This window comes from Salmo salar, chromosome 15 (assembly GCF_965601325.2).
Source record: "Salmo salar chromosome 15, fSalSal1, whole genome shotgun sequence".
Taxonomy (NCBI): Eukaryota; Metazoa; Chordata; class Actinopteri; order Salmoniformes; family Salmonidae; genus Salmo; species Salmo salar.
Window position 1 is genome coordinate 33,738,808 of NC_138305.1, and position 72,089 is coordinate 33,810,896.

General features: G+C 41.6%; 2 protein-coding genes and 1 long non-coding RNA gene across 8 annotated transcripts; 2 read left to right on the forward strand and 1 right to left on the reverse strand.

The window, feature by feature from the left end:
• Positions 1 to 14,829: 14,829 nt before the first annotated feature.
• On the reverse strand, positions 14,830 to 22,484 carry LOC145860868 (uncharacterized). 2 transcript variants are annotated; one of them, XR_014380602.1, is made up of 4 exons: positions 22,357 to 22,484; positions 20,517 to 20,576; positions 19,956 to 20,098; positions 14,830 to 19,717 (listed from the first exon to the last, which is right to left on the reverse strand). It is a non-coding gene; the product is annotated as an uncharacterized LOC145860868 (long non-coding RNA). The 2 variants fall into 2 exon arrangements; XR_014380601.1 differs by lacking the exon at positions 22,357 to 22,484 and having other exon boundaries at positions 20,517 to 22,332.
• Positions 22,485 to 22,520: 36 nt separating this feature from the next.
• Positions 22,521 to 34,055, forward strand: LOC106571211 (solute carrier family 35 member F6). 3 transcript variants are annotated; one of them, XM_014143994.3, is made up of 6 exons: positions 22,521 to 22,721; positions 25,373 to 25,445; positions 25,643 to 25,814; positions 27,392 to 27,607; positions 32,722 to 32,832; positions 33,146 to 34,055. In XM_014143994.3, the coding sequence occupies exons 1-6, from the start codon at positions 22,645 to 22,647 to the stop codon at positions 33,622 to 33,624; spliced, it is 1,128 nt and encodes a 375-aa protein (XP_013999469.1). In that variant the 5' UTR covers positions 22,521 to 22,644; the 3' UTR covers positions 33,625 to 34,055. The 3 variants fall into 3 exon arrangements, with proteins under 3 accessions (XP_013999469.1, XP_013999470.1, XP_013999471.1); XM_014143995.3 differs by lacking the exon at positions 22,521 to 22,721 and adding an exon at positions 22,901 to 23,147; XM_014143996.3 differs by lacking the exon at positions 22,521 to 22,721 and adding an exon at positions 22,902 to 23,222.
• Positions 34,056 to 55,338: 21,283 nt separating this feature from the next.
• hlx (H2.0-like homeobox protein) lies at positions 55,339 to 58,460 on the forward strand. Of its 3 annotated transcripts, XM_014143904.3 has the most exons (4): positions 55,344 to 55,913; positions 56,436 to 56,597; positions 56,833 to 57,017; positions 57,757 to 58,460. In XM_014143904.3, exons 1-4 carry the CDS (start codon positions 55,478 to 55,480, stop codon positions 58,072 to 58,074), a joined length of 1,101 nt encoding a protein of 366 aa, XP_013999379.1. In that variant the 5' UTR covers positions 55,344 to 55,477; the 3' UTR covers positions 58,075 to 58,460.
• The last annotated feature ends 13,629 nt before the right edge of the window (positions 58,461 to 72,089 follow it).

Here is a 72,089-nt window from a genome sequence, read left to right on the forward strand (position 1 = left end):
TTAATGGCAAGCTAATTACAGAGAATAACTTATGGTTGTGAGTGTGACAAAATAAAAGATGGGCATTCTACTGGAGAATATTAGAACTTGGACACTGTCTCGTTGGCCTAATGTTATATTCTCATTTGACTTTGGTGCAGGTCATGCTGTTCTTCACATTACCGTCTCTGGTAAACACACACTATATCAAATAAAATCCAAGCACAAGATACAGAAGGTGTAAACGGTACAGTGAAATGGTTACTTGCATAGTGGAGTCTTTTGTTTAGACAGCTAGCTAGCTTCTTTGGGATAGGGGGCAGTATTTTCACGTCCGGATGAAAAGCGTGCCCAAAGTAAACTGCCTATTACTCAGGCCCAGAAGCTAGGATATGCATATAGATAGAAAACACTCTAAGGGTTCTAAAACTGTTAAAATTATGTCTGTGAGTATAACAGAACTGATATGGCAGGCGAAACCCCGAGGACAAACGATCCCCCCACCCTAAAAAAATCAGCTTACCACTATTTTCAATGGCTAGTACTATAATTATAAGACCAAGTCCTCCCAGATTGCAGTTCCTAGGGCTTCCACTAGAAGTCAACAGTCTTTAGAAAGAGTTTCAGGCCGTTTTTTGGAAAAATGACCCAGAAATTGTAGTTTTTCTAGGTGGCTCCCATTTTGGCTGTAGTGTTTCCAAACGCGTGGATGAAATCGCGTTCTTTCTTATTTATCTCCGCTAATGAACATACTATTATCAGTCTTAAATTGTATTGTTTATTTGCGTATTAGGATACCTAAGGTTTGATTATAAATGTTGTTTGGAAAAGTTTATTAGTAATGTTTGGGATTCATTTTGTATGCATTTTGATGGAGGGAAACTGGATGGATTATTGACTGAAGTGCGCCAGCTACACTGAGTTTTTATGGAAGGACATTATCAAACAAAATAACCATTTGTGATGTAACTGGGACCTTTTGGAGTGCCAACAGAAGAAGATCATCAAAGGTAAGGCATTTTTTCTATCGCTATTTCTGACTTTCATGTTGCACCTGCCTGGATAAAATATGTTTTTCATGTGTTTGTATGCGGGGAGCTGTCCTCAGATAATCGCAAGGTTTGCTTTTGCCGTAAAGCCTTTTTGAAATCTGACATGGCGGCTGGATTAACAACAAGTTAAGCTTTATTTTGACGTATTACACTTGTGATTTTATGAAAGTAAAATATTTATTGTAATTTTATTTGCATTTGGCGCTCTGCAATTTCACCGTATGTTGTCAAGGTGTCCCACTAGCGGCGCGCCTTTCCCAAACAGGCTAGCTAAACAATGAACCATAATCCCAACTCATAACGTTATTACCCTGCATGACTAGGTTCAATGTTAGTTAGCTAGCTAATATTAGGCTATAACTAGCAATGCAAATGGCTCTGAGACACTAATATAATTACTACATAGATCATACACGTAATGTTAGCTTGCAATCCAGCCAGCTAACGTTAGCTAGCTAACAGCACACTTTAACTTGCAATGAAAATGACTTTCTGACAAATTTAGAAATGTATAATGTATGAAATTGTAGCTAGCTAGATTCTCTTACCCATATACATGGATGAATGATTCTCCTTCTCTGTCACGGATGCCATGGTTAGTTTCAAGATGTAATCCAGAGACAGGTGTTTTATACAACAGCTTTCTGTGTGTTCTCTTTTTGATCGCTTTCGCATATTTGCAATCAAACACCAGAATTTTTTCCATCTCCTTAGCTATAATACTCTTCTTCCACCAGACATTCCACTGATTTTAAAACTCGATCCTCCAGACAGTGGAGAGCATTAGCAACAATTTTGCAGTTCTTCGTGTTATCTTTCAAAAGAGCTGCATTAGAAAGGATTAACTACACATTCTGAGCAGCTCATGTTATAGACAGAAGCAGCTACATGGCACACCATTCTGAACTCATCTCTCTGCATGTCCAGCCCATCCATTATCTCAGCCAATCATGGCTAGCGGGAAGGTTCCTGTCTTTTTCCATGGCTAAACCAACTGGGCTCATAATTTAACAATTGTATTCCTATTTACACTTTTGTTATTAAGGCACATTAAAGTTCACATGTTCCAGAAAGCATTTCTGCCAAAAACACATAATATTTAAGTTCAAATACCTCTCCTGTGAAGTAGATACGCATGACATATGCCTAGTTTCCTGAAACAAGTCACATACACTGGCTTTAGAAATGAGAACCCTAACCCATCGGACCACAGGATCTAATCGTTCCAGCAGAATCGTTGCCACTTTCCTCTGGGCCTACCTCCAGCAGCTCTGCTTCCCCTCCTTCCAACCCGAGCTCCCAAAGTTGGTAACGTTACCGCTAAGAACTTAGCTAAGTGAGTTTGTGGATAAACCAGTTAGATTGTACTTCATGTTATTGCTATTTTGACTATACCGGCACAATACACACACAGACACCAAGGTGTAGCCTAAAACGTTGTACTCTTGATTTCATAGGCGAGCAGCATAAGCCAGGACTCGGAGGACAAAATTATGGCCAGACATGCAGCTGCTTTCGTGTAGACAGCAAGAGAAATCCACCTCCTGTCACAGTTATGTTTCTGTGTAGATTCACAAAATGGATGGATGAAAGATTATTTTGAATGTTACAGGAGTACAGAAGTACAGGACAGTATTGGCCAAGAGCTGTGCCAAAATACAGCGCATCCAGAAAGTATTCAGACCCCTTGACATTTCACATTTTGTTACATTACAGCATTATTCTTAAATGTATTAAATTGTTTTTTTCCCCTCACCAATCTACACACAATATCCCATAATGACTAAGCAAAAACAGGGTTTAGAAATTTAGGCAAATTTATCAAAATAAAAAACCCGGAAATATCACATTTACGTAAGTATTTAGGCCCTTTACTAAGTACTTTGTTGAAGCACCTTTGGCAGCGATTAAAGCCTCAAGTCTTCTTGGGTATGACGCTACAAGCTTCGCACACCTGTATTTGGGGAGTTTCTCCCATTCATCTCTGTAGATCCTCTCAATATCTGTTAGGTTGGATGCGGAGCGTTGGTGCACAGGTATTTTCAGGTCTCTCCAGAGATGTTTGATCGGGTTTAAGTCCGGGCTCTGGCTAGGCCACTCAAGGACATTCAGAGATTGTTGCCAGAGCCACTCCTGCATTGTCTTGGCTGTGTGCTTAGGGTCTTTGTCCTGTTGGAAGGTGAACCTTCACCCCAGTCTGAGGTCCTGAGCACTCTGGAGCAGGTTTTCATCAAGGATCTCTCTGTACTTTGCTCCGTTCATCTTTCCCTTGATCCTGACTAGTCTCCCAGTCCCTGCCGCTGAAAAACAGCTGCACAGTATGATGCTGCCACCACAATGCTTCACTGTAGGGATGGTGCCAGGTTTCCTCCAGATGTGACGCTTGGTATTCAGGCCAAAGAGTTCAATCTTGGTTTCATCAGACCAGAGAATCTTGTTTCTCATGGTCTGAGAGTCCTTTAGGTGCCTTTTGGTAAACTTATGTGCCTTTTGCTGAGGAGTGGCTTCCGTCTGGCTACTCTACCATAAAGGCCTGATTGGTGTGCTGCAGAGATCGTTGTCCTTCTGGAAGGTTCTCCCATCTCCAAAGGGGAACTCTGCAGCACTTTCAGAGGGACAATCAGGTTCCCTGACCAAGGCTCTTCTCCCCTGATTGCCAGCTCTAGTGAGAGTGTTGGTGGTTCCAAACTTTAAGAATGATGGAGGCCACTGTGTTCTTGGGGACCTTCAATGCTGCAGAAATGTTTTGGTACCCTTCACCAGATCTGTGCCTCGACACAATCCTGATTCGGAGCTCTACGGACAATTCCTTCAACCTCATGGCTCGGTTTCTGCTCTGACATGCACTGTCAACTGTGGGATCTTATATAGACAGGTGTGTGCCTTTCTAAATCATGTCCAATCAATTGAATTTACAACACAGATGGACTCCAATCAAGTTGTAGAAACATCTCAAGGATGATCAATGAAACAGGATGCACTTGAGCTCAATTCCAAGTCTCATAGCAAAGGGTCTGAATACTTATGTAAATAAGGTATTTCTGTTTTTTATTTTTAATACATTTGCAAACATTTCCCAAAAACGGTTTTGTCATTAGGGGTTATTGTGTGCAGATTTATGAGAAAAAATGATACATTTTAGAATAAGGCTGCAATGAAAAAGTCAAAAGGTCTGAATACTTTCCGTATGCACCGTATATCATCATCACAAGTCATCCTCCCTTTAATGTTTTTGCATGATCTGCATGATCCAGCAGTGTCTGATTAATGTGAAATTCTCCCTATTTTGTTCTTATGTTTTTCAGAGAAGCATTAACAACATTGTGGCAGGGGTGCAGCAGTACCAGGGATTACTCAACAACAACCTGAGGGATCGGCTCAAAATGGTATTTCAGAATTCAGTCAACTGGAATAGGAAGCAATAGAGATATTTGATATGTTTGAAGATCCATTTGCCAGACTTTCAACAACACACATGCAGGACCATGCCATAAAATAACAGTTTAGCATGGTGGAATCAGAGATTGGGCAAAATGCATGTAGGCTGAAAGGTACAGTACAGCGGCCTTACCATCAAAGACATATTCTTTCATTACATACCTTCCTAGTGAAAAGTTTGGAGCAGTTGTCTCACCTGAAAATACTAGCCAGGATTGAAGATGGACCTCAGAAATGCACCTATGCATTCTTATATGAAATTGTAGATCGGTACCTTATAAGATCAGACCCGTTGTTTTCCGTGAAACCCACTACTTTACAGATCATTTTCTATACAGATAAAATGTAGTTGTGTAATGCTTTAGGCTCAGTGTGGGGTTGATGCAATATTCTAAAGAATTCATGAGGACTTGGTTCTATTGTACAATGGTGTACAAATTCAAACTGTCAATAAGGAGAGAGAGATATATGGTGCATTTGTTTCTCTCTGCAGAGACACTTTAGCTCAACATGAGCTGTGTGGATTTAAAGAGTGGGTGGGATTTGCATTCAGCGAATGTAGACATTGTGAATGTACTTTGACAATAAGCAGATGTAATATAATGAGGATTTTTTTATGGAAAGGACATTGGACAGACATATTCGACAATGCTGTGAAATTGAAAAGGCCAGCACTGACTTCTTAAGAAACAGACTTAACACAACATATGGTATAAACAGAAAGAGCAAGCTAGTTGAATTCCCTGTTTTTAAACTTATACAGCAAACACCACAGGATATAATCATTCTTGAAGGCATTGATCCATTAGAAATTAAGTGTGTGTTGAAACACCTAGTTCTTTCAGGACAATTGGACTTAGACACTTTAAATGCTGCTCTCCTTGATTTCCCCTACTCTCCCCTGGATGTAAGAGCTAAACCATGCCCTATAACCTGCAGGACATTGGCATCAAATTGTAATAAAATCAAGCAGTCCTCAGGGCAAATGCTTTTTCTCCTTTAAATATTGCAATTTTTATCAGACACTGTTGAAGGAAATTAATATATTAAAGTTATTTTGACATTGATAGAGATGGTTCAGATTATCTTTGTACCTGTTATTACTCTTCAAACTGTATCAAATTGGAAATGTATTATTGAGTAGCATTTGAAACATGTGAAAGAGCTTTTCCCTGAAAACAATATTATACCAAATCAACATTATATGATTCATGTTCCATCTCAGATTAAATTATTGGGATAAATTGGTCAGAGGTTTGAGTCCAAGCATTGTTTTTTTTTTTACCTTGGTCCTCAAACTTGACTTTCAGAAACGTCTATAAGTCTTTGATAAAACATAATCAAATGTTTGAATGTTGTCAGAATGCTAATGAGTTACACAACCCTATTTTTCCAATGAGCGGGAGTTGGGACCAGTGTCAGAAATGAAGAATATGCAATATCTGCAAGCAAAAGTGAGGGATTTCCTTGGTATAGAATGGAGTTGACCATGCAGTCAAATGGCTTATCGTAAATGTATGTCAGAATTCTGAGATTGTTACCAATGTAAAAGGTGGTGATATGCCTGAATTTGGACTTTTAAGATACATATTTGTCATAAACTTAACATTGTATTGCTTTGAGTTTCAGGCATATAATACTTTGATAGACATTGTATGTCTTATAAATTTGAGGTCCCTAATCTTGCTCAGGCCACCGAGCTGGAGAATGTGAAAAAGTTTGTTGATTTCACCCCGTACTACACCTTCTGTAACAGAAACGGCACATATGTTCCTATGAAGTACTACCTTGGTGATATGATTGGGCTACACAAAGCATCTAATGACTACAATGTACAGTACCAGTCAAAAGTTTGGACACACCTCTTCATTCAAGGGTTTTTCTTTATTTTTACTATTTTCTACATTGTAGAATAATAGTGAAGACATCAAAACTATGAAATAACACATATGGAATCATGTAGCAATCAAAAAGTGTTAAACAAATCAAAATATATTTTAGATTCTTCAAAGTATCCACCCTTTGCCTTGATGACAGCTTTGCACACTCTTGGCATTCTCTCAACCAGCTTCACCTGGAATGTTTTTCCAACAGTCTTGAAGGAGTTCCCACATATGCTGAGCACTTGTTGGCTGCTTTTCCTTCACTCTACGGTCCAACTCATCCCAAACCATCTGAATTGGGTTGAGGTCGGGTGATTGTGCAGGCCAGGTCATCTGATGCAGCACTCCATCACTCTCCTTCTTGGTCAAATAGCCCATACACAGCCTGGAGGTGTGTTGGGTCATTGTCCTGTTGAAAAAACAATGGTAATCCCATTAAGCGCAAACCAGATGGGATAGCGTATTGCTGCAGAATGCTGTGAAAGCCATGCTGGTTAAGTGTGCCTTGAATTCTAAATAAATCACAGACAGTGTCACTGGCAAAGCATCCCCACACCATCACACCTCCTCCTCCATGCATCTCGGTGGGAACCACACATGCAGAGATCAGCCGTCACCTACTCTGCGTCTCACAAAGACACAGCGGTTGGAACCAAAAATCTCAGACCTTAAGTAATGGTTTCTTTGCAGAAATTAGACCATGAAGGCCCGATTCACTTGAACTATATGAAGCATTCATTTGGGCTGCAATTTCTGAGGCTGCGAACTCTAATGAACTTGTCCTCTGCAGCAGAGGTAACTCTGGGTCTTCTTTTCCTGTGATGGTCCTCAAGAGAGCCAGTTAAATCATAGAGCTTGATGTTTTTTGTGACAGCACTTAAAAAAAACATTCAAAGATCTTGACATTTTCCGGATTGATGGACCTTCATGTCTTAAAGTAATGATGGACTGTCGTTTCTTTTTGCTTATTTCAGCTGTTCTTACCATAATATGAAATGGTATTTTACCAAATAGGGCTATCTTCTGTATACCACCTCTACCTAGTCACAATACAACTGATTGGCTCAAACTCATTAAGAAGGAAAGAAATTCCACAAATTAACTTTTAACAAGGCACACCTGTTAATTGAAATTCATTCCAGGTGACTACCTCATGAAGCTGGTTGAGAGAATGCCAAGAGTGTGCAAAGCTATCATCAATTTCAAAGGGTGGCTACTTTGAAGAATGTCAAATATTAAATATATTTTGATTTAAGCTTTTCTGAGTAACTGGGCCTGCCTTGAGTTGATGTGGCCACATTATTATAGGACGACTTGGGAGCAGTGGTGTAAAGTACTTAAGTAAAACTCCTTTCAAGTATTTTGGGGGGGGGTGTCTGTACTTTACTTAACTGTTTATATTTTTGACAACTTTTACATTTACTTCACTACATTCCTGAAGAAAATGATGTACTTTTTACTCCATACATTTTCCCTGACACCCAAATGTACTCATTACATTTTGAATGCTTAGCAGGACAGGAAAATGGTTCAACTCACGCAATAATCAAGAGATTATCCCTGTTCATCCCTACTGGTAATCATGCAGACTGACAAAACACAAATGCTTTGTTTGTAAATTATGTCTGAGTGTTGAAGTGTGCCCCTGGCTATCTGTAAAAAAAATACAAAAATTGTGCCGTCTGGTTAGCTTCAAAATAATATTACTCCCAAATCGGACTCAAACCTCTGTCCAGCAACTGTCAAGCCAACATCTTAACATTATACCAAGAGGTCTGCACCTCTTGAAAAGGTCGCTCAGTATTGTGTTAAGGTCTGTGCAATATTAAATACAGCTTTTTATTTTTACTGGCTCTTATGTAAGCCTTTCTAAAGACTTCCGAACTGGCAGCGGACATGCTCAAGCTTGAATTAACATAACTCGGTAAAAAAAAAAAAAAAAAACCCACCCCGTGCACTACACACAGCTGAATCAAATAATGAAAGCTTGATGATGAGTTGGTTATTTGAATCAGCTGTGCAGTGCTAGGGCAAAACCCCCAAAATACACCCAGTGGGGGCAGGACCAAGTTAGGGAAACTCTGGTTTAAACTATCAAGGCATTGTGGCTGGGGTTGAGCCATTTCAAGCGATAAACACATTGTATGTCTCTTCATGTGCGAAATGAGGCCTCTGGTTCTCAATGACCAAAGGAGGGGAAAATCAAACAAGTAAATAAAAGAAAGAGATGAAAGATCACAATTAGATTGATTAGGGAGTCTGGGAAAGACATCAAATTAGTCTGGAAAGATGTAGCTTAGCAACAGGCTTGATTAAGTTGAAGGCACTATTTCCTAAGTGCCTTGCTGCTTTTGATAGGCTTATAGGTGGCTGTGACCTGAGCCAATGTTATGTATCACTATTCATCAAAAGCACCCACTGTCAAATGAGCCTCGCAGTATCACACACACAAGACAGAGTGATTCCAACGTACATTACTTTTTGGGGGGGTATAGGGTTGTATTTTTTATTCACACTCAGTAGTAGGATGTACGATTAATTCATGATTTCATTGCAAACACTGTTACAACATCTACATACTTAAGCTCATCAACTCTGTGTTGTAAGAGCATAATATGATGAAGAGCTAAAATAACCTAGTTAATTTGACCAAATATAATATTACCCTCACAATACACAGACAGCACATAATCCACCCATACACTGAACTACAACATAGGAGCATCAGACGACCATAGGATCATGTGTGTACCTTAGGTTAATGTAAGGCAGGATTATGATGCCCAGGCTTGGTCGAGCCGTTAAAGCAGTGGCTTCCGGGAGATATCCTATTGTATTTCCCCCTGCCTGCATGGGATTGAATCCTGGCCCCACTGTCCTTTCTCCACACTGTATCTCCTGTCTATTTCTCCTTCATTTCATGCCTCTAGTCCAGGGATGGGCAACTGGCCCACTCTGATTGCATGTGTGGGTGTGGGTATGCAGACCTGCTTGCCACTGCGGCCCCTCATGATGAGTTCAGATTTTTTGTGGCCCGCACCCTCATCAAAGTTGCCCATCCCTGATCTAGTCTATATTCATAAAACATGGAAATAGACTACTTCTTCAAACTTCGGTTTAGATTATTTAGTAGACAGGTTGACAGAACAGGTTTGCCATTACGTCAAACTCCTTAACCGGCATCTACAGAGCTCCCCATTTGACCTTTCTGCCTTCTACTTGGTTCCACAACAGAACAGCCTGTACAGTTTTCCCCGACGTCCTCTTCTCCTGTTCTCCCTCAGGTCCCACCTGACAAAACTGGATGCAGCTGTCAATCAAGTGTTTCTTCGTGGTCAGACGGTATGAAATCGACATGCTTCTAGCTATTCATCTTTTTTTCATGTGTCTCCTTCACACAGATGTTACAGCACTTCAAGGGCACGTCTGTAGATGGGTAAAAATTTTTGCAGCATATGTTGCATAGGCATTTAGTTTTTTTGTGAGGTACACAGTACACAAATGTTTCGCTGCATGCTATGACTGATTGACATTGTCAACTTATTGATATTTAAGAACTATGGTTTAGTGAACAACTATGATCTACCTATGATTTTTTCCATCCCCCTTATTTTGTTGGCACTAAACCTTATTCGTGGTTTAGTGCCTTTAGAGTTTGAACGTTTGTTTGGAAGCTTCATGTTGTGTTTTTGCTTTTTTCCCCTTTCTCCATTACGTTATGATTATGAATACACTGTCTATTTTCCTGTCCTGCTCTGTTCGTAACCTCAAAATGCCCTTGCTGCATCAACCGTCTGTCAGTTCAACTGCTTTTGAAAATGTGTGAGCACTGAAAAATGTATGCCGCTCAGTAACACAATCTCATCAATGTGATCCAATGATGCACCTATAGTATCTTGTCTTACTGCTCGGTGTGATCTTTCATTTTTAATGTCATAATGCAATGTTGACTGCAAACACTATCCCAAAATGGTAAACAACCTGAGGACAATAGTCTGTTCCCGTTTGGGAGCCCTAGCTATGCAGTATTTACCATACCCATCTCCAGATGAGAGTGGAAGCCTGGGCAAACCTTGTACCATAAACACTTTGACAAGATACAGTACATAGGAATACCATTCTCTGTGGTTCGAGGCGAGAGCTGATTTGTTGTGTCACGTGGAGAGGCACTTGAACAGACCTTGTGGGGGTGAGAGATGAGAGGACTCCAGTCTGCAGTGACGAAAGACAAGTGGCTTCACAGAGAGTGCGAAGGGTTCCTAACTCGCTCAGTGGCTTGAGAAGTAGTCCCTGGCATTTGCCTGCCCTGAAACCATTCTCATCACAAGTGCTATTTCTGTGGAGAGTGCACAGACACGCAGGCAGGAGGGAATGCAACAGGCAGCCCATTTCAGTTCATTTAATAATCATCAGATGAGAGGGCCTGAGCCCTAGATATGAGGTCATTCTAAACCAATCTGAACTTAAAACCCTAGACTCTTATTTATCTTATCTTACTAACTTATATGTTATGCATTTCTTTCATGCCTCAATATTTTAAGGAATGAATATTAGTCGAGGCAGTGAACATCATGGGATTGAAATGATGCCTGAGGAAAAAGACTTGTGCTTATTCATGTCAATCAAGCCAGGTCGGTGTGTATTATGTGACGTCTGGGGGCCTTTCTTTAAGTATGATGGTTGTCCTTGACAAAACTGCTCTGCTCACTGACCTGCCTTGATTGACATCAACACTAGCCCTGAGCAACTCAGAGACAGAACAAGCCAGAGCCAGCCAAACAACTTTGGACTTGGCTGCCATCTGCTGTTCATATTTGAATCATTCAATGATTCCCAATGTATTTGAATACAGCAAGTAAGCTGGAGGTTGGAGCAAGTTATTCATGTGACCTCAATTAAGCCAAATCATGCGAGATTTACATGTCAATATTGATACTTTCCCACAGAAATGTAATTATCTGAGTTAGCCTATGTACTGGAATAATACTAAGGACAATTAAGCCATTGATTGTAATAACAGAAGAAACATTAACCCTTCATGTCATGAATGCATGTTAACATCAGCTATCTATGGATCAATTAATGTATGAATGTGTAGTGACCTTTGTGTCTGGATGTTAGCATGGATTAAAAATACTCTGTAGTTTCTATTCTCTGAGACAATGCACAGCCGGTGAATAACTGAATGCAAAGTTGAATTGTTATGGATTTAATTAAACCTTCATTTCAAAACAAATCAAATTGTACTTGTCACATGCGCCGAATTCAACAGGTGTAAACCTTACTGTGAAATGCTTACTTACAAGCACCTTAACCAACAATGCAGTTCAAGAAATAGAGTTAAGTAAATATTTACTAAATAAACTAAAGTAAAAAAAATTATAAAAAGGAACACAATAAAATGACATAACAATAACGGGGCTATATACAGGTGATACCAGTACAGAGTCAATGTGCGGGGGTACAGGTTAGTTGAGGTAATTTGTAGGGGGGGTGGGTGCATTTGATCAAATGGTAGCCTTTTGGAACTAGACTTGGCGCTCTGGTACCGCTTGCCGTGCAGAAGCAAAGAGAACAGTCTATGACTTGGGTGACTGGAGTCTTTGAACATTTTTTGGGCCTTCCTCTAACACCACCTAGTATATAGGGGCGGCAGGTAGCCTAGTGGTTAGAGCGTTGGACTTGCTCGAAAGGTCCCCGAGCTGACAAGGTAAAAATCTGGCATTCTGAACAAGGCCATTAACCCACTGTTCCTAGGCCGTCATTGAAAATAAGAATTTGTTCTTAACTGACTAAATAGGTCCTTGATGGCTGGAAGGTTGGCCCAAGTGATGTATTGGGCTGTATGCACTACCCACTGTAGTGCTTTATGCCATAATATAGTCCATGAATGATAACATTGAATACTTAATTGTTTATTTTAATTAAACCTGGGAGGGGGGGATCCCCACCGGATCCTTCATCTGCAGCCTTCGGCTTCATCTGACCCATTCTCATTCCCCTCCTGAATTCTTCTCACATCCATTCAATTGCCTTAATAAATATTCTAAACCCATTTCAATGTCTTGTCCTTAAACTTGTGAACATGACGTTAGCTCCATCATGAGCTGAACATTTAGGGTGCGTTCCTCTGCCCTAGGCATTGTTGACACATGCCAGATCTTACAAATGCCTGGATAGGTATTTTACATTTCAACTAATCACATATGTTATAGCAATCTGTCCGTAGGTGGCACAGTCGACGACGTGGCACGCCACCATAGGTTGATGCACGCAACGTTTGAGCAGGGGAACGTTTCTTTGGCAAATGACAGGAGTTGCAAGGAGTGGTATGTAATAGCTGAACAGAGACAGCAACCAGGCTAGGTTGAATGTGACCTTTTTCAAACAGTCCATTTATATTTTCCAACGGGGCTATACATTTGGGTGAGGATTTTTTTCTTGCCTGAGTAGCCTTGTTTCACTGCCAAAAATACAATTAAACCATCTAGTGTTCAGCAAAATAACAACACAATGTCAAATACAGGTATCCTAGTCAAATAATTAACATCCAATCACATTAACCGTTACTATCTCGCAGGAATTCTACTAACGGTCCGTATGTAGCCAAACGTAGCTGCTGTTCATGTTGGTATCTGTACTGATGGTGCAAAAGCCATGACAGGGAGACATAGTGGAGTGGTAACGCGCGTGCAAGCAGTTGCTCCCGACGCCACTTGGGTATACTGCAGCATCCACCGAGAGGCTCTTGCTGCTAAAGGAATGTCTGACAGCTTGAAAGACGTTTTGGACACTACAATGAAAATGGTTAACTTTGTTAAAGCAAGGCCCCTGAACTATCGTGTATTTTCTGCACTATACAATAATATGGGCAGCGACCATGTAACGCTTTTTTACAACATACAGAAGTGCGCTGCTTATCAGGACAAAGTATTGACACATTTTTTTAAAATTGAGAGACGAGCTTAAAGTTTTCTTTACTGACCATAATTTTCACTTGTCTGACCGCTTGCATGATGACGAGTTTCTCACATGACTGACCTATCTGGGTGATGTTTTTTTCTGCCTGAATGATCTGAATCTAGGATTACAGGAACTCTCTGCAACTATAAGGACAACACACAGGTCTTTCCATCAGTGTATGATTTTTTGCGTGCAAATTAACTCAAGCTTACGGACAATGTCAAATGTGATATAGCGAAGCACCTGAGTGAGTTGGGTGTGCAACTATGCAGGTACTTTCCCGAAACGGATGACACAAACAACTGGATTCGTGATCCCTTTCATGCCCTGCCTCCAGTCCACTTACCGATATCTGAACAAGAGAGCCTCATCGAAATTGCAACAAGCGGTTCTGTGAAAATTTTATTTAATCAGAATCTATTGCCAGATTTCTGGATTGGGCTGCGCTCAGAGTATCCTGTTTTGGCAAATTATGCTGTTAAGACACTGATGCCCTTTGCAACCACGTACCTATGTACCTACGTGAGAGTGGATTCTCAGTCCTCACTAGCATGAAAACTAAATACAGGCACAGACTGTGTGTGGAAAATGATTTAAGACTGAGACTCTCGCCAATATAACCCAACATTTCAGAGTTATGTGCATCCTTTCAAGCACACCCTTCCCATTAACCTGTGGTGAGTTAATCCCAATTTTCCATGAACAAATAAGGTTTTATATGTAATATGGTTAAATAAAGAGCAAAATTATTGTTTATTATTAAATTATTATTTGTGCCTTGGACCTATAAGAGCTCTTTGTCACTTCACACGAGCCGGGTTGTGACAAAAACTCACACTTATTCTTATGTTTAAAAAATGTGTCGTGTGTGGCAGGCTTACAATGATGACAAAAACAACATTTGAGAGTGCGCTGACCTTGGTGCTAGAGGGGGTACGCAGCTGGAGGTTGAATGTTTGAAGGGGTACGGGACTATAAAAAGTTTGGGAACCACTGTTTTACACTAATATATGCATTTGTTTATATACTTTTATTGCAATGTTTAATAAAATGTGAGCTTTTCAGGGACCAAAAAAATCACTAAGAGCCAGGGCCATCATCCAGCCCAAAAATCTGAGTGGGCACAATGTACATGAGGATGGCTGGGGGGTGGTCTGTAAATTGGAGAATTTAGCATTTTTCAAACACCTGAAACAGCCTTTTCCTGCTATCTAGAGCCATAATCATTATGCTTAAAGGGAAACTTCACCGCTAGACACTATTTTGGGTGTTTTTCGAGTCTCCCTACATAATTATGAGTGATGAGAGTGTTTCAGACATAATTATTCACTATAGTGAATGTCATACATTGCCACAGATGTTCCTGCATACTGCTGTGTCTCCAGAGCAAATGAACTGTCTTGAATAAAGGATGTCTATTTATTTGCTATATTGAGACTAATCTACTGTTTTATTGAAACATGTTAACTTGCCAACAAATTCAAGTTTAAATGATGCACCAACTCCCTGCATAATTAGTTTTAGCAGTAAGATTGAAGCTAGTTTATTCAAATACATTTCATGAATATCACAATGAATTGATCCAGAAGTTGAAGTCAACACTATTTGTTTCTGACGCAGCTGGAATCATTTAGTCACTTGTCAGTACACTTGTAAAAAATATTATATATATACATATATACATATATACATTATATACATATGTACAACTGCTAGCAATATCTAAACCACAATGCAGTTGTGAGCATACTTATCGCGACTCAGGATATGACCCAGATGCAGACACTGGATGCGGATAGTACAGTTTTCAGATGATTTATTAGAAACACAGGGCAGGCAAAGGGCAGGTCGAGGGCAGGCAGATGTTCGTGATCAGGTCAGAGTCAGGCAGGTACAGGATGGCAGGCAGGCTTGGGGACAATTTGCGGGACTCTACCCGGAGGGGCAGATTCCGATTAGACAGCCATACCCTCTGCCCGAGACGACAACGGGAAACTGGGGTCCGGTGGCAGTCCGAGGGTATGCTGACCTCTTCCTTTTGCTCCGGGAAGAGCAGGGGCTGATATCCTAGGGAGCACTAAAAAGGAGAGAGACCAGTGGCTGGGCAAGGGAGGGTGTTGCGGGCGTACCCACACGAGCTGCTGGCTCCAGGTGGTGGGATTGGCGGAGACCAGGCAGCGAAGAGTCGTCTCCAGGTCCTGATTGGCTCGCACCGACTGGCCATTCGACTAGGGGTGGAACCCGGAGGACAGGCTGGCTGACGATCCAATGAGCGTGCAGAACGCCTTCCAGAACTGGGACGAGAACTGAGGACCCTGATCGGAGATCATGTCCACCAGAAGTCCATGGATCCGGAAGACGTGCTGCACCATGAGCTCTGCCGTCTCCTTGGCTTTGGAAAACCGGTCCACCACAGTAAGGACAACCGTGTTGCCATCAGACAGGGAGACCAGTGACGAAGTCCAGGGATATATGTGACCAGGGACGGTGAGGGACGGGAAGTGGTTGAAGGAGGCCAGCCGGAGCTTGCAGAGGAGTCTTATTCTGGGCACACACGGTGCAGGCGGCGACAAACGCAGAGACGTCAGGAACCAATGTGGGCCACCAAAAACATTGTCGAACAATGGCCAGGGTCCAACGGGAGCCAGGTTGGCAGGCCAATTGAGGGGAATGAGCCCATTCCAGAACAAAGGAATGGTAGAGTCTGGGACAAACATCCGGTTAGTCAGACCCCTGGAAATGCTAGGCCTCACAGACCCGGTTCCCTATACGCCAGAAGAGTGCAGCCGCGAGACAAGAGGTAGGGAGGATGGTCTTGGGGTTCAATGGTCTAGCAATGGGGCAATAGAGGCTTGACAGCGCATCCGGCTTCACATTCTTGGATACCGGGCTGTAGCCTTCCCTGTAGCTCAGTTGGTAGAGCATGGTGTTTGCAACACCAGGGTTGTGGGTTCGATTCCCACGGGGGGCCAGCACAGAATTTTTTTTAATGAAATGTATGCATTCACTACTGTAAGTCGCTCTGGATAAGAGCGTCTGCTAAATGACTAAAATGTAAAATGTAGGAGATGGTGAAGTTAAATCGGGTGAATAGCAGGGCCCATCGAGCTTGCCTGGAGTTGAGGTGCTTGGCGGTGCGGAAATATTCCAAGTTCTTGTGATCTGTTCTTACTATGAATGGGTGTTCAGCCCCCTCTAGCCACCCCTCCTCCAACGCCATCTTCACCGCCAGAAGTTCCCAGTTACCCACGTCGTAATTCCTTTCCATGGGGTTGAGACGATGGGAGAGGAAAGCGCAAGGATGCAGGTCTTGGGCCAAATCCTGGGACAGGACAGCCCCCACTCCGACATCCGAGGTGTTGACCTCCACCACGAACTTCTGGGATGGATCTGGATGGATTATGATGGGGGTGGTTTGTGAATTAGTGTTTGTCCTAGAATGCCTGGTCTGCAGCTGGAGACCATGTAAATGCGACCTTGGGATAGGTGAGTGCTGACAGGGGGGAATCCTGGGTGCTGTAGCCCCGGATTAACCAGCGGTAGAAATTGGCGAACCGCAGGAAGCATTGCAGCTGTACTCTGGAGGTGGGTTGTGGCCAATCCACCACAACTCTCACCTTTTCAGGATCCATCTGGATGTTGCCTGCAGCTATGATGTACCACAGGAAGGAGATGGTGGGGCGATGGAATTCACATTTTTTCGCATTGATGTACAGCTTGTTATCCAGAAGACACTGGAGGACTTGTCTGACATGGAGGACATGTTCTTGAGCCGAGTGGGAAAACACAAGATGCCATCAAGGTAGACGAATACGAACCAGTTCAACATGTCCCAGAGAACATGTTTACCAGGGCCTGGAACACAGCAGGAACGTTGGTCAATCCGAACAGCATCACCAGGTATTCGTAGTGCCCGCTAGCCATGTTAAAGGCGGTCTTCCACTCATCCCCTTCCCGGATCCGTACGAGATGGTAGGCATTCCGGAGGTCCAACTTAGAGAAGATGGTAGCCCCCTGGAGAGGCTCGAAAGCCGAGGCAATGAGTGGAAGCGGGTAACAGTTTTTTAACCATGATGTCATTCAGGCCCCGGTAGTCAATACACAGCTGCAGGGTTTTGTCTTTCTTCTCCAAAAAGAAGAACCCTGCACCTGCGGGGAGGCAGAAGCACGGATACCCCACTGCAGCCAGGGAGTCCTCAATATACGTTTCCATCGCCTTGGTCTCCGGACCTGACAGGGAATAAAGCCGCCCCCGAGGCAGTGTAGTGCCCGGGAGAAGGTTGTGGCACAGTCATAGGGCCGATGCAGAGGAAGCGTGGTGGCACGGGTCTTGCTGAAAACCTCCCGGAGGTCCTGGTACTCCGCTGGAACGGCGGAGAGATCCAGGGCTTTTCCCAAGCCTGTAGGAAGACGTCCCAGGGCAGGCAGCGCCAACTTCAGACAATGCCAACTTCGGGCAATGCCCATGGCAAAACATACTCCAACCCAGGATAAAACCAGTAGCCCAGTCGATCAGGGGATTATGCCTCTGGGTGTATGAAGGGATTCGATGGGCAGGAACTGCATAAACTCACCGACACGCTCAGGTTAATGGGACGCGTGGTGTGGGTGACTCTGCCAATAGTGCCCAACCAACGCTCTGACGTCCATGGGAATGGAGAGGGGTTGTGTGGGGATTCCCAGCTCTGACACCAGGGTAGCGTCTATAAAGCTCTCGTCGGCCCCAGAGTCTATGAGCACCCGGAGAGATTTGGACTGGTCACCCCACAACAGGGTAGCATGGAGAGGGGTACGAGCAATGGAAGATGGGGAAACTCCCCGTACGGCTCACCAGCACACTCATACTAGTACCTCCTTGATGAGCCTGGTTCTTTAATGGACATGTAGATAAAAAAGTGGATGTTAAGTCTGCGTAAGCGCTCAGTAGGAGACAGTCTAGCCCTGCCCAGTTGCATGGGCTCCGGAAGAGACGACTCGACAACCCTTGGTGACCTCCGAGAGACTTCGGCTGACATCGGATCCACTCGGAAATGTGGGCTTCGGGGATTTCCGGGATTCCTCAGAGGCAAGTTGGAAATTGAGGACGAGCGTCGGCAACAGGGAACAGACTCCCTCTCCCTCCTACATTCCCATAGCCGCCCATCGGCTACGGGAATGGTGAAGGCATTGAGGGAGTCGACGTCCAGAGGCAGCTCCCGGGCTGCGAGCTCATCTTTAATCACCTCCGACAACCCGTGAAGGAACACGTCGAACAGTGCTTCCGGGTTACAGGCACTCTCAGCCGCCAAATCCAACGCGTAGTCTGGCACACTACGGGAATCCTGACATAGTTGGAGCAGCTTATGAGCCACCTCTCTCCTGGACAACGGAGAATCGAACACTTTCCGTACCTCCGCCACGAACTCCTCCAATCTGAGGCAAACGGTGGATTGTTGCTCCCACACCGCCGTAGCCCAAGCAAGAGCCCTCCCAGACTTCAGCGTTATCACATACGCTATCCTCGAGCAATCCGAGGGAAATTAAGAGGGCTGCAGCTCAAAGATGAGAGAACACTGGGAGAGAAACGCTGCTGGTAGCGGGATAATTCACAGTCTGGGGGGTTACTGTAGTGGTGGGCTGCCTCACAGTCAATCCACGGAATTGCTCCAGCAATGTGTTGAAGGCATGGTCTTAGCGTTCCGTCAAGATCTGGAATCCTCCATAAGACGTTGAAGTAACTACTTGTGTCTTCCAATGGTGGCTCCCTGGAAGGAGACAGCGTTGCAGAGCTGGTCCGAGTCTGCTGGGTCAGTCATGGCCAGTTCGTACTATCACGACTCAGGATATGACCCAGATGCAGACACGGGAGGAGAATAGTACAGTTTTCAGATGATTTAGTAGAAACACGGGGCAGGCAAAGGGCAGGTCGAGGGCAGGCAGAGGTTCGTGATCAGGTCAGAGTCAGGCAGGTACAGGATGGTAGGCAGGCTCGGGGTCAGGGCAGGCAGAATGGTCAGAAATGGGAAAAACCTGGAAACAGAACTAGAGAAACAGGAAGGTGGGAAAGGACACTGGTAAGACCTGACAAGACAAGACGAACTGGCAACAGACAAACAGAGAACACAGGTATAAATACACAGGGGATAATGGGAAGATGGCCGACACCTGGAGGGGGGTGGAGACAAGCACAAAGACAGGTGAAACAGATCAGGGTGTGACAATACTAGGCATTCTATATTATACTACAATATCAGTCTAACTGAATATGGATGTTGTGTTGGTTGAATGTTCCAGGCAGGTTCCAGAATGTGTTCTTGTGTTGGGTAATGGCAGCTGGTTTAGCAGGCTTTGGTGCTGTGGCGATGTTCTTCACCACCCACTGCTTCGACCTCTTGTAGAAGATTTGTATGTACTGCAAGTCTCCTGGAAATACATGAAGACTGATCATGAGGATGTGTAACCATACACTAAAACATGTTCATCTGTAAACAAAATAGGGTACAGTACTGGTATTTGTTTTGTTACACTCATAGTCAATGTTGGGGCATTGAGATGGGCTGTTAGCAAAGATGTGAAGAGTTTGAGGGGGGCTTGACTTGTAGACAGTTTAGGGTATTGGTGATTTTGTTTGCTCGAGAGGGTATTGTGATTTCATAAATACCTTTGGCTGTCCTGGCTTGTTTCAAAGTCAGATGATGTTGAGCTTGAGCTTATTCCAGGCTGAAAGCTTTCATTCACTGAGTCTACAGGCTCTGTACTACTAACGTTGGCATCAAGGTCATCATCAGCAGCAGCAGCAGCAGTCTGTAGGACACACAGTAGTCAGTGATTAGACAACATTTTACTACTTTGTCCCCATCAATACAAACTCAAACAAGGTACTATATCCCCCCCCCCCCCCCCCCCCCACCTCATGTCAATAGATCATTCATACTCAACTTTAGACACAATACCACCCCCAACCAACACCAGTCAGTCAGTCACCCACACCATCCCCTCCTTACTAACAGCTAATTTTCTCCAATTGTGAATTCAAGCCTTGCATGAACAATCAATTAAGCCTCCATAATACAGAGAAAACTACAGTAGAAGTTGTAGTCTACTTGTAAACACACCAACTATGACAACAAGACATGGAGCATGTTTATGCCTAGCTCCAATATATTTATTTGCTCATCATGGAGTCATGGAAAGATTTAGTAGATTTTAGAAGGTGACATACAATAGTTCCTGGTGCTGAGCTTGATGTTGATGCCTCTGCAAATGTTGATGGGATCGGACTCTAAATAGAACACATAACGTTAGTTACGTTAGCTTCTGCGGTAGTACGTTAGCTTGCAAAGTTACAAATCACATTGCCAGATAGCAGCTGGCTTACATTGATATGCTTTGGAATGTCTAGCCAACGTATTATGAAACCTATCTAGCTAGATTTTAGTTTAGATAAACAAATGTAGTTCGCTAGTTAGCTAGCTAGGTAATGTTAGCTTATTTTCTGCTGCGCTGATGTTAGCTGATCAGATGCCTTCCTCTTTAAAGTGAAGGGGAAAATCGATGGAATAGCATAATTCTTCAACGTTCGACAACATGGCAACCCCATCAGTTGAAACTTTAGTTTTGTTTCGAAATCCTCTGGCTGAAAGTGCTGGCTATAAACACAGACATTTAGCTATTTCTCATATCAATTGGATACACCTCCACAGAGCGGTCCTCCACATCCTGAAATAACTATGAATTCTGCTTATTGTGGTTTGCTTACAATAAGGAAATGTAGCTGGCCCGTTCCTACTGGTGAGATGCAGAAACGCTTGCATTTTTGTGTAGTGGAAATATTCTAAATTTGTATGACATATATGATATGCTAATAACATATTAATGAACATAACACACTACCGTTCAAAAGTTTGAGGTCACTTTGAAATGTCCTCGTTTTTGAAAGAAAAACACATATTTTGTCCATTTAAAATCAAATTGATCAGAAATACAGTGTAGACATTGTTAATGTTGTAAATGACTATTGTAGCTGGAAACGGATGATTTTTTAACGGAGTATCTACATAGGCGTACAGAGGTCCATTATCAGCAACCATCACTAATGTGTTCCAATGGCACGTTGTGTTAGCTAATCCAAGTTTATCATTTTAAAAGGCTAATTGATCATTAGAAAACCCTTTTGCAATTATGTTAGCAAAGTTGAAAACTGTTGTCCTGATTAAAGAAGCAATAAAACTGGCCTTCTTTAGACTAGTTGAGTATCTGGAGCATCAGCATTTGTGGGTTTGATTGCAGGCTCAAAATGGCCAGAAACAAAGACCTTTCTTCTGAAACTCGTCAGTCTATTCTTGTTTTGAGAAATTAAGGCTACTCCATGCAAGAAATTGCCAACAAACTGAAGATCTCGTACAACGCTGTGTACTTCTCCCTTCACAGGACAGAGCAAACTTGCCCTAACCAGAATAGAACGAGTGGGAGGCCCTGGTGCACAACTGAGCAAGAGGAGAAGTACATTAGAGTGTCTTGTTTGAGAAACAGATGCCTCACAAGTCCTCAACTGGCAGCTTAATTAAATAGTACTCGCAAAACACCAGTCTTAATGTCAACAGTGAAGAGGCGACTCCGGGATGCTGGCCATCTAGGCAGAGTTCCTCTGTCCAGTGTCTGTGTTCTTTTGCCCATCTGAATCTTTTCTTTTTATTGGCCGGTCTGAGATATGGCTTTTTCTGTGCAACTCATCCTAGTGAAATAGAGCAGTGAAATATGTAACTTGTTTTGCATATCTAAGCATACCTCTTAAACTGTCTGCATCCTACTGACTCGTATTTTTTTAAGAAACTAAATATGCTTCTCTGCATCTCTGCTAAAAATCTGGGTAAAATATTTAAAGGAATGTGAATCTTATTCAATACATTTAGTTATTGCTTGCTTTTCTTAAGTCTATCAACCTTGCCAGCTAAGATAGTTAGACAAGCTAGCTACTAAAATGGGTTATTATCTCTCTCTCTTTATATATATAGCCTGCAATCAAACCCACAAATGCTGATATATATATATATATATATCACCTATGAATACAAACTGTTCCCTGATACATTACAATCGTATGTGTCTAAAGGTCGTTTTTCGAGAACAAAAAATACAGTCCGTCGGCCTGAATGACAAGAAGAAGCAACCCGTCGGTCTTTGACAAAACCACAACAGGAAACTATCCTTGAACTGCTTGTGCGTACTCGGTCAGCTGACACACTCGAAGTCATGTGATTTAATTCCTGTAGGCAGAGAGAGTGAACACAAGTCCCTGCGTTTGAAACAAAGTATATAGTAGTTGTATTTTCTATCCCGGCACGTCCAACATGACTTGGACAAAGTATCAACTATTTCTTGCGGGTCTTATGCTCACAACCGGCTCTATCAACACGCTATCGGCAAAGTAAGTGAACGCTTCATTCATGTTGTAAATTGATTTCACGGTCTACGATGTAGCCAATGACATAGGCCAGTGGTGAGCATCTGGTTGATCGCAAAGCCATTCCTATTCGTTCAACAAACACTTATGTAAAAAAAAAAAAAAAAAAAACAACAACGATAAAGCCATGGGTCCCTATTTGTGTTATTCGTTTCGCGGTAGGTGCGCTTGATTCAGCAGTCTTAGCGCCGGGAAGGCAAAGTGTTCCCATTTTGAACCATTTATATGTCTGAAAATAGAACTTTGCCTACCCAGTAGGCCCAGAGAGAAAATGAAGTGGACCTATAGTTCTACCGCTGGCCAACCCGATAGTTTAGATCACGGTGCCTGCCTTTTCCTCGAGCGATAGACTGTAAAAGGAATGCTCGAACGTACAGCAAAGATGATCATGTGAGATTTGAAACCTTTTTAAAACCGTGACTAGTGAAATACTCGACAAATACAGCAAAGAGCTGCTGTTTATGAGTAAGTTCATGTTTAAGTTGTCGATCAGAACTCACTTTTTTCAACAGTTTTACTAGTCATAAAATGCGCGTTACCAGCACTGCAGCTGTAATGAATGAGTATAGCAGTGTATTGATAAGCTTGCGTTATTGTTTGTGGCTTGTGTATTTGTTAATATCGAGGAATATTTCACTTTCTCTGGTTATAGGAGTAACAACATGAATTGCAGGAGGCAGAAGTAATGCAGTGCGATTTAAGTTTCACCATCTGCTGGAAGACTGTCCCCTTTTCTCAGCCTATGGCGGGAGAGAGGAGGCACTGTGAGTCGGGTGAGAGGCAGCCTCAGAGCTGCTCCCTCCTCATACTGACCATCAGATGCAGACCATCAGTCCAATAAAAATACAATTATTATGCTCATTCAGCTGTGTCTCAAAAGTAATGCAAGAAATTATGTATTACCAATGTTCTCATATACCTACAATTCTGAAATATAATTTCAAAATGGTCTGAGAAGAACATTGGCACGGAAATTCAAGCTTAGCCAATATGCAGTGATACTCTATTGGGCCTATAGCCTACTGCACAAACCTCATTGTTACAGAACTGTTTTTAATCGGATAATGTTGCACAGGCTTACATTTTAAGTCATGTTAAAAATAAATCGGAGCAGTAGATCTCTGCTTGCGTTTTGACTCAGAAAGTGATCTTGACTCAAAAGGTTGGTGACCACTGTCCTAGACATCAAGATTTGGGCTACAATGTTTATTGCACTGTTGAATCCTTGTGAACTGAATTATTGTGGCTCAATCTCTTTGTATATTTTACAGTAGGCTAAATTAGGTGAGGCTACTTGACATTTTATTGTGCTTTTGGGAAAAGGTTAGATTTCCATGATGCCATTGTTGTAGGCCTAAATGCCTGTTTTTAAATTGCTTTGGTCAGCAATGAGCCAATCTGTCTCTAAACAATGACTGGTTGAGAATTAGAATCTGTATGTTTGCTTACTAGCTTAGCGTAGGTGTAGCCTAAATGCAATGTATGACAAAATTTAAAATGGTGAAATTGCTAGACATTAGACAAGTGCCAGACACAGGGAGGGAAACCTTTCACGTGCTCTTGCGTCACTGTTGATTAATACATGCATTTTGATGACATGAAGCGCGAGGACAATGCTGTCTCTGCAAATCACATTTGCTTTGTTGCCACAAAAGAAGCAGACTTCTCTAAACTACGGCTTGGCGTCTCAACTTCTCTTTTGCTGTCATGCAAAATGTGATATAGACTGGGCCTATAGGTCGTAGTTGTGCTACCGTGGGCTCTTTTATGTCATGTGGAAATGGCACTTTATCAACGTGGTCTAGTCTGGCAAGTCCCATCAGTATGTCTCAAATCACAACTGTACTGGAATACTGTATAAAATACATGGTTGCTCTTGCTCAGTGCAATGAGACAATGTAGCAAATAGAGAGATCACGTTTCATCTGCTTTCTTTGGGCTTCTTTCCAGAGCAGACACCAGAAACCAAACACTTCACTGTCTGTGCTTCACTGAGGAGAATGTTATCTTGAGCTGAGAACAGTTTCCTCTTGTTGATTAAAAACGTAGATGTCAGTAGCCCTTTGAGATGATTTAACCAACTGTATATGTTATTGGATTTGGCAATGTGTGAATGTAAAACTTCCTCAGATCAACAGCTAAATTCAGTCAATCAAACAGTTACTCAACTGGGTACAGTGGTGATATGGAGCTCAGACTGCTACTGTGAGGAAAGGGCCACATCATCACTTTGTGAGGCGCTGTGACCACAGCCCTTAGTGTATATTCAATCAGCAAGGAGAGCTCACATGCTGGTCATGCGTCTACTGATCAGGCCTATTGGACTATAAAAGTCAGCGGGTGTTCAGGTAGCTAGGCACAGACGACTAAGTCACTCATTAACCCCTATGTCACCGTGTCATACTTTGAGCATTTGATTGAGTCTGCCTGGAGTGCCAGATGGGTGTGGTTTGAACTTTTGGGACTATATTGTTGGTTCCATTGCGCAAAGAAAGCTCAATCAAACGCAAGTATTTGAACGGAGACAGATTGGTCTCATGAACAGATTGGTTTCTGACTCTGTTAGTGTGACATTCTTGAGCAAACTTAATAAACTTTCTCTTGTTCTCCCCCAGATGGGCTGACATGTTCTCCGCAAAGGGTTGCAAAGACTCCCCTGAACACACATTCTCCCACCCGTTTGTACAGGTACAGTCTCCCTTCCCCTCATAAAAAAACACAGAATATAACTATATAAGCTAGACCTAAATTAATTACTTGATGTTTATCAACCGTGTTGATAGGAAGGTTCCTAAATGCTGTCATTGTCTCTTCTGTCTCAACTGTGTGTTTCTGGCTCATTCCCCCCTCCCCCCACATCGCTCTGTCTCTCCCTCTCGCTCTAGGCCGTAGGGATGTTCCTGGGGGAGCTCAGTTGTCTGGCCGTCTTCCACATGCTGCTTTGTCACGACAGACGAAGACCAGAGCCAAAGATGAACACGGGCCAGAGCTTCAACCCCCTCCTCTTCCTCCCCCCTGCCCTCTGTGACATGACCGCTACCTCCATCATGTATGTTGGTACGTTATCCCAACATCCTAGATATTTATCTTAATTTTGTGTTGCAGTGGGCTCCAGAGTTTTCTCGAAATGTGTCGCTCGCTACTTTCGACACCATTTAATTCCCTCGCACTTTACATAATATTTTCATAATTTGACAATTCACACCAAAAAGGGCTTCCAAGTTTGATTCTTCTAAAATATTCTTCAAAGCTGCAAGAAAGTCTAAATGATCTAGAAAATATTATGGTCAGAGGCACAATTTTAAACTGTATTCCCCTTTAAGTTCTTGTGAAGTGTCTGCCATTTGTTTTAAGGAACTGGAACACAATAACGGAGAAGTCTCGATTTCTGGGTCATCAAGGGGAAAGTTGGTGCTGACTGTCTGTTGACCTGGGATCAATTAGTATTTGCTTTCTTTTGTTGAGCCAATTGAATAGTTAAAAAAATGCAACCCCCACCCATCTGCCACTCCAGGCAGGCAATTTTTATATACATACATACATACATACATACATACATACATACATACATACATACATACATACATACATACATACATACATACATACATACATACATACATACATAGCCTACCTGGTGAAAATATATATTTTTTTTGAATATATATGTATGTGTGTGTGTGTGTGTGTGTGTGTTTTTTTTTTGTTGGGTTTAAAAATAAAAATAAATCATTTCACCTTTATTTAACCAGGTAGGCTAGTTGAGAACAAGTTCTCATTTGCAACTGCGACCTGGCCAAGATAAAGCAAAGCAGTTCGACACATACAAAAACAGAGTTACACATGGAATAAACAAAAATACAGTCAATAATACAGTAGAAATAGTCTATATACAGTATGTGCAAATGAGGTAGGATTAGGGAGGTAAGGCAATAAATAGGCCATGGTGGCGAAGTAATTACAATATAGCAATTAAACACTGGAATGGTAGATGTGCAGAAGATGAATGTGCAAGTAGAGATACAGGTCGCAGTGGTGGGTAGTATATGGGGCTTTGGTGACAAAACGGATGGCACTGTGATAGACTGCATCTAGTTTATTGAGTAGGGTATTGGAGGCTATTTTGTAAATGACATCGCCGAAGTCGAGGATCGGTAGGATGGTCAGTTTTACGTGGGTATGTTTGGCAGCATGAGTGAAGGAGGCTTTGTTTGTGAAATAGGCAGCCGATTCTAGATTTAACTTTGGATTGGAGATGTTTGATGTGAGTCTGGAAGGAGAGTTTAGTCTAGCAAGACAGCAAGGTATTTGTAGTTGTCCACATATTCTAAGTCAGAAGTGTGTGTGTGTGTGTGTGTGTGTGTGTGTGTGTGTGTGTGTGTGTGTGTGTGTGTGTGTGTGTGTGTGTGTGTGTGTGTGTGTGTGTGTGTGTGTATTTGAACCTTTTTTATTTAACTAGGCAAGTCAGTTTAGAACAAATGCTTATTTACAATGACAGCCTACACCAGCCAAACCCAGACAACGCTGGGCCAATCACGTCCGGTTGTGATACAGCCTGGAACAAGAAATAAACCAAATCCTATTTGAACCAAAGTCTGTCTGTTGCCCTCTGTGACTCTATCCTCTCTCCCCAGCCCTGAACATGACGAGTGCCTCCAGCTTCCAGATGCTGCGTGGGGCGGTGATCATCTTCACGGGCCTGCTGTCGGTGGCCTTCCTGGGGCGCCGCCTGGTGGCCAGTCAGTGGACGGGCATCTTTGTCACTATTCTGGGCCTGGTGATGGTGGGCCTGGCTGACTTCATAAGCGGAAACAAGGACGACTCACATAAACTCAGCGACGTCGTCACTGGTAAGGGAGAAAGAATGGTGGGTTGGAAGGGAATACTTCCTGTGTCAAAGGTAGGCCTGGGTTAGAACACATTGTTAAGAGGGTAGGCCTGGGTTAGAACACATTGTTAAGATGGTAGGACTGAGTTAGAACACATCGTTAAGATGGTAGGACTGAGTTATAACACATTGTTAAGAGGATAATGAGTAGGCACTTAGTGGCAAAGGTAGGGTCCTGATTGAAAATAATCTTTCCCTTCTTCCACACTTGAATTATTCACGGATCTAACTCATATATGTGAACGCAAGCTTTCCAAAACTGTAAGTATTGTTGTCCATTAGTTTACTCCAATAAGGGGAGGGGTAGTAGGGTTAGGGGAAGAAAAAAAAAATGTGGAAAGTATGTATGTATGTATGTATGTGTGTGTGTGTATATATATATATATATCACACACACACACACTACCATTCAAAAGTTTGAGGTCACTTAGAAATGTCCTTGTTTTTGAAAGAAAAGCTAAATTTTTTTGTCCATTTTAAAATCAAATTGATCAGAAATACAGTGTAGACATGGCTAATGTTGTAAATGACTATTGTAGCTGGAAACTGATTTTTAATGGAATATCTACGTAGGCGTACAGAGGTCCATTATCAGCAACAACCATCACTAATGTGTTTCAATGGCACATTGTTAGCTAATCCAAGTTTATCATTTTAAAAGGCTAATTGATCATTAGAAAACCCTTTGCAATTATGCTAGCACAGCAGAAAACTCTTCTGATTTTAAATAAGCAATAAAACGTGCCTTCTTTTGACTAGTTGAGGAGCATCAGCATTTATGTGTTCGATTACAGACTCAAACTGGCCAGAAACAAAGGACTTTCTTCTGAAACTCGTTTGTCTTTTCTTGTTCTGGGAAATGAAGGCTATTCTATGAGAGAAATTGCCAAGAAACCTGAAGATCTCGTACAACGCTGTGTACTTCTCCCTTCACAGAACAGCACAAACTGTCTCTTACCAGAATAGTTAGAGGTGTGGGAGGCCCTGGTGCACAACTGAGCAAGAGGACAAGTACTTTAGTGTCTAGTTTGAGAAACAGACACCTCACAAGTCCTCAACTGGCAGCTTCATTAATTAGTACCAGCAAAACACCAGTTTCAACGTCAACAGTGAAGAGGCGACTCCGAGATGCTGGCCTTCTAGGCAGAGTTGCAAAGGAAAAAGCTATATCTCAGACTGGCCAATAAAAATAAAATATTAAGATGGGAAAAAGAACACAGACACTGGACAGAGAAAGATTGGAAAAAAGTGTTATGGACAGACAAATCTAAGTTTGAGGCGTTCGGATCACAAAGAAGAACATTCGTGAGATGCAGAAAAAATGAAAAGATGCTAGAGGAGTGCTTGATGCCATCTGTCAAGCATGGTGGAGGCAATGTGATGGTCTGGGGCTGCTTTGGTGGTGGTAAAGTGGGAGATTTGTACAGGGTAAAAGGGATCTTGAAGAAGGAAGGCTATCACTCCATTTTGCCTACGCCATGCCATACCCTGTGGACAGCGGGTAATTGGAGCCAATTTCCTCCTACAACAAGACAATGACCCAAAGCACAGCTCCAAACTATGCAAGAACTATTTAGGGAAGAAGCAGTCAGCTGGTATTCTGTCTATAATGGAGTGGCCAGCACAGTCACCGGATCTCAACCCTATTGAGCTGTTGTGGGAGCAGCTTGACCGTATGGGACGTAAGAAGTGCCCATCAAGCCAATCCAACTTGTGGGAGGTGCTTCAGGAAGCATAGGGTGAAATCTCTTCAGAATACCTCAACAAATTGACAACTAGAATGCCAAAGGTCTGCAAGGCTGTAATTGCTGCAAAGTTTGAAGGACACAATTTATTACTTCAATTAAAAATCATTATTTATAACCTTGTCAACGTCTTGACTATATTTCCTATTCGTTTTGCAACTAATTTCATGTAAACTCAGCAAAAAAAGAAATGTCCCTTTTTCAGGACCCTGTCTTTCAAAGATAATTGGTAAAAATCCAAATAACTTCACAGATCTTCATTGTGAAAGGTTTAAACACTGTTTTCCATGCTTGTTCAATGAACCATCAACAATTAACGAACATGCACCTGTGGAACGGTCGTTAAGACACTAACAACTTACAGACGATAGGCAATTAAGGGTCCCGTTATGAAAACTTAGGACACTAAAGAGGCCTTTCTACTGACTCTGAAAAACACAAAAAGAAAGATGCCCAGGGTCCCTGCTCATCTGTGTGAACGTGCCTTAGGCATGCTGCAAGGAGGCATGAGGTCTGCAGATGTTGCCAGGGCAATAAATTGCAACGTCTGTACTGTGAGACGCCTAAGACCGCGCTACAGGAAGACAGGACGGACAGCTGATCGTCCTCGCAGTGGCAGACCACGTGTAACAACACCTGCACAGGATCGGTACATCTGAACATCACACCTGCGGGACAGGTACAGGATGGCAACAACAACTGCCCGAGTTACACCAGGAATGCACAATCCCTCCATCAGTGCTCAGACTGTCCACAATAGGCTGAAAGAGGCTGGACTGAGGGCTTGTAGGCCTGTTGTAAGGAGGTCCTCACCAGACGCCACCGGAAACAACGTCGCTTATGGTTACAAACCCACCGTCACTGGACCAGACAGGACTGGTAAAAAGTGCTCTTCACTGACGAGTCCGGTTTTGTCTCACCAGGGGTGATGGTCGGATTCGTGTTTATCGTCGAAGGAATGAGCATTACACCGAGGCCTGTACTCTGGAGCGGGATCGATTTGGAGGTGGAGGGTCCGTCATGGTCTGGGGCGGTGTGTCACAGCAACATCGGACTGAGCTTGTTGTCATTTCAGGCAATCTCAACGCTGTGCGTTACAGGGAAGACATCCTCCTCCCTCATATGGTACCCTTCCTGCAGGCTCATCCTGACATGACCCTCCAGCATGACAATGCCACCAGCCATACTGCTTGTTCTGTGTGTGATTTCCAGCAAGACAGGAATGTCAGTGTTCTGACATGGCCAGCGAAGAGCTCGGATCTCAATCCCATTGAGCACGTCTGGGACCTGTTGGTTCGGAGGGTGAGGACTAGGGCCATTCCCCCCCCCCCAGAAATGTCTGGGAACTTGCAGGTGCCTTGGTGGAAGAGTGGGGTAACATCTCACAGCAAGAACTGGCAAATCTGGTGCAGTCCATGAGGAGGAGATGCACTGCAGTACTTAGTATCTGGTGTGGCCTCCAGCTGCATTGACTGTTACTTTTGATTTTGACCCTCCCTTTGTTCAGGGACACATTATTCAATTTCTGTTAGTCACATGTCTGTGGAACTTGTTCAGTTTATGTCTGTTGTTGAATCTTATGTTCATACAAATATTTACACATGTTAAGTTTGCTGAAAATAAATGCAGTTGACATTGAGAGGACGTTTCTTTTTTTCCCTGAGTTTGTGTGTATGAATGTAGGATTGGAAATGATGCAGACAGTTACATTGATAGAAGCCACAATCTACAGTTGAAGTCAGAAGTTTACATACACTTAGGTTGGAGTCATTAAAACTCATTTTTCAACCACTCCACAAATTTCTTGTTAACAAACTATAGTTTTGGCAAGTCGGTTAGGACATCTACCTTGTGCATGACACAAGTAATTTTTCCAACAATTGTTTACAGACTTATAATTCACTGTATCACAATTCCAGTGGGTCAGAAGTTTACATTTTCTAAGTTGACTGTACCTTTAAACAGTTTGGAAAATGTTCTGTAATTATGTCATGGCTTTAGAGGGTTTTGATAGGCCAATTGACATAATTTGAGTAAATTGGAGATGTACCTGTGGATGTATTTCAAGGCCTACCTTCAAACTCAGTGCCTCAGTGACCACATGGGAAAATCTAAAGAAATCAGCCAAGACCTCAGAAAAATATTGTAGACCTCCACCAGTCTGGTTCATCCTTGGGAGCAATTTCCATACGCCTGACGGTACCACGTTCATCTGTACAAACAATACAATAGTACGCAAGTATAAACACCATGGGACCACGCAGCTGTCGTACCGCTCAGGAAGGAGACGCGTTCTGTCTCCTTGAGATGAACGTACTTTGGTGTGAAAAGTGCAAATCAATCCCAGAACAACAGCAAAGGACCTTGTGAAGATGCTGGAGGAAACAGATACAGAAGTATCTATATCCACAGTAAAATGAGTCCTGTATTGACATAACCTGAAAGGCTCCTCAGCAAGAAAGAAGCCACTGTCCATAATGACCATTGTTATGTTTGGAGGAAAAAGGGGGAGGCTTGCAAGTACACCATCCCAACCATGAAGCACGGGGGTGGCAGCATCAGGTTGTGGGGGTGCTCTGCTGCAGGAGGGACTGGTGCACTTCACAAAATAGATGGCTACATGAGGAAGGAGAATTATGTGGATATATTGAAGCAACATCTCAAGCCATCAGTCAGGAAGTTAAAGCTTGGTCGCAAATGGGTCTTCCAAATGGACAATGACCCCAAGCATACTTCCAAAGTTGTGGCAAAATGGCTTAAGGACAGCGAAGTCAAGGTATTTTAGTGGCCATCACAAAGCCCTGACCTCAATCCTATAGAACATTTGTGGGCAGAGCTGAAAAAGCGTGTGCGAGCAAGGAGACCTACAAACCTGCCTCAGTTACACACCATCTCTGTCAGGAGGAATGGGCCAAAATTCACCCAACTTAATGTGGGAAGCTTGTGGAAGGCTACCCGACACGTTTGACCCAAGTTAAACAATTTTAATGGCAATGCTACCAAATACTAATTGAGTGTATGAGTTTAAATGTATTTGGCTTAGGTGTATGTAAACTTCCTGTATCTGTAATATTAAAACTGATCTACAACCTAATAAATAGGTGTTGTCTGATCAGTGATTACCCGAAGGAAAGTTGGAAGGAAGGATATAATTGAATGGTGTTCAATTCAAACAGGGTCCATGATTGAGTTGGAGTCAATATTTACTTTTTACTATTTACATTTTGCTTCTCCAGAGACTGGTTTTCCCTCAGCAGCAACATCTTGCCAAAACAAATATCCAATGAGGAACTACCATGTAAAGGCCTTACCCATCTCTTCTGACCCCCAGGTGACCTTCTGATCATAATGGCCCAGGTCATTGCTGCTGTCCAGATGGTTCTGGAGGAGAAGTTTGTCTACAAGCACGACGTTCATCCTTTACGGGCAGTAGGCACTGAAGGTACAGTGAACATATACGTTTCTGGGTGTATGCATTGGGTTAATGTATAACTCTATCTACAGAATGAAGCAGTGGTGATTGTACAGCTTTGAGAGTGAAGCTTACAGTTAACATATGCAAGCGTAGCAACCAGATTTTTACATGTCTAAGTAGTACTTAGTAACCTGTTTGACATTTCTCTTTTGTTTCTAGGAAATAATCATAATGTCTGTGTTGTCACCTTTAGCGCCGTATCAAAGACAATGTTTGTAGCTCGTTAGTAATTCATCCAGACTCCATTCATTTCCAGCCTTCTTCTCCTCCATCTCTCTAGGGTTCTTTGGCTTCTTCATCCTCTCGCTGCTCCTCATCCCCTTTTTCTACATCCCGGTGGGGAGCTTTAGCAACAACCCCCGACACGTCCTCGAGGACGCGCTGGACGCCTTCTGCCAGATTGGCCACAACCCCATGATCGTCCTGGCGTTGCTCGGCAACACAGTGTCCATCGCCTTCTTCAACTTCGCCGGCATCTCCGTCACCAAGGAAATCAGCGCCACCACGCGCATGGTCCTGGACAGTCTGCGCACCGTGGTCATCTGGGTGGTCAGTCTAGCTCTGGGCTGGGAGCAGTTCCATGGTTTACAGGTTCTGGGTTTCATTGTGTTGTTGGTTGGTGCAGCGCTGTATAATGGGCTTCATCGCCCCCTGCTGGCCAAGATTCCGTGCTGCGCCAACATGGTGGAGGAAGAGGAGGGCAATCCGGTAGAGAGGGCAAGACTGCTGGATGAGGGAAGGGTGCAGGAGGAGACCTAACTGACATGATGAACTCGCAACATGCTGAAAGTGGTGGTGGTGGTGATGGTGGGGGGAGCGGGGGTCTGACATCGATGTGACAACCTCGCCATACTCCTGACCACACCGGGTGTGTGTGACATGAAGACAACACATTTCTCAGATTACTGTACAAGACCCAGTCTTTAAAACCATGTTCACTCCTGGTAGTACATTTCAGGTGACATGTTTATAGGATCTTGGAATAGCCTTCTTTATGGCTTGTTGCAGCATCAGTTAAATATGTGTGTTAATGGTGGCAGGCATTTTATAAATCACCCAAAAGTTAAGCATAACACCGTTTTGATAGAGTGCCATACTGTGGTCATTGATAGATACAATCACGACGGAAATTGTTGGCACACTTTATAAAGATGAGCAAAAACAACTAAAATAAATCATACCAATACTGAGCTATATTGTTTTCTATTTTTGGTGGGAAATTATATTTTATACTAATACAATTGCTCAGATAAAAGGATTTTGTTTAACAAGTCATAAAAAAAAAGCGGGAACGTTGATTTAAAAATGTAAAGCTGAACTTGCACGATGCGGTTTGAATAGAGACCTAAGTTAATACAAGTCCATGATTTCATACCAGGAGAAGTCATAAAGAGGGTTCAGCACAAATGTCAATGTTCCGTCTTCAGCGGAGACTACATTTGAGCCAACATGTATTTATTTATTTATTTCACCTTTATTTAACCACGTAGGCCAGTTGAGAACAAGTTCTCATTTACAACTGCGACCTGGACAAGATAAACCAAAGCAGTGCGCCAAAACAACAACACAGAGTTACACATAAACAAACGTACAGTCAATAACACAATAGAAAAATCTATGTGCAGTGTGTGCAAATGTAGAAGAGTAGGGAGGTAAGGCAATAAATAGGCCATAGAGGCGAAATTATTACAATTTAGCATTAACACTGGAGTGATCAGATGTGCAGATGATGATGTGCAAGTAGAGATACTGGGGTACAAAAGACCATGAGGGTAAGTAAAAATATGGGGATGAAGTAGTTGGGTGTGCCTTTTACAGATTGGCTGTGTACAGGTACAGTGATCGGTAAGCTGCTCTGACAGCTGATGCTTAAAGTTAGAGAGGGAGATACAAGTCTCCAGCTTCAGTGATTTTCCAATTCGTTCCAGTCATTGGCAGCAGAGAACTGGAAAGAAAGGCGGCCAAAGGAAGTGTTGGCTTTGGGGATGACCAGAGAAATATACCTGCTGGAGCGTGTGCTACGGGTGGGTGTTGCTATGGTGACCAGTGGGCTGAGATAAGGCGGGGCTTTACCTAGTGAAGACTTATAGATGACTTGGAGCCAGTGGGTTTGGCGACGAATATGTAGTGAGGGCCAGCCAATGAGAGCATACAGGTCACAGTGGTGGGTAGTATATGGGGCTTTGGTGACAAAACGGATGGCACTGTGATAGACAATCCAATTTGCTGAGTAGAGTGTTGGAGGCTATTTTGTAAATGACATTGCCGAAGTCGAGGATCGATAGGATCGTCAGTTTTACGAGGGTATGTTTGGCAGCATGAGTGAAGGAGGCTTTGTTGTGAAATAGGAAGCCGATTCTAGATTTAATTTTGGATTGGCGATGCTTAATGTGAGTCTGGAAGGAGAGTTTACAGTCTAACCAGACACCTAGGTATTTGTAGTTGTCCACATATTCTATGTCCGAACCATCCAGAGTAGTGATGCTGGTCGGGCGGGAGGGTGCAGGCAGCAATCGGTTAGAGAGCATGCATTTAGTTTTACTAGCATTTAAATGCAGTTGGAGGCCACAGATGGAGTGTTGTATGGCGTTGAAGCTCATTTGGGGGTTTGTTAGCAGTGTCCAAAGAAGGGCCAGATGTATACAGAAGGGTGTTCTCTGCGTAGCGTTGTGTCAGAGAATCACCAGCAGCAAGAGTAACATCATTGATATATACAGAGAAAAGAGTCCGCCCGAGAATTGAACCCTGTGGCACCCCTGTAGAGACTGCCAGAGGTCCAGACAACAGGCCATCCGATTTGACACACTAAACTCTGAGAAGTAGTGGGTCAACCAGGCGAGGCAGTCATTTGAAAAGCAAAGGCTCTTGAGTCTGCCGATAAGAATGTGGTGATTGACAGAGTCGAAAGCCTTGGCCAGGTCGATGAAGACGGCTGCACAGTTCTGCCTTTTATCGATGGCAGTTATGATATCATTTAGGACCTTGAGTGTGGCTGAGGTGCACCCATGACCAGCTTGGAAACCAGATTGCATAGTGGAGAAGTTACGGTGGGATTCGAAATGGTCGGTGATCTGTTTAACTTGGCTTTTGAAGATTTTAGAAAGGCGGGGCAGGATGGATATAGGTATATAAAACAGTTTGGGTCTAGAGTGTCTCCCCCTTCTGAAGAGGGGGTTGACCGCGGCAGCTTTCCAATCTTTGTGGATCTCAGATGATACAAAACAGAGGTTGAATAGGCTAGTAATAGGGGTTGAAACAATTTTGGCGGATCATTTTAGAGAGGGTCCAGATTGTCTAGCCCAGCAGATTTGTAGGGATCCAGATTTTGCAGCTCTTTCAGAACATCAGCTGTCTGGATTTGGGTGAAGGAGAAGCGGGGGGTGGGCTTGGGAAAGTTGCTGCAAGGGGTGCTGAGATGTTGGCCAGGGTAGGGGTAGCCAGGTGGAAAGCATGGCTAGCCGTAGAAAAATGCTTATTGAAATTCTCGATTATTGTAGATTTATCGGTGGTGACAGTGTTTCCTAGCATCAGTGCAGTGGGCAAATGGGAGGAGGTGCTCTTATTCTCCATGGACTTTAGTGTTCCAAAACTTTTTGGAACTAGTGCTACAGAAAGCAAATTTCTGTTTGAAAAAGCTAGCCTTAGCCTTCCTAACTGACTGAGTATATTGGTTCCTGACTTCCCTGAAAAGTTGCAGCGTTTACCGCAATCGGAAATTACCTTTACATTTCTATAGTGGAATCTGTAACGCTTCAGTTTTACAGCATGAATAGAGCCTTTAGATGAGATATTATAACATGGAACTTGCGAGCTATTGGTTTCATGCTTTTTTTAAATGGTTTTCCATTATTGCTCTGTACATTTTACCAACGACCACAGTTAGCTGAAATGTTCCCCAACGGATACTTGTTGAAGAATGACTGACATTGTGAGAATGCCAATATCAATGCACTACCTCAAGTTTGATTTGGGATCTATGATTCAATAATTCCTGCATGATTGCAATAGTTTTGGCTATATTCATATATTCATTGACTGGCTCATTATCACATGTAAATGTTGTAAAAAGCACGTGCTTCTTGGTATATCTTTTTCTATCATTGAGTAGCGTTTGTGAATATTGCTGGCGCTATCACTAAGGCTTTGACATAGATTAAATAGGTTAGTTGAGCAGCCTACCACTGTCTCTGTAGGTGAAAGGGAACGGTTTTCGGTACAAAGAATATTAATGTTTAGGCTTTTTTTGAGACCTATGCTTCACCTTTTGATTAGGACATAGATTTGTTTGTGATTTGCAGTGTCATGTGAAATGTTGACTGGATGCAACGAACTTGGCTCAAAAAAAGGGGAATGGAGAGGGTTTTCAGTGAAATGCTTTTTATAATAATGAAATAAAATGTTTTTGTGTGGAGAATGTGCTAGATTATAGAGTTTAAATGGGTATTATTTTTACGTTATGACCAAAAATCATCAGTATAGTAGCATTTGTGCACTAAAGGTTATTCATGATACAATTGTGGCAAAAATCCGGCATCATAACTTGGCATTCCGCTTTAATGTCCTTTGAACTTCCACTTGTAATATACCGAGGTAAAGTTGGTTTTATATTCAACAGACATTCACCAAAAGCCATTTAAAAATGTAAAAATCAATAACTAATTCACCGTTTGTCACAATCATAAAACTAGATATGATTTATTCAATAAATGTCTAGCATACTTTTACAGCCTTTGTTTTGAGTAAACATTCCAGTTTTGATTTGATAGAGGGCATGTAGTCAAAGTTCTAATGAGTCTGTTATACCCTATTAGAAGGGGCCTGGCAGAAAATTCTGCATCTTCAGTCATATTAAATTACAGGAAAAAACTACGTGATGAAGGGGTCAAGCTTGACTAACAGAGAAGACCGGTGGATGGACCAAGAGGACCAACGTGGAGGTAAGGAAAACTAAGAGTGAACCATAACGTGTGTATATATGTGTGTGTGTGTGTGTGTATGTATGTGTGTATATATATATATATATGAGGGTACATGTTTGGTTTTTGGGCTAAATGTATACATTATGATTTGCCTCTGAACTGTATGTGAACCCATCTGCGATCAACTGGCACTAACCATTAAAAACTAGGACTTCAACCAGGCTGTCCCTATGCTATTTGCTCTCTTTCTCTCTTAAACTGCTAGCACAAAGCCTATGTGAAAATTTGTTTTTTTCACAAAAGATCATGAAAAAATATATAATGATTTATACTGCCTTAAATGGCATTTTATAGATTTTATGTATTTCTATAAAATCAAAACTGGAATTTGTTCTCAAAACAAAGGTTGTAAAAGTATGATAGACATTTATAGAATGAATCATACCTAGTTCGATGTCTCTGTGACAAACGGTGAATTAGTTATTGATTTATACCTCTTTAAATGGCATTTTATTGATTTTATGTATTTCTATAAAATCAACTGGAATTTGTCCTCAAAACAAAGGTTGTAAAAGTATGCTAGACATTTATAGAATAAATCATACCTAGGTTTATGTTTGTGACAACAGTGAATTACAGTTGAAGTCAGAAGTTTACATACACTTAGATTGGAGTCATTAAAACTCATTAGCTCTTTCAACCAGGGAAGAGTAGGGGAAATCAAGGAGAGCAGCATTTAAAGTGTCCAAGTCCAATTGTCCTGAAAGAACTAGGTGTTTCAACACACACTTAATTTCTAATGGATCAAAGCCTTCAAGAATGATGTGCATTATATCCTGTGGTGTTTGCTGAATAAGATTAAAAACAGGGAATTCAACTAACTTGCTCTTTCTGTTTATACCATGTGTTGTTTTAAGTCTGTTTCTTAAGAATTAAGTGCTGGCCTTTTCAATTTCACAGCATTGTCGAATATGTCTGTCCAATGTCCTTTGCACAAAAACATCCTCATTAAATTACATCTGCATATTGTCAAAAGGACATTCACAATGTCTACATTCGCTGAATGCAAATCCCACCCACTCTTTAAATCCACACAGCTCATGTTGAGCTAAAGTGTCTCTGTAGAGAGAAACAAATGCACCATATACATTTGAAGTCAGAAGTTTACATACACTTAGGTTGGAGTTATTAAAACTTGTTTTTCAACCAATCCACAAATTTCTTGTTAACAAACTATAGTTCTGGCAAGTCGGTTAGGACACCTACTTTGTGCATGACAAGAGTAATTTTTCCAACAATTGTTTACAGACTTATAATTCACTGTATCACAATTCCAGTGGGTCAGAAGTGTACATATACTAAGTTGACTGTGCCTTTAAACAGCTTGGAAAATTCCAGAAAATTATGTCATGGCTTTAGAAGGTTCTGATAGGCTAATTGACATAATTTGAGCCAATTGGAGGTGTACCTGTGGATGTATTTCAAGGCCTACCTTCAAACTCAGTGCCTCTTTGCTTGACATCATGGGGAAATCAAAATAAATCAGCCAAGACCTCAGAAAAATATTGTAGACCTCCACAAGTCTGGTTCATCCTTGGGAGCAATTTCCAAATGCCTGAAGGTACCATGTTCATCTGTACAAACAATAGTACGCAAGTATAAACCCCATGGGACCACGCAGCCGTCGTACCGCTCAGGAAGGAGACGCGTTCTGTCTCCTTGAGATGAACGTACTTTGGTGCGAAAAGTGCAAATCAATCCCAGAACAACAGCAAAGGACCTTGTGAAGATGCTGGAGGAAACAGGTACAAAGTATCTATATCCACAGTAAAACAAATCCTATATCGACATAACCTGAAAGGCCGCTCAGCAAGGAAGAAACCACTGCTTCAAAACCGGCATAAAAAAGACGGACTTCGGTTTACAACTGCACATGGGGACAAAGATCATACTTTTTGGAGAAATGTCCTCTGGTCTGATGAAACAAAAATAGAACTGTTTGGCCATAATGACCATCGTTATGCTAGGAGGAAAAAGGGGGAGGCTTGCAAGCCGAAGAACAACATCCCAACCGTGAAGCACGGGGGTGGCAGCATCATGTTGTGGGGGTGCTTTGCTGCAGGAGGGACTGGTGCACTTCACAAAATAGATGGCTACATGAGGAAGGAAAATTATGTGGATATATTGAAGCAACATCTCAAGACATCAGTCAGGAAGTTAAAGCTTGGTCGCAAATGGGTCTTCCAAATGGACATTGACCCCAAGCATACTTCAAAGTTGTGGCAAAATGGCTTAAGGACAACCAAGTCAAGGTATTGGAGGAGCCATCACAAAGCCCTGACCTCAATCCTATAGAAAATGTGTGGGCAGAACTGAAAAAGTGTGTGCAAGCAAGGAGGCCTACAAATCTGATTCAGTTACACCAGCTCTGTCAGGAGGAATGGGCCAAAATTCACCAAACGTATTGTGGGAAGCTTGTGGAAGGCTACCCGAAACGTTTGACCCAAGTTAAACAATTTAAAGGCAATGCTACCAAATACTAATTGAGTGTATGTAAACTTCTGACCCACTGGGAATGTGATGAAAGAAATTAAAGCTGAAATAACTCATTCTCTCATTCACATTCTTGAAATAAAGTGGTGATCCTAACTGACAGGGAATTTTTACTAGGATTAAATGTCAGGAATTGTGCAAAACTGAGTTGCAATATTTTTGGCTAAGGTGTATGTAAACTTCTGACTTCAACTGTAGTTATTGATTTATACCGCTTTAAATGGCATTTTATAGATTTTATGTATTTCTATCAAGTCATAACTGGAATTTGTCCTCAAAACAAAGGTTGTAAAAGCATGATAGACATTTATAGAATAAATCATACCTACCTTGATGTTTGTATGACAAACGGTGAATTAGTTATTGATTTATACCGCTTGAAATTGCATTTTATAGATTTAATGTGTTTCTATCTAGTCAAAACTGGAATTTCTAGTCAAAACAAAGGTTGTAAAAGTATGCTAGACATTTTATAGATAAATCATGTCTATTTGATGATTCTGTGACAAACTGTGAGTTAGTTATTGATTTTTACATTTTTAAATGGCTTTTGGCGAATGTCTGATGAATGTCTGTTGAGTGTCTGTTGAATGTCCGAATATGTGAATATAAAACCAACTTACCTCGGTTTGAAATATGGACTCTGCAGTAGGGGGAAACAGCAGCACTGTCCACCCCATGACCATTGTTATTGTTTTGTTGACTTGGCAGATGTGGGGAGTGTCATGCATCAGGGTAAAACAATTTTTTTTTGCTGTGCAATGATGTCCAGGGGGAAAAAAGTTTGCAGTAACTTTGTTGTTCTAATATCGCAAACGGATGTGGCCGTTTCACCATTAAGGATTCCAGCTATATTGTGTGAAATTAATATCATATCAAGTGCAGGTGTCACCTGTGTCCTATCAGACCACCACAGGACCACCGGCTGGATTTAATGTCTGCCTGGCCCTGCCTGCTTCCATGGAACTTCCTCCCTAATGGTTTAGGCCCTTCTTGAGGTCAGAGGTTAAACCCGAGCATGACCTCAATGCCAACTCCAACCATCTCCAATAGACAAACTGCATCTGGCTCATCTGGACCGTCCAGTCAGTGATTGATCATGTGTTTTCTCAGATTTTGTGGTGCCATTAGATTGGGTTTCCCCCTACAGGAAACTGAAAGTTAATATTTCCATCAAATGTCATGGCTTGGTTGTAACATATGTGGTAATGTAGTAAAATGGCTATGGCTTCAACTCAACCCAATATAATTTTGTTCTGAAAACCTGGGTATGCCTGGTCATTCAAGCTCAAAGTTTTCATCGTAAGAGTAGAAGACAATGTAAATTTAATGGCCGATTCTGAAAAGTGGATAAACTACGAATGCCTAACAAAAGAAACCGCGTGTGCTGCCATTTTAGAACTTGCCATTTAGCCTAAAATGGAACAATGAAACTGAATTGAAAGTGTCTCTTTAGGGGGGCAGTTCATTTCCACAGCAGACTGTCAATTCACAAGTGGACAGCTGAATCTTTAACATTCTTACCACAGCTGAATTTGTGCTATGAGGAAAGACAAATAGATTGTTTATTGGGATACGTTAACGGGATGAATCCCACCTGTCGTAAATTATTCGCATTTGACAAGCATGTTGTGCATTAGCCTAGGCCTACGTGCTGAAGTGAAGATGCGCCTGGTCCAAAATATGCTCACTGCTCCTGGATTGAACGAGTCTCATGGGCTCTATATCGGAACCCTGTTCGACCGGAACCCTGTTCGACTGGCTCACACTCAATGCACTATACATAGCCTAAAGTGTTATCCGGATTGAGATGTCGTTGGGACGTGCAGTGATGATTTAGAGAAAAATAGCATGTTTTTCTACACATAACTGAACCCAGGTTAACAGATTTTATTGCATCGCCCTCAGCATCCGAATCTGACTGACATTTTGTTAATGTTTTCCGTTATTTATGTGCAATATTCTACAGTCGCTGCCATAACGCTCATAGACAGGCCTATGTCTCTATGGCTGCGTTTACACAGGTAGCCCAATTACCCGATTTTTTTTTTTCTCCCCCGCCCACTAATTGTGCCTTCGACCAATCAGATTAGCTATTTTGCCAATAATTGGTTGAAAGCTCAGGTTTGGGCTGCCTGTGTAAAAGCAGCCATGCTCATTTTCACTTTTTAGATGCCAGATTGTTTCTAAGAACCACCACTAGATGACAGCATTTTGTTAAAGTTGACCTGTGTATTGAGTTTATTATGCTATAATAAGGGCACCAAGTAAAGACCTGCATGAGGACCAGAATGTCTGATCACATAGTTGAGCGCGTAAAAAAAACAATCATGTGCATAACAGACGGATTTATGACCAAAAAATGTATCCGATTTCAAAAGTGGTGTTAGACTATATTAAAAGGATGCCGTAGATACTGTAGCCTAATCGGTGAATAAGTAGTGTGTTTGATTAAAATGGAGAGGCTCTGTGATAATAGTTTAGGTGATCCCATTATCTTAGTAATGTAGTCTAAATAATTTATAAGTAGGGTATCATCACAACCAGGTAGGCTTGGCCTGCACCTTATAAACATTTTAATAAAGGCAATGTTTTAAGTTTTTTTTTTTTACACTGAACAAAAATATAAACGCAACATGTAGTGAGCATTTCCCCTTTGCCACGATAATCCATCCACCTGACAGGTGTGGCATATCAAGAAGCTGATTAAACAACATGACAATAAAAGGCCACTTTAAAATATGCAGAGTTGTCACACAACACAATCCCACAGAGCTTTTGAGGGAGCGTGCAATTGGCATGCTGACTGCAGGAATGTCCACCAGAGCTGTTGCCAGAGAATTGATTGTTCATTTCTCTACCATAAGCTGCCTCCAATGTCGTTTTAGAGAATTTGGCAGTACTTCCAACCGGCCTCACAACCGCAGCCCAGGACCTACACATCCGGCTTCTTCACCTGCGGGATCGTCTGAGGAGTATTTCTGTCTGTAATAAAGCCCTTTTGTGGGGAAAAACTCATTCTGATTTGCTGGGCCTGGCTACCCAGTGGGTGGGCCTGGCTGACAAGTGGGTGGGCCTATGCCCTCCAAGGCCCACCCATGGCTGCACCCCCAGCCCAGTGATGTGAAATCCATGGATTAGAGCCTAATGAATTCATTTAAATTTACTGATTTCCTTATATGAACTGTAACTCAGTAAAATGTTTGACATTGTTGTATGTTGCGTTTATACTTTTTTAAATGTGTGTGTGGGCCTGAAATCTGTTGATTGGATAATTGAACATTATTGTCTTGACATTAGATATTATAATTTTATTGTGTGTAGTTTACTTGCCCAAAAGCCTTAATTTAATAACCCTTCTTTGGAAACGATAGCCTCTAGAGATAATTATTATTTGACAAGCAATAAACACATTTAATGTAATATAATCACTTTAATTTATTTATTTAAATAGCATGAATAAATTCAATTAGACTACAGATATGCACAAGGCACTAGAGTGTTCATAGCACCAAAGTACCTTGACGTGCCTCCAAAGTAACTGATTTGCATAATAAAAAAATGGGCTACTGTAGTATCTGTATATGGGCAGCAGATAGCCTAGCGGTTAAGAGGCCGCGTTGGGACAGTAACCGAAAGGTCGCTGGTTCGAATCCCCGAGCCGACTGGGTGAAAACGTGTCGATGTGTCCTTAGGCTGGCACGAGAAAATATGTTTTGAAAGGCAATTTATATTTAAATGGTACATGAAATATAAGGCGCTTGGGATAGTGTGGAAAACTATTACTGTTGTGTTTTTAACTGGATCTATGGATGTTCTCCTCCGAACCTCTTCTCCCTGGGGTGTGATCCTGATAAGTGAAAGTGCATTGTTGCCTTCTGTGGCTGTCCAGACGTCCCTAATAAAAACTGCACAAAAAAAGGAAACGCTGATTTATTGATTAGAGAAAACACTACTGCCATCCAAAGACGTCCAGCCCTATATGCATTTTTCAAAACGTTAGGATATAATATAGTCCTAGGCACGAGAGCATATAGGAAAGAATTGGACGTAGGTTTCTTGTCTTGCTCACAAAATGAATCATTTATTCATGTTTATACTTTAGTGTATATTCGACGCTATACAATTTGATTTATGCCTATGTCAAATGAATACCCAGATTCGTGATTGAATTAGGCCTATGTGGATTTAGAAGCGATGACGACTCGGAAATTAAACAAAATAACCATTATGGGTGTTCAATTTATGTTATTATTTTATTTTGTCATTGCTTAGATGATGTTTCTGTTTTAATGACAATTATGGTTGAGGCTATTCGTAATTTTGACAGCTGTACTTTCAGAGGTTATAAAACACGGTCTGTTTAGACAGCTCTGGAGCGTTGACAAAACTGGAATCCATCAAGTTGATACCTGCGGTGTAAAATGTCGCTTTGTGAGAACACGCCCGATCATAACCTTGATATAATTGTTTTGGTAGCGACCACAAATCAAGTACAGAGGTATAACAACATCATTTTCTGAAGTCAAAATAACTAGGCCTAGGTAATGTTCCAGGCCTATTATAGATATCGAACGTTATCCAGCTCTAGTAATCTGTGAGACTTATAACCACACGTGCGCTCACACACGGGATCACGCACGCACGCTGCAGGGGCTTGCTTGATTCAGCCTCAAGAGCATTAGTGAGGTCGGGCTCTGATGTTGGGCGATTAGGCGTCAGCGTTCCAATTCATTCCAAAGATGTTCGATGGGGTTGAGGTCAGGGCTTTGTGCAGGCCAGTTCTTCCACACCGATCTCAACAAACTATTTCTATATGGACCTCGCTTTGTGCAGGGGGACATTGTCATGCTGAAACAGGAAAGGGCCTTCCCTAAACTATTGCCACAATGTTGGAAGCACAGAATCGTCTAGAATGACATTGTATTCTGTAGCATTAAGATTTCCCTTCACTGGAACTAAGGGGCCTAGCCAGAACCATGAAAAACAGCCCCATACCATTATCCCTCGTGCATCAAATGTTACAGTTGGCACTATGTACTCGGGCAGGTAGTGTTCTCCTGGCATCTGCCAAACCCAGATTAATCCATCGGACTGCCAGATGGTGAAGCGTGATTCATCACTCCAGAGTTCGTGTTTCCACTGGTCCAGAGTACAATGGCTGCGAACTTTACACCACTCCAGCCGATGCTTGGCATTGCGCATGGTCATCTTAGGCTTGTGTACGGCTGCTCGGAAATGGAAACTCTTTCCATGAAGCTCCCAACGAGCAGTTCTTGTGCTGACGTTGCTTCCAGAGGCAGTTTGGATCTCAGTTGCGAGTGTTGCAACGCGAGGACAGACGATTTTTACGTGCTATGCACTTCAGCACTCAGCAGTCCCATTCTGTGAGCTTGTGTGGCCTACCACTTCACAGCTGAGCTGTTGTTGCTCCTAGACGTTTCCACTTCACAATAACAGCACTTACAGTTGACCAGGGCAGCTCTAGCATGGCAGAAATTTTATGAACTGGCTTGTTGGAAAGGTGGCATCCATTGAGGGTGCCATATTGAAAGTCCCTGAACTCTTCGGTATGGGCCATTCTACTGCCAATGTTTGTCTATGGAGATTGCATGGCTATGTGCTAGATTGTATACACCTGTGAGCAATGGGTGTGGCTGAAATAGTCGAATACACTAATTTGAAGGGGTGTCCACATACTGTCAGCACCTGCTACTCTGCAGCCTCCGGTTCCATTGTTGTTTAGAATTCCCACCCGATCATTTGCACATTTGTTTCAATAGTGGCGTGTTATTACAATTAATTTACGCAGCAAGCGCTGCCCCTGGGACAGTGTGACACGGGTATAGATCTCCTCCGCACTGGGAGGCTCTGCTTTTCCTCAATAGTGAAGGGTTGTGGTAAACACATGCAAAATTGATCACTGGCAGTCACAGACCATGCTTAAATAGAGTCTATAAATTGAGAAGTTTTCTTTTTTGCGCGGGGTTGCGGAGTGCGACCCGAGCCAACGGTCACATGGGCGTCATTATGTGCGCGGTGCCTTTTCTCTTTTTGGCCTCCTGGGATGCATGCCAGGACACTGGAGAGAAGAAGCAGTAATGGTTTGTTATGATGACCTTTTGCGTTTCCATTAGTCTCCTCTCCTATTTAGCACTGCGACCCCAGAGTGCTCAGCAAACATGGTTTAACCCTGTGTACATTGACCCAGCGAGTAATCGGAAGACCTTAAAGGCACCAGTCACAAGAGGCACGGAGGGGAGCGACTTTAATCTGCACCAGGGCCGTTTTAAAGTAAACACATAAGTTGTTAATGTACAGACAGTGGGACACCATCATATTTAAAAGCTTCCATTAAAGAAGCTCTTCGATTGTTTAAACGACAGGGCAGACTGAGGAGAGTGTGGTTAGTCTACCACTCCCAATGACCACCTAATGACCACCTAATGTCTTTATCTACGTCCTCTTGTGTGGGGGAAAGCGCAGGAGAACTGTGGTGGGGGGGTGGGGGGGGGCATTTCGACCACACTGTATCCTTTCAGGATCTTCCTTTACAATAATGTGATTGTAATGATGTCTTTGGTTAATCATTTTAAGTTTTAGTTTAATATGGCCTTAAACCACAAGAACTGTGGAGACATTCAGCTTTGGTTGTGAACTCTCCTGATGGTGCTTGCTGGCCTAAAGGGTAGGATAAAATCCTTGAGGTTTCCATATTTTCCCATGATCAGCGCTGGAAGATTTTGATATTTCAATGTTTATGTTTCCTGCGTGATGAGTCCCGTCTCCACTGATGGGCAGCTGGGGCTCCCAGGCCACTGTATCCAAGGAACTAGCTTCGATCCACTTGACCGGGCCCTTAGCAACAGATCAACATGGATAGGCCTCCAAGTATCTAGAATAAAATAAAAAATATATAAAAAACAGTCTCCAAAAGGGTCCTAATGCATTTACATGATGTTACCATCACAAATACATGAACACATTAGAGCTCTCCCCTATCAGATTAAAAACCTGGATAATTGGGTCTATGTCCTAATAGTTTACAGAGGCCTGTTGTGGGGATTTATTTGATGTGCTAACCTGTGTCCCACCCCTACCACACAGTTTATTACTCATATGGACCACAGACATAACACAGACAATTGATGTTTGTTGCACCATTGGCTAAACAAACACCCTGAAACAATCCTCAAAAACATCTCGAGACCTTTTTACACATGTGGAGAGCCGGGTTCCCTCATAACATGGGGGCTATTGAACAGAACTGATTCAAATATTATTGAATATAATAAAAGACACATTTGGGGTCACATAGATGGGACAAACCTGTTTTCAATTCACTTTGGATAACTCCCTTAACTTTTTTTGTTGCTGTGGAAACGATGGCACCATGCCATACAGAAGGCCATGTACAATGGCCCAGGTCCCATTAAATCTGTGAAAGTTCCTTCCTGAGACAAACATTTCCAGAAATAGTAATCTTGGCCTCGGTCTAAGTTTTACCAAAGGGGAGTAATAATTCTCTGTTTAATAATGGAAATTATTTAATTTGCGTCCCTCCCAACTTCTTGATCCGAGACAGTTGTTGGCTGAGGCGCTCATTCAGCTTTCCTGAGGTCTGATAAGGCTTCCTGTAAAATACACACAGAGCAATCAACTGACAACAATAGGCTTGTGAATGCTGGCTCTCAATGGTCAGCTGCGCTGTAGCTGTCAAACTGGTTTTAATCAAAAAGTGTTGACTTGGACTCGTGTAGTTTTACATTTTATTTTCAACATGTTAAAAGCCTAAAGAAGCCTAAAGAAGTTCTGACAGCCTCAACCAACCTTTCCAACATACAGTACAATGCAAAGCACAATGTCTTTTATAAATTGACAATATGCTATTAGAATGTTATTGGTCTTATGCCACCCATATTTTGTTATAGTTTTGTAATACAATCCTGCATTGATGTAATTGAAAACTAAAGGCAATAACAATTATAATAGAACTGAAACAATCACTGAATAGGCCTACAGTATGTCACATGGGTCATACTTTCATTTTGAACTGGACAAACATAACATTCAATCACATATGAAATGATTGACCAATGAAATGGCACTATTGTATGACATTCCAGAGTGTAAAATAAAGACTCCAGTGCTTTGACGTGTTTCAGCTTGTCTTCATGTTTTAACAGGGGCGGACTGGGCCAAAAATTCAGTCCTAGCATTTTAGCCCCACCAGCCCACATCACAGCGAGTCTATTGATCACATGCACAGAATACAAGATGTAAATGTTGCGGTGAAATACGTACTCACAGGCTCTCCTTAAGAGTGCAACACACACACACACACACACACATATATATAGATATATACACAACAAAGTAATAGAAAAATATTTTAGTAGGAATGGTAATACAAATATATACACAATAGGAATATCCAGAAAATACTATGAATATACTATGAACAGTGGCGATTTAGCCTGATTTACCCAATAAATTACTGGGAGTTTATATATAGAGAGTGTGCAAACTGATATGTGACATATATTAATGCCAAAATAACATGCTTTTTTTTTTGCTAAAAATGTGGGGCTCAAAACAGGGTCACCACTGAGTATGAATACTACAGCATATGCTGGGATGTGTATAAAGGTAAATAATGGCAGCAGTATTGACTGTGTGTGTGTGTGTGTGTGTGTGTGTGTGTGTGTGTGTGTGTGTGTGTGTGTGTGTGTGTGTGTGTGTGTGTGTGTGTGTGTGTGTGTGTGTGTGTTTCTCTCTCTGTGTTGTCTTCCTATCCCCACTACAGTTGACTCTGCTGCAGCAGCTGAGCTGGCTGTGTTGTGCCTAGCATCACTGTGACCGGAAGATGATGAGACCACACTGCCTGTACTGGGCCCAGCAACATCCTAGTTGTGAATGAATAAACACACATTTTCAGACAAATAAAAAAATCACGAAATCAATGCATAATAGATGACAATTGGCTCATAATACTTTATAACAGCCTAACAACGTGTATCGCAAATGGGTGCCCTACCCACTTAGCTGTGTTTAATACTAGGCTACATATACAGACAGGGAACTGGCAGTACATCTGTGTCAGAGTCTGTCCTCTGCTCTCTCTGTTTTCCTCTATTGAATTCGATTTAAACCTTTCTGTGTTTGTCATAGAACGACGGGACTAGTTTCTGTGGATGCGTACAGATTTCCAGTTTTGGGCTTCGTTTGACAGTGTCGCGTATGCGTATCCTTCCACAAATCAGTGACGGGCCCTCGGATGAAATAATTCGATTTTAGGCGGGAATGTAATCTGACACCAGAGTCCTTAGTCACCACAGTCAAATATGATCTATTATATTGGCAAGTCGAGCTCTAACAATGGAAATACACGCGGGAGGAGGGGAGGTCAGGTGCAACCGTTCTCTGCTACAGTTCAGAAACCCTAGTTGCCTTGCTGCGTGAAGACACAGATTTACAAGCGAAGCAAATAGCCTAAACATTGATAAAACAATTACAATACACAGAGAGACCCCGACAATGTTTTATTGTAATACATGATGACTTGTGTTTAATAAAAAGCACTGTATAAATATCTAGTAGATGGCTATTGCTTTACCTATGTGTTATAAAAGCCAATCTAACGCCTAGTTAGGCTATTGTCTAAATGTTCCCCCAAATCCCCCCTTCCTTAATTAGCCTACTATGTCATACAATATAAAGCCAGAATATTAGGCCTAATTTGCAGCAGTAGGCTACATGATCTGTGTCAGTGTGCCTGGGTGTGTCTTTCTCTGTTTTCTTCCTACCTCGACTGCCCCACTGTCATCTGCTGCAGTGGCAGCAGCAGCAGGTCTGTCATTTCTCACAGACACGGCACTCGGACCAGCAGAACTTTTTGCATATAAATCGATTAATTTCGGACATTTAACAGCGTCGGCATCAATAACCTTTTTTTTATCTCTCTAACTTTTTTTTTGCACCATGTTTCCGTTTTTTATGATCCATGAGTTTCAGTTCTGACAGTGAGAGTCAGAGCAGATCTCACCTTTTTTTTGATGATGCGCATTTGACTATGAACGTGAATTTGCGACACCTCAGCACAGCCTGGTCAGCCAAACGCTCAATACAGATAATTATGACAACAGAGAAATTGGGCAAAAGTAATTAAAAAAAAAACAGGCCCATTTAAAATATACTGAACAATAATATAAATGCAACATGCAACAATTTCAAAGATTTAACTGAGTTAGGGTTCATTTGAGGAAATCAGTCAATTGAAATAAATAAATTAGGCCGTAATCTATGAATTTCACGACTGGGAATACAGATATGCATCTGTTGGTCACAGATACCTTAAAATAAATGGGCCTCACAATGGGACTCTGGTATCTCGTCACGATATTTCTGTGCATTCAATTTGCCATTGATAAAATGCAATTGTGTTCGTTGTCCGTAGATTATGTCTGCCCAAATCATGACCCCACCGCCATCATGGGGAACTCTGTTCACAACATTGACATCAGCAAACTGCTCGCCCACATGACCCGGTTGTGAGGCCAGTTGGACATACTGCCAAATTCTCTGAAACAATGCTGGAGTTGGCTTACGGTAGAGAAATTAACATTCAATTCTCTGGCAACAGCTCTGGTGGACATTCCTGCCATAAGCATACCAATTTGCACGCTCCCTCAAAACTTGAGAATGCACATTTTAGAGTGGCCTTTTATTGTCCCCAGCACAAGGTGCACCTGTGTAATAACCATGCAGTTTAATTGTTTTCTTGATATGCCACACCTGTCAGATGGGTGGATTATCTTGGTAAAGGAGAAATGGTCACTAACAGGGATGTAAACAAAGTTGTGCACAACATTTGAGAGAAATAAGCTTTTTGTGCATATGAAAAATGTCTTGGATCTGTTATTTCAGCTCATGAAATATAGGACCTACACTTTACATGTTGTGTTTATATTTTTTGTTCAGTATATATATATATATATATATATTCCACCAGTTCACCCCAATAAAAGATGGTCCTTCTGGCATTTGCCAGAATTGCCAGATGGCCAATCCGCCCATGTATGCTTCCCTCTGAAAGCTCATCAGCACACACACACACACACACACACACACACACACACACACACACACACACACACACACACACACACACACACACACACACACACACACCACACACACACACACACACACACACACTACTAAATTGTAGCCATGAGTAAAATGTGTTTATATTATAATAAAAAAGGTAAGTATGTTATTATTCATCATTATCAATATGAATATGAGTGTTCATTATTGAAAGTAAAGTATTATTATTATTTTGTTTTTGCTGTTTATTTTGTATTATTATTAGACTTCATCTTTAACAGATTAATTAGGATTATTTAGCATTTATGCATTCATTCAATGTTTTATTGTAATACATGATGACTTGTGTTTAATAAAAAGCACTGTATAAATATCTAGTAGATGGCTATTGCCTTACCTATGTGTTATAAAAGCCAATCTAACGCCTAGTTAGGCTAATGTCTAAATGTTCCCCCAAATCCCCCCTTCCTTAATTAGCCTACCATGTCATACAATATAAAGCCAGAATATTAGGCCTAATTTGCAGCAGTAGGCTACATGATCTGTGTCAGTGTGCCTGGGTGTGTCTTTCTCTGTTTTCTTCTTACTTCAACTGCACCGTGCAGTGGCAGCAGCAGCAGGTCTGTCATTTCTCACAGACACAGACACAGCACTCGGACCAGCAGAACTTTTTGCATATAAATAGGTTTATTTTGGGCGTTTAGCAGCGTCGGCATCAATAACCTTTTTTTTATCGCTAACTTTTTTGGCACCATCTTTCCGTTTTTTTATGATCCATGAGTTTCAGTTCTGACTGAGTGAGAGTCAGAGCAGATCTCACTTTTTTTTTTGATGATGCGCATTTGACTATGAACGTGAATTTGCGACACCTCAGCACAGCCAATCACAAAAACGGGCCGGCTCATCTCGGTATGGGGGCCGGCCGTTGCCCACTGGTCAGCCAAACGCTCAATACAGATTATTATGACAACAGAGAAATTGTGCAAAAGTCATAAAAAAACAGGCCCATTTAAAATATACTGAACAATAATATAAATGCAACATGCAACAATTTCAAAGATTTAACTGAGTTATGGTTCATTTGAGGAAATCAGTCAATTGAAATAAATACATTAGGCCGTAATCTATGGATTTCACGACTGGGAATACAGATATGCATCTGTTGGTCACAGATACCTTAAAAAAAATGGGCCTCACAATGGGACTCAGGATCACGTCATGGTATTTCTATGCATTTAAATTACCATCGATAAAATGCAATTGTGTTCGTTGTCCGTAGTTTATGCCTGCCAATACCATAACCCCACCGCCACCATGGGGAACTCTATTCACAACATTGACATCAGCAAACTGCTAGCCTACATGACGCCATACACGTGGTCTGCGGTTGTGAGGCCGGTTGGACATACTGGCAAATTCTCTGAAAGGATGTTGGAGGCGGCTTACGGTAGAGAAATTAACATTCAATTCTCTGGCAACAGCTCTGGTGAACATACCTTCCATATGCATACCATTTGCATGCTCCCTCAAAACTTGAGACTGCATATTTTAGAGTGGCCTTTCATTGTGTAATAATCATGCAGTTTAATTGGCTTCTTGATATGCCACACCTGTCAGATGGATGGATTATCTTGGCAAAGGAGAAATGGTCACTAACGGGGATGTAAACAAAGTTATGCCCAAAATTTGAGAGAAATAAGCTTTTTGTGCATATGGAAAATGTATTGTATCTGTTATTTCAGCTCATGAAACATAGGACCTACACTTTACATGTTGTGTTGATATTTTTGTTCAGTGTATATATTTTTGTTCAGTGTATATATATATATATCCACCAGCCCACCCCAATAAAAGATTGTCCTTCGGGCATTGCCAGAATTGCCAGATGGCCAATCCGCCCATGTATGCTTCCCTCTGAAGGCTCACCAGAACCTGACATAACTGAGGCTTGTTATCCCGCTGTGCCTCTGCTACATCCTTTTCCCTGGATTGTGTTAACTGCATGATCCAGGGTAAACGTTACATTTCATTTCTAATTTTAACCTGGAAAAGTGTCACTCGAAAACACCGTGACAGGAGGCAGTCAGGCCAGGGTCACAGTTTCTTCAGGGAATGAATCAAGTCTAATGAATGCAGTTGGAGGATGAGCGGCGCACATAATGACAATGGATTAAAAACAGTACATGCATGGGCCTATGTGATGTGGGAATTTGGGAGTTACAATCGAATTTGTAGGACACACACACACACACACACACACACACACACACACACACACACACACACACACACACACACACACACACACACACACACACACACACACACACACACACACACACACACACACACACACTGCTAAATTGTAGCCATGAGTAAAATGTGTTTATATTATAATAAAAAAGTAAAGTATGTTATTATTCATCATTATCAATATGAATACGATTGTTCATTATTAAAAGTAAAGTATTATTATTATTGTTGTCGTTGTTTATTTTGTATTATTATTAGACTTCACCTTTAACAGATTAATTAGGATTATTTAGTATTTATGCATTCATTCAATGTTTTATTGTAATACATGATGACTCCTGTTTAATAAAAAGCACTGTATAAATATCTGGTATATGGCTATTGCCTTACCTATGTGTTATAAAAGCCAATCTAACGCCTAGTTAGGCTAATGTCTAAATGTTCCCCCGAATTGAAAATGACAACACTTACATTCCCATCCCTACAATAATAATAACATCTAGTTTACCCTTTGATATGTTGTCATTGTCATAATAATCAGTCCCCCATTATGTTCGTTACTCTTTGAGAAACATGCGAGTCTGGAATACGGATGAAGTATGGCCTCTGAAGTTATTGTCTTTTCGTTTTAGAGGGGAAAAGATTTCCTCTGTTTATTATGAGCATAGGGGCGGATTTGCGTCACCATGCAACTTGCAGGTCAAGATAAAGTTGCACAAATATTGAAAAAGGAAGTTGCAACAGTCATTATAAAGTTTCCCTCCTCTGCTCCGGATGAAATAAAGATTTCACTTGAATCCTAAAATACTAAAACAGGTTGTATTTCGGGACAAATCTAGCACGAATCACAGCCCATCAAAAACAGGATGACCTGAATTCTAATAGAAACTCTCTAGTTTCCTGCACTCTAGCTGCCTATATCGTGTAGATCACGTTACTTTTCTTAAATTGGCTTGTAACCCAGATGTATTTAAGATGTTCGATTGATGATATTGCCTGAAATTTAGTAAGGCCTATGACGCAAAAAAAATGAGCTATTTTTCAAATAAGTAAGGTCTTATTTATTGACCGTGTTAACTTTTTGGAGCCTACATCGTTTGAAAGTCAGTTGTTTTTCCATTTCAACGATAAAAACTCAACCGAACCACCACAATGTTTAGCAGAAAATAATATGAACATATGATTCCATTTGCAGGCCTAAAGCCTAGAGATCAGATTTTTATCTACGTTTTTTTTTTACTTGTTCAGAAACAAAGCCGAATGTCTAAAAGCTAAGTGCAAGAATACACATTATTGTTACATTACTATTACATTACATGACATTAGTATAACATATATTTTTACATGTTCATATTGCACTTGCATTTATTGTTGTTGTTGCTGCTGCCATCCATGAAGACGATGAAGGTGGTGACGAAGATGATGATGGTGTCGGTGGCTGCAGTTGAAAATGTTTATGTAGATATTCAAGAGGTCATCGAGCATGTCGCTGTCATTAGCAACACTTAACTATGCGTATCTCCATCACAAGGGCGTGTTTCGGTGTTCGAGACCAAACTTCTATTGGCTAAAAAGCAACCAATCAGTGTCAGAGGAGAAACTTCACTGTGGAAGTACTTAGACCAAAGACTTACATTTCAGAGTTGTTTGATACAGATTTCTGGCACTTACATAAAGACGGCAGCTTTCTCTTACTACACTTAACTAAGAGTTGTATCCCGAATTTATTGTTGTATTGTCATTTCTGATAAACCGAGGGGCAGCATTACGAGTTAAGGATGTATACGGCCGGACTCAACCCGTTTTATGCATCGAATTTTAGTCTTTGGTCTGCTTATTGCGCGGGTGGTTTCGCTATGGATACAATGAAGAAGCCCTCCTTTTGCATTGCTGACATTTTGCAGGTCGGTGATGCTGAGAACATCCCGGGATCCTCGGCCCTCATGACTCATATGGGACACCGTTCTCAGGTTCACGCATCTGGATCGCCATTGCGTCCTTCACCGGTGGGGCCAGAGCAGTCGATCTACGGTGGGAGAGTGAACCCCGGGTCTCCGTATCACAGACACGGAATACACTTAACTTCGGTATCTAGAACGAGTCTCAGCTCCCAACAAGCTCCCCCACCTTCAAGCAAGGACCTCAAGTTCGGAATCGATCGGATATTGTCAACAGACTTCGACCCCAAAACAAAAGACATATCGTCTTTAAGAGGTATGCTTGAAGTTCACTTTTCACTGAATTCTCTAAAAGACCTAATGTATAGCCTACATCAAGGTTCTCATTGCCAAAGAAAGCATTTAAGAATGCCATTATGTTGTAAAGGCACATTTTTATAAGATGGCTAAATTGACTTAAATATACGTTTACAAAGTACTGTTGCATTGTTGGACTGTTGGAGCTAGGAACACACGCATTTCGCTACACCCGCAATAACATCTGCTAAATATGTGTATGTGACCAATACAATTGATTTGATTTGATTTGAAGTACTGACCTTGAAGGCAGCAACACCACTGAGGCAACACGTACTTTTGATCCTTTACGCACTCATAGAAAAACCTCTATATGACTATCCAAGGTTCCACAGTTGCCAAACTATAAAATTAGGAACTATCTAGCTTCAGACAACATTCAGACTCGCACACAAAGTTAATTTTTAGCTGAAAAGTTTCAACGTTGAATACTCGTGTATACGTTGCGGTAATTTCTTACTCATCTCTCGCCCTGTGACAGATCTCACGTCCATTGTTAGCTCGAACCGTCAGTCAGGGATCCAGCCAGCGAGCCAGTACTTCGCATCCATAGACCCGGGGATGAGCGACGCGTCCTCCATGATGAGCTCACTAAACAGCGCCAGGCAATCAGGGCAGCATCAGTTTCAAGACACCTTTCCAGGTAGTGTAGCCGTCCGCATATTTCAAATGGCCTTTTTACGCACACAGCGCTTTTAAGGATTCGAACAATATTTTTACATAGCCTTTCATATTCAGACTTTGCTTTTAAAAACCACAGGCATACGTTATGTTGTTCTTGTATTTCTGCAGAGTATAATTGACCAAAGATCGTTACACTTTGAATTTTGAACGAATAAATAACATTGCTCAACCTTTATGTCCCTTTATTTATACAGGTCCATATGCTGTCCTTACTAAAGACACGATGCCACAGACGTACAAAAGGAAGAGGTCCTGGTCGCGGGCGGTCTTCTCCAACCTGCAAAGAAAAGGGCTTGAGAAACGATTCGAAATACAGAAATACGTCACCAAACCCGACAGAAAACAACTGGCTGCAATGCTTGGCCTAACAGACGCACAGGTAAGATACGTGCACGTTACTGTAGCCTATAAGCCTCAATTAGGCTATCCTATGGACAAGCAGGCCTTTTCAATTAACCATGTTTAAGCATAGACCATGCAAATCTGGAGGTATTTTTTTGAATCCTTGATTCTTGAGATGGAAAGACATAATAGTGTAAAACAATCAAACTTGGCCTTGTGCTGTTACACAGGAAGCCTCCACTCAGAGGAGGACACACCCCGTAATATAGCCCAGTAGGCAACTACACAATTGCTCAATGGAGAACTTCTAAGGAAATGAAAGTCGATTACAACGAATTATTGCAAACGGATGAAGGTTATAGTTTTACCTAACCACTTTGGGGTTAAGCAATACAAATGTAATGTATATATATGATGTTTTATTAGTATTTGTGTTGTTCTTGTAGGCTAGGACCACCTTTACGCCATGTATGCCCATCTTTACGCAAAATCGTTTTGTTTTTTTATTCTACATTAACTTCATTGTAGCCTACCTAGGCTACTGTACAGTTGTTTAATTATACATTTAGACTATGATTTCCTTATCAAGAAGGTATTGTTGTGTTGCGTAGAGGCTGGCCTTAATGCTCTCCACTATGTCGCTCTATGGGTCATATTTCTATGAAGCATATTTCATTGTCAACCTTTTGGCGATGTCATTGTCAACCTGTTGGCGAGTTACAGGCCTCAGGCTCAGGCCGACGACGTCTAAACGAGCTCGTGCACTTTCTCCGCAGGTCAAAGTGTGGTTCCAAAACAGGCGCATGAAGTGGAGGCATTCGAAAGAAGCCCAGGCACAGAAAGATAAGGAGAAGGAGACGCCGGACAAGTCACTGACAGAGGCCGAGTCCAAGGAGCCGGAAGAGTCCGAGTGTGAGAGCGAAGCAAGCGAGTCCGATTTCGAGGATGGACAGGAGGACAAGAGTGACATGGACATTTCTGAGCACAACAAGACTAGTGTGATCATGACCGGGGCCATCCCTGTGAGTACCGAGGAGGCGAACTCAGTCAGTGCCCTTACAGAAGCTGTGCCATCATCGCAAATGTTAATATGAGTGCACAGTCAAACGTTCTTTTTTTATGTCAAATGTATAATTTAATATAAATATTATTTTGAAAAATGGATATACAGAGCGGAGTTGTCGTAAAGTGGAGGGCCAGTAGGATACTCTACCGCGTGTATGGGACATTATGACTCCCTCCATCTTTCAGCTCTGTCAGTCAGTATTAGGCGATGTGCATGACTTTTTCCTCAACTGAAGGAAATATTCTGTTGTGAATTTTAATCTGAACCACTTATTCCGTGTCCTGAAATCCAAAAACATGACACAATGTTACATGTAATTTACTGTGGAAGCGTTGATAAATATTGTTGTATTATATGTTTGTCAATAATTATTTGCACTGAAAATATTGTAAATAAAAAGTTTCTTACTTTTGATTTTCGATTAAAAAAAAATAATTTTATGTATATAGAATATTATTAGTTTGGGGACATTATTAACTTCTCTTTAGGGGAATAATGGAATATTGAAAACAACACTGAAGGAGAGACAACTCACACCTGACAAGGTCTTGACTAGCCTAAAATATTCGCTCTCAAAACAGTGCTCTGAAGTGGATATTAACGTTTATTTTAGTAGCCTTAAATGAATTCGTCTTGGACTTCACTGCCACGTAGGCCTTATTTCACTGTGTGAAGGAATCATTACTATGAGGACTGGAATATATCATTATATATTACAATTACGTCATTCATTAAGTCAAATTTCGATTTCTGGGTATAAGTCAAGCAGCATGGGTACACTCAAACCGAAATGGACACAGTTATTGACCCAGTCGTAATATGGTGGAGCATGTAACTTCTCGTCAGTGTAACTTCTCGTCAGTTTTCTCTAAATAGATCAAACTTATCAGGGCTTTTCAAATTAGTCACACTCTCTCACAATTCCAACACCATTTCATCGTTTGTATTTACGAATGCAAGTTAGGCAAGTCGTTAAGAAAAAAAAAATCCACATGGGTTTTCAACGAGCAGTTTGCCCAAGCGAATGTACGCTATCTTCTCGTGTTGCATTGATTAACTCTATGTAAATAATTGACATAGATTCATTAAAGTGTCTAAAATAAGGTGATGGCTAAATAAAAAATCTGCCTACACATCAGCCTACAAATAGGCCTCCTCATAATTCTGAGATTCAGTGAGTGACCAATGAAGTTGAGTCAGCCGAAGTCATGAATAATTATATACGCCTTATTTAGCAGTCCACTATGCTACTTACACACACAATATTGGTGTAATAACAACTTTTCAATTGCATTTAAACACATGCCACAAGCCTATGTTATTGATAGCAGGTTATGTCAAACTTCTTGTAGTAAAAATAGGTCTAATCACTATTTATTAGCTTAAGCCCTAGAGCCAATATTGTAGTGCAGCATTATGGACCTAAGGTGTTAGGGCGTATTACTTCACTTGGTCCAGACCCACTGGAAGTGTGAACATATTCTGTGCAATAGTTGTATAATACTATCGAAGCACATTTTTTCTTTCTCTTTAGTGATACCTGCACATTTGTGGGTTTGGCCTAATTTAGCATTTCAAGCCTTAAAATACCTTTTGGTTTTTCCTGATGAAAAATGTGAATACAAATGTACTCGAGCGGAGTCAAGAGTTGGATAGGAGATTAAAGTGAAAACATGCCTATACGCGCAACACCAACAGCATGCATCACAGAGACAGGATAACGATGCCATCCTGTCAAGCCTCGCTCGGGCTACTTCACAAAGACCGTTTGTTGCCTATCGGAATCATAAGCTCTTGATAAATGAAAATTTGGACATATCTTGGCTTCCAAGACTTTTTATCTGGGCATGTTAATGTAATTCCGCTAAGGCTAAGCCCTTTCCTCCAAAGAATTTTATTCAGAAGAAATCTGGCGCAAAAAAAGAGGGGGAATTTATAGTTTGTATACATTCGCTGGCTGCAGATATCATCGACGAAACGGATGAGTAGCCCTATATTTTATGTATCCAGGTGCAGATCTAAGAATCAAACCCTACTCCATGTATGGACCTCCAATGCTTCTCTCTTAAACTGGCCGACAAGCAATACAGTTGGTTGCTAAATGCCCTGTTTTAAAAACATATATATTTAATTGATTACAGCAATAAGGCAATAAACGTCACATTTATAAACGTCTTTTATAATTCTCACCACATTCCTATAAGGCACATTCCTATAAGTATGTTCTATATCTGCATGGCCTAGGCCTACATGGAACTTTGCAAATGAATGTAATGTAGCCTACATTGGTATTCTCTTTATGTGTAGGCCTGTAAAGTTGACCAAAATATTCAACATTTGTAAAGAAGTCTCTGAATGAAATAACATCATTTATACAAACACACATCTCTTATTCGCTGAATGTACGAAAATAAAGGAAACAGACAAATTTGATTGTCAAAAGTCAAATGATGATATATTGTTATTCTTCATCATTAGGAACAAATAAATGCGTATTGTAATACATTTCAAAGTGAATATTGATTGAAGGGAACTTTATGAACTGAAGTACATTCCAGATAACTTCATCTTGAAATACATGCACACATCCTGCACACTGAATGACATGCAGTCAATTGCACGTTTTAATGTTGTATAATCAACCTGATGTCCTAGCACCATTATGCAGCCCCCCCCCCCCCCCCCCCCCCCCCCATGTTACATGTCTGTTATGTCCATCAGTGTCTGTGAGAATTATTAGATGTTAAAAGACACTCATAAATCTATAACGTCCCTGTTCTCTCTTCAATGAAACATGTCAAATCCTCCCTGTCATCAGACTGGATCGTGTTGTAGTTGAATGGCGGTGTAGTCCACATGTTGCCTAAACTTGGACATGTATGAACATATTGTATTGATAGGGTCCATTGACTTGATCGTGTCATGTGACTATTATTCATAAGGAGCGTTAATAAACGTCAATAAATGACATTACTGACAAACATGGCCAATTCTAGTATTCATCTATATAAAATACCATTACTTTTATGAGGCCTATTGTAGTAGTTTTGCCACTATTCCAGCCATATCAACAAATGCTAAAAGTAAACCCATCTCAGATAGGCCTATAGGGATTACTCCAAAATCCAAATATGGAAGCAGCTTCATGATATCAACTTTCGTTTGGGAGGCGCGTAGCCTAGTACATTAATACCATTACGTCAAGGAGGTTGAGACCATTGTGACCATTGAAAGGACCTTTATCCGAGGCTTGTGTCAGGGAAACAACTTCATAGACAGTGACCCTGGGAGGCAGCCCGGCTCAGACCACCAGAAGCTCTCTCCACCGTGGGGTCCACTTTCCTCTTCTCCGGAAAGACGACTGGCCCCTGGAGAACGGACGTTTTCCGTTTAAGCCCGGCACCATCTTGAATTTCACTTTTCATTTTCCCCTCTCCTCGCCTGCTACCTGCTGCCCTCTTCTTTCCTTTCAGAGGACATTTTACACCAAAAACCATTCGACTAAATAAATAAAATGCCCTTGCACATAAAACAAGGAGCTTATAGCTATAAAGTATCCTAGGTGCAGTATTATAATCCCAGGTCTTAATTCAAAACTGTAGAAAGTTGGTTGTTCTTCTGTTATTACGCTGAGCATGTTTCCATGGAATATATCCTCACAGCTCTAGACAGTTTATCAGCCAAGTAGCAACTGTTAAGCACACACATAAAACGTCAGGGTGGGTTGATTCTCGAATGATCCTTGAAAAGTTGTAAATTACACGAGTATTTACAAACATAAAATAACAATAACAATCCCAAACGCTTAACATAATACTGCAAGGCCTTGATTTGTGAACTGTCCTAAGAACTTTTATGACCAGGATAGGAGAAAATCCATCTGGCCCATATGTAATGTCAGTCTCCCTCCCTCCCTTAAAACCTGTCCTATATGTCCTGGCAATTCAGAGCCGGGCTAGCCCATAAAACAAATCAGCCTCACAGATTTCCTCATATTCAACCTTTTGAAAAAGTGACTGTTTAAAACAAACTGCCTTTGGAAAAACCATGGAGGTTCTGCTTCCAAACACATTGGTTGAGGGATTATTATGACTGAAGTCTCAAGGTCTTTGAGGCATTATCTGTGAGGTTGTTTGATTGGCTGACGGAGAAGTCTGCTGTAATGCCACAAATCTCAGTGTTAGCAGCCAGTGTCACACTTGAAAGACAAAAAGCAACATCATGATTCCTCCAGTGCCTGGAAAACTGGAGACCTGGAGACCTGAAGGCAAAAGTGACCAAAGCCAAAAGCACTCAGGTTGAGTTGTGTTTTGACTTGTGTTTTGTGTTATGTTTTGAGTTGTGTTTTGACATACAGTATTTGTTTCTAAACCTGTTTACCACATCATTTACTTGCTGGGTTTGAAAGTCTATACAAGTGCAGAATCCTAAAGGACAGACCCTTTGTTCGTTTTTTATTATGTTATGTCATCAATCATTCAGATATCATTATTTGTTCTGAGGCGTAACCCTTGGGAGTTGTTTTTCAAATCATGTTCAATTAGTTCCATCTGCATCTGTAGCGAATACAGTGGCTCAAAACAACACAAACTGATCCCAAAAGGAAAAGAAACACTTTTTCCCCCCAAGTAAGTTAGACAGTTACTTTGAGCTAGGAAGTGTTCAGGACAGTTACATTTTAGGTGCATTACGTTTGTTCATCTCAATGGGGCATTTTATTCAGTGTTTCTAACGGGGAAGTGTCTACTCTCTGGAGGTACGTGGTTCTGCATCAGAGGTATGTTTGATCCATCAAAGCCTTGATTTGTGTGTGTGTGTTTGTGTCGGTGTCTCTGTGTGTGTGTGTTTGTGTCGGTGTCTCTGTGTGTGTGTGGTGTGTTGTTTCTAGTCATAATTTTAAACCAATTCAATGGAATAACATCTATCACAACTTTTATTTATGAGACTTAATTGAAAATCCAGTTGGGAGGTTTCTGTGTTCCTGTAAGGAATCTTCAGCCTTGAACGGGTTGAATAGAATTAAAATACACTCATACCTGCATTGGTACCAACTTATTTTTAAATGTATCAACTTAAATGTCCCTGTATATACTGCATTAAGAACAATTAACTTCACAAGACTCACACTACTCCTTTCAACAACAGCAGCAATTGTAAATTCCAAGGGTACATCATGAGGTTGGAGTAAAACCTTTCAGATACAAAGGCCCAACTGACTGGAATCATTTACCTATAGAAATCAATGCATTACAATCACACGGTCAATTTAACATTTTCTAAAATGTTAAGAACGAACTAATAGAAACATCACCATGTGAAGATATTTTTAAAAATGTATGTATGTTTATATAATAGGTACTTTGTTTTATTAGCCGTATTAATATTTGTAGTAGCAGCTACATTATTAGATGTAGGCCTATTAGTAGTTGTACAACAACCTTTTTATGCTATAAAACACATTTATTTTTTGGGACACTCTTGAAAACAAGATGGTGCATCTCAAGAGATTTCATCCTCAAATGTATCTAAATAACTACTGCCTCTGGAGCAGACCTTCTGAGTGTTTGGTTTGCTTGAGCCTGCCTAGACAGTTAAATAGGCGGGTTTTGTACTTTTGGGACTATTCCATTGGTTTAATTGCACCAGGAAATCTCAATCAATCTGTGAACTATCCCATTAACAAACTGGTTCCAGGAAAGGGCTTAACTTGAATATTAATGTAACATTTTGCCAAAACAGGGATCTGTGGAAAATGTATTTACATTTTTTTATGAATTATATTTTCAAAAGTAGGTATCAATATGTCCTCTCACTTTTGCCTGGACAACCAATGTCACAACATTTGTCTTTCTCCCTTTTATCAATGGTAAATTATACTGTATGTCAGTATTCTGAGATCTGATCACTTGGAATTTCAGATTATTCTGGCCAAGTTTCAGTCTGAACCAAACATGTTCACCGAAGCTGGAAGCTGAGCTCCTTATACAGAAGCCTGTCGCCACATTATTAAGTGTTTTTTTAACATGGTCGCAGTTTCCAAGCAACTTGGCCTTGCTTTCAAAACCGAGCCATTGCCAACTGTTGGGGAGCGGAGGGAAAAAAAGGCATCTCAAGTTAAATTTAAAGATGTGTTGCTCTTGGAAGGTTGACTGTACTGCCATAAACCAAGGGAGACATTTTCATACTCCACATTTTTCATGGTTTCTCTCAGAGTTTTCTCCCTTCCTTTCTCACTCCACCTTGGCTCCAGAGTTACCTTCTGCTGCACTGACAGGGAGACCACAGCCAGCAGGGCACCATGGGGCAGTGAACACCCCGTTGCGACTCCCCCTTTCCACCCCACCACACCCTCCTCTCTCTCTGGCTGAGCAAAAGTTCTCTCACTGGACTAGGCTTAGTTGTCCTTGGACGGCCGACAGAAAGGAGAAAGCTTGCGACCTGGATACGACTACTTAAGAGCTCTTTCACCACCTCTCGCTACCCTCAGCCCTCTGCACACGCACACACAGACAGCTGATTGCCAACGGTCATTAGTTGTAATCTAAAGGCTTTCTGATTCCCCCCACACCCTTTTTTTCTAAATGGAACCTTATAAAGGAAACGTTTTAAAAGAGATATGAGACCCAGTTGTCCCGAGCTAACCTTGTGGAATAAAGTCAATTGTTAGGAGTGGTGAGGCTTACTGTTCCTCCTTCCTTTCCATCCATCCACACAGTGATGGAGATGCAAGGTGTGGGATTATGGCTATGCCATGACGGGACTGCCTGCTGAGACACAAACACAAAAGGGTGGGTTTAGAAAATCTCTTTCATTTCACATGACTGTCATCAAACATAAAGACAACCAAAATGTTCATTCCCTGTTTCTAAAATGGAGCCGAACTGAAGCTGCGGCTTGGAGATTTATGTTGAGTTTCAGACGGTCCAAGCTTGGTGGTGGGCGGCTATGGCAGACCAAATATATGTGAGAGAGTTGTTCTTTGATTCAACTCGCCTTTCGCAGCAGGATTTCCACGGGTACTTTGTTGGTTGGAGGAGTGTTTGGTTCTTATGTTTCACTTGGTGATGGCAAGGGCTCAAGCTAATTCTACACTGGGTAATATTGTAGGGCTTTTCCCACCCTGATGAATGAGATATTCAAACCTTACTGATTCATCTGAACTACAGTAGACTATGTGATTATATTTAAATATATTGTACATATATTTAATACATGTATTTATTATAGATATATTGTAAATATATCTTTTTTTTAAAGAACAAAGGCTGAGACACAAACATTTCCTCCCAGGCATGCCTCAATAAAAATGTCAGAATGATGAAATGTAACAGTGACATATAAGTAATATGTCAGTATAGGTGACATAAAAGTACAATGGTTAAATGTCACTATTTTTACATATTCTAATGAGACCATGTTGTCATTCTAGGCCATATACTGTAATATCTGTCATCACCTCAATGTGTTAAAGAATCACACATAACCTCATACTGCATACCAAAGTGAATTATACCTGAAGGGGAGGGGCATGGGCATAATAGTAAAGACATGTAGTAAAGATAGTAAAGACTGATTGTCAAACAAATCACTTGAAAAAGAAGGCTACCTTTGCATGTTTGTCCACTCCAAAATAATTCCAGCATCTAAACAGTGCACTGTGCACCTGCCATTTGATGAGTGGAAAGAAACATCTGTCACAAACACCATAAGTGTAACGACATTCTGAGATTGTCATTAGGCCTACACAGTATCCATGGATGCCAAGGGAAGCCATGCTAACTCAACATTTTTTAACATCAAAAATAAATTCATCTTAAGAAATAATGACTTTCTTGTCTCTCTGTTTTTAATAATCTTCCTTCAATTTGCAAGTGGCTGAATCTATCTCACTGGAGAACGTATTCGAGCGAGTGAAACAGCAGCCATCGTTTTCAGTATGTGAAGCACATGTATCTGATGATGTCATACTCATTTTGTCCAGACAGCATCAGATACATGGGCTACACATACTGAGACAGAGGGGCGCTGTTTCACTCACTCCAGTGAGATTAATGCGTCTTGCTGTCGGCGAGCGTCTCGGTCAAATTTTCAATATTTAGAGACCCCCCCCAAAGTTTGACTTTTGTTGCATTTAGGGGAGCCCATGTCTCCCTGTATACATCATTGAGGTTACCTGGCGTCGAGGAGAGAAATGATGAGTGTCCTCTGCGTAGTCTGAGGTTTACTCATTTCCCCTTTCCAGGCTTATCAAGGCTCACAGATGGTCTTTTATTTGAAGAAGAGCAGCTGAAATGAAACACCAAACTGTGAATAACAAGAAATAATCTATTTCTCACACTTCTCCAACAGCAACAAAGGTTTTCTTTGTGCAATCATTAATAGATCACAAAAAAATGTGTTCACACTCGAATAACAGAGGGTTTATTTGATTACTATTAGGCAAATGTGGCCAACTATAGACGTCATTGTAAAATCCATAGTCCAATGACATTTTTCTCCTGCTCTGCTGACAAGTATCTTTCTCTACTCCTACAGGAGTAATAAAGGCCTAGTGCACAACTTTGGTGAATTTTAATATTTATTTCATTTAAATGTTTTTATATTTTTATCAGCATCCCTACTACCTGCGGCCCATGGATTGATGTGTCAGCATTGTTTTTTATTCATAATTAAAAAAAATTATCTCTTAAATATATATATATATATATATATATATATATATATATATATATATATATATATATAGTCAGCATTGTCTCAACTAGAATTTGACGTTTGACTAGCCTTGTACAACATGCAAGGGCAGTTACATGCCTGCTAGAGTTAGCGGCAGGCAGAAGAGCAATATCCACTATTGTAGTACGGATGACACCTGAGCTGGAATGTGAAGCTAACTGAAGCTGGTTAGCTTTAGAAAACCCTGAGTAGATCTAGCTTGCTTCATAGGATACCCCTCTGGCCCTGTGTTGTAGCACCAGTCTTGGTCAAGTTCCATTGACCGTGTGTGTGTGTTTTATGTTTTTGTGTGTGTGTGTGTGTGTGTGTAGGTGTGTATGTGTGTGTGGGAGTCGCACTGTGTCAACACACTCCTGAGCACACACTTTGCATTCACTGATACTGAGGGATTAGCAAGGGCTTGTTAGAAAGAGAGGCCAAAGAGAGAGAAAATAAATAAAGCATCACTTTAATTAGTCTTGCTCTTGTTCCAAAATAAACAGAGCAGACTTAGTGGGTACCAGGGGCAACAGAACCGCTGGCTGGTGTTAGAGTGATGATGCCTCGGACCAAACTAATCAGCTGAGTAGGACTGTGTGTATGTGCGTTTACCTACGTGTGTACGCACAACTGAGCGTGTGCGCGGCTGTGCATGTCTGTGCATGCGTATTTGTAGGTGTCTCTGTGTGTGTGTGTGTGTGTGTGTGTGTGTGTGTGTGTGTGTGTGTGTGTGTGTGTGTGTGTGTGTGTGTGTGTGTGTGTGTGTGTGTGTGTGTTTGTGTGCCTGTGTCTGCGTCACTGCATCTGCATCTGCATCTGCATGCCTATCGCCACAGCAGCCAGAGTGTAGTCACACCAGCAGAGAGAACACAGGCGATTTATAGAAAACACTGCTTGGTTTCACATCCTATATTCAAGTTTCCTTCCAACAGACACGGTTGAGAGAGCCAGACACGGGTGAGAGACCATTATTGGTTTTCTTATTTGTATCCACAGAGCTGTAACACACAACAATGCTCTGGGATAGAAAGGCCAATATGTTTTACACCCGTGTAAGAGACAGAGCCTCTGTATGAATGGCTGTGTGTGTTCTACACAACCTGCATGAATTTTAGTGTGTGTCTGTGTGTGTGTGTGTGTGTGTGTGTATGTGTGTGTATGTGTGTGTGTCTGTGTGTGTGTGTGTTTCTGTGTTTGTGTATGTGTGTGTGTGTGTGTGTGTGTGTGTGTGTGTGTGTGTGTGTGTGTGTGTGTGTGTGTGTGTGTGTGTGTGTGTGTGTGTGTGTGTGTGTGTGTGTGCTCCTGAGCTCTGTAACCTATGTGTGTGAGAGGTGAAAGTTCAGGCCCCGCAGGGTTCGTTTGGGAATATATGACACCGCACAGCTGGCCTGATCATCTGTGCATATCTGACTATAAAACTTTACGGAGTGTCGCCAGAGCCAGCTGCTTTTATCAGCTGAGATAGAGTTGTTCCCACTGTTATTCCCAGTTACTCCAGACAGAGCCGTCAGCATCAGGTCTGGCGCTCTTCGCCTTTCTCTTTGGCCATCTGCCTGAAATGGCCTGGGCTTTCATATGGACGACATATCTATCTACAGTATACAGTTGAAGTCGGAAGTTTACATAGACCTTAGCCAAATACATTTAAACTCAGTTTTTCACAATTCCTGACATTTAATCCTAGTAAAAATGATTTGTCTTAGGTCAGTTAGGATCACCACTTTATTTTAAGATTGTGAAATGTCAGAATAATAGTAGAGAGAATGATTTATTTCAGCTTTTATTTCTTTCATCACATTCCCAGTGGGTCAGAAGTTTGTATACACTCAATTAGTATTTGGTAGCATTTCCTTTAAATTGTTTAACTTGAGTCAAGCGTTTCAGGAAGCCTTCCACAAGCTTCCAACAATACTTTGGGTGAATTTTGGCCCATTCCTCCTGCCAGAGCTGTTGTAACTGAGTCAGGTTTGTAGGCCTCCTTGCTCGCACACACTTTTTCAGTTCTGCCAACACATTTTCTATGGGATTGAGGTCAGGGCTTTGTGATGGCCACTCCAATACCTTGACTTTGTTGTCCTTAAGCCATTTGGAAGTATGCCTGGGGTCATTGTCCATTTGGAAGACCCATTTGGAAGACCCAAGCTTTAACTTCCTGACTGACGTCTTGAGATGTTGCTTCAATATATCCACATAATTTTACTTCCTCATGATGCCATCTATTTTGTGAAGTGCACCAGTCCCTCCTGCAGCAAAGCACCCTCACAACATGATGCTGCCACCCCCGTGCTTCATGGTTAGGATGGTGTTCTTCTTCATCAGATCAGAGGACATTTCTCCAAAAAGTACGATCTTTGTCCCCATGTGCAGTTGCTGTTGTTCTGGGATTGATTTGCACTTTTTGCACCAAAGCATGTTCATCTCTAGGAGACAGAATGGGTCTCCTTCCTGAGCGGTATGACGGCTGTGTGGTCCTATGGTGTTTATACTTGTGTACTATTGTTTGTACAGATGAACCTTCAGGTGTTTGGAAATTGCTCCCAAGGATGAGCCAGACTTGTGGAGGTCTACAAGTTTTTTCTGAGGTCTTGGCTGATTTCTTTTAATTTTCCCAGACTCAAATATGTCAATTAGCCTATCAGAAGCTTCTGAAGCCATGACATAATTTTCTGGAATTTTCCAAGCTGTTTAAAGGCACAGTCAACTTAGTGTATGTAAACATTTGACCCACTGGAATTGAGATACAGTGAAGTATAAGTGAAATAATCTGTCTGTAAACAATTGTTGGAAAATTACTTGTGTCATGCACAAAGTAGATGTCCAAACCGACTTGCCAAAACTATAGTTTGTTAACAAGAAATTTGTGGAGTGGTTGAAAAACGAGTTTTAGTGACTCCAACCTAAGTGTATGTAAACTTCCGACTTCAACTGTATATGCACTTACGATGGCAGCATTCCTAGAGTTTGATGATAGCCTTCCTAGAGTTTGATGATAGCCTTCCTAGAGTTTGTTGATAGCCTTCCTAGAGTTTGATGATAGCCTTCCTAGAGTTTGATGATAGCCTTCCTAGAGTTTGTTGATAGCCTTCCTAGAGTTTGTTGATAGCCTTCCTAGAGTTTGATGATAGCCTTCCTAGAGTTTGTTGATAGCATTCCTAGAGTTTGTTGATAGCCTTCCTAGAGTTTGATGATAGCCTTCCTAGAGTTTGTTGATAGCATTCCTAGAGTTTGTTGATAGCCTTCCTAGAGTTTGTTGATAGCCTTCCTAGAGTTTGTTGATAGCATTCCTAGAGTTTGTTGATAGCCTTCCTAGAGTTTGATGATAGCCTTCCTAGAGTTTGTTGATAGCCTTCCTAGAGTTTGATGATAGCATTCCTAGAGTTTGTTGATAGCATTCCTAGAGTTTGTTGATAGCCTTCCTAGAGTTTGATGATAGCATTCCTAGAGTTTGATGATAGCATTCCTAGAGTTTGATGATAGCCTTCCTAGAGTTTGATGATATTTTTTTATTAATATTAGATTGGCAAACAAAGTGTAATTAATTTCTTTCCTCTAGAATGATTTCATTAGTAATAACAGCCTATAAAGTTTAACAGATGAATCAATTAATCAATTATGTGGGGTTTACATCTTTTTTACCTCTTTCTCTCCTTCTACCCTCTCCCCCTTTTCTCTCCCCCTCTTCTCTCCTTCCACCCTCTCCCCTTCTCTCTCCCCCTCTTCTGTCCTTCCATCCTCTCCCCCTCCTCTGACACATGTTTGAACTCAGGCATCAGGTGATCACTACAAGCTCGGTGTCGTGACCTCTACACACTCCTCTCCTGAAGCCTACCTCTGCCTCTCTGGCTGGGAGCACTGTGCAGCAGTGTACTCAGTGCTTTTTCCAGGGAACAATGTATATGGAATGTTTCCCCACCACAAGCTAGTTGATTGAGATATAAAACAATCCTCTGTGACTGCAGGAAACAGTCACAGGAAATGGAGATGCACTGAATCGCTTCGAGTGCCACTTCAGCTTATTTATTTGGACAGGGAAAAAACTTTTCTGTAAAATTCCTCCATCTCCCAAAATTCCCTGAGAGAGCAAGGAACAGACCTGGAGATGTCATGTAGCTTGTTGAGGCCATAGAGAGGGATCACTTCCCTGACCCAGCACACACACACGAACGCACACACATACACGCCACCCCCTAAACCACATATCCCAACACGAATCCCACCTAACAAAACTAATGTCCAGAATCCAATTAGTTTATCTCACTCTTGACACACTTCCATTTGTTTGCTCTACAAGACACGCCATTCAGATACTCTCATAACAAACTGTTAGTCGGGCTGGAGCTGCGATGAGCGGGGCTATTGATTAGGAGCCTAAAACAGACAGGCAGCCATCTGGCTTTCATTAAGGGGTCTGTGAGGGGATGCAGTGCTCTAAGAATTACACACAGCCAGCAGCTGCAGGTCGGGCCACACTGCCGCACCACCGTAAAGACATGTTACACAGCCTTGTAATTACAGCCTGTGGAGGCCGGCAGGCTGCATGGGGGGGTGTTAGAACCAGCCGAGGTTCATTTACAACTGAAACATGTTTAATGTAGCCATGTCATATTTATCCAGGAGCTGCCAGACTGTTTTTTTCCCTTACTCTCCTCGTTTGAACCTGTCAAATCATTGAGATGGTCCAAATGGAGAACTCAGGTATTTTGGTGATAACAACATTAAATGATACCCTATACTGAGATCATCTAGTTATACACAAAACAGACGTATTGAGTGTGTGAGTGGCTTTTGGGATTCCCACTTCCAAATAATCTTTCACATGCAGTATATTGCGCTGTGATCAAGCAAGAAAGGATATTAATGTGGTGGTGAGGAGCTTTCCTAACAGTAGTATGGTGTCTGAACACTTCAGATTGTGCACTGTTTTCTAACCATATAATTGTGTAATTGACCAAAGTGTCTGCTTACCCTTGGTGTCGTAAGCAGCAGCAGCAAGATAGCAGCAGCAGCAGCAAGATAGCACCAGCAGCGCGAGCCTCCCTCTTTTGCATGAGTGAAGTGAGTTCAGAAAAACTGAAAGTATGCATTTTAGAAATAGTTTTCACTTACAAACTTTATATGTCGGAGCTAAGAATAACAGGTTTCCCAAAAACAACATGGTCGCTTTGATATAGCATGCAGTGGCGATTTCAGCATGTAAATCTTGGTTGGGCAAACTTCCATTTTTTTCCAGATGCATGCCAACAAAGCCACTACACAACACATCGCAACACTAAACAAAACATGAATTGCACTATAACGGTGCCCACAAACTGTTAGGGCCTACATAAA

Coding starts and splice junctions, on each gene's coding strand:
- LOC106571211 (XM_014143994.3), top strand. CDS start 22,645: ATGACTTGGACAAAGTATCAACTATTTCTTGCGGGTCTTATGCTCACA. Junction 25,446..25,642: donor TCTCCCACCCGTTTGTACAG/GTACAGTCTCCC, acceptor CTCTCGCTCTAG/GCCGTAGGGATGTTCCTGGG. Junction 27,608..32,721: donor ACTCAGCGACGTCGTCACTG/GTAAGGGAGAAA, acceptor TCTGACCCCCAG/GTGACCTTCTGATCATAATG.
- hlx (XM_014143904.3), top strand. CDS start 55,478: ATGTATACGGCCGGACTCAACCCGTTTTATGCATCGAATTTTAGTCTT. Junction 56,598..56,832: donor GTTTCAAGACACCTTTCCAG/GTAGTGTAGCCG, acceptor TTATTTATACAG/GTCCATATGCTGTCCTTACT. Junction 57,018..57,756: donor TTGGCCTAACAGACGCACAG/GTAAGATACGTG, acceptor CTTTCTCCGCAG/GTCAAAGTGTGGTTCCAAAA.